Here is a 67,993-nt window from a genome sequence, read left to right on the forward strand (position 1 = left end):
ACATGGTTTAGAGATAGCCACCAAGGAAGAAAGCTGGAATGCACATATGGAGCATCTTTCAAAGGCCTACACATATGTATATAACATGCTGCTTTAATCAACTTACCCACCTATATAAGATGCAATATTTAGATTTAGTGCCCACAAGTCATATTTATAGAAAATAGTACTTTCAAAGTTAAATGACTCTGCAACTTATATCATTTTATGCACATATGGAGCAATCCGGACCACTTCTTTACTTCCTGATAGTTGGATGGCATATCCGGACCATTGTCCTAATCTATGGAAATTGATATTATCATCACAGTTAATTACTCTTTCTTTGATTGATAACCTGAATCTAACATGTCATTGGTTTGTCTGTTGAATGTGAGGAAGAGCAGAACGAGTGTGGCAATTCGTTGAATACTTGCTGTACAATATCACAATACCTAGCAATAACACAATGAATGGTTAATGCAAGGATAACATACAACCAATCTCACAAGAATAAAATAAGAGACACTAACTTAATGTGGTTTGGCTAAGAATAAGTCTACATCCACGGGAGAACAATGCTTCACTATATCAATAAGGAATAACAAGAGTACAAGAAATAAGCATAAAGTCACAAGAGGGTTACCAAGCTCTAAAAATTAGCCTTACCTCAAAAACAAGGGTCTTACCTTGCTTTAATGAGATCAAGCAAAAACAAAAACTCTCCTCTACACCTTCACTCTTTCCACTCTCCAAATACAAGAGAACTCACCCTCTCTATCTATCCCTCTTTTCTCTCATACATTACACAACACCCAACAAACATAACCCTATATAAACAATAGAGCAATCTAGATCATTGGATTAAAAAAGATCAAGATTTGGCGTCATCCCAAAAATATCAAGCCAATATTTAACAATCATCCACTTGAAGACAAATCTTCAATCAAACATCAATTAAGCATTAAGCATTGTCCTTTAAACATCCGGGTTACGTCTCCATTAACCCAGAAAGCCTCCTACAATGAGATGTCTTTTCTATATGCATAACCTTTGTCAACAAATCCGCATGGTTGTCATTTGTATAGATATTCTCAACATGTAAATATCAACACTCCAAAGCAAGCCGAATAAAGTGGTACCACACATCAATGTGTTTTGTTCTAGAATGAAAAGCCACATTCTGAGCAGAATGTATCACACTTTGACTATCACAATGCAACACATATTTTTTTCTACCACTTCAAATTGATTAAGCACATGCTTCAACCAAATCATTTCCTTTACTCCTTCGGTTAAGGCATCTATGAATTATGAAGCTACTCTCATAAATCGGATACTAGTTATGCCCTAATGAGAAAAAGAGCTATCTCATGGGATGAGTGAAAGCTACTACCCTGGTAGAAAGAGCTATCACTTCGAAAGTGTGAAAGCCACCTTACCGGCCGCTTAGAAAAGGGCTACCTTAGAGGATGTGTGAAGCTACTACCTTTTCAATAAGTCCCTCTTAATAAGAACTTTGAGGAGTACATGTTGGGTTAACTTGAGTGAGTTTACACACACTTACACGATATCAGATTTATTGTCCTTTTTTTTCAAGAGGTAGCGGAATGTCCCATTTCCCTTCTGATTTGATTTATCCTACCTCCACATTCCAAGAGTTCTTTGCAGTCATGATACAGTGAAGTGCTATGAGACAAACTCCACTGGGGCTTAGTTGCGCAAGCAACAGAGTAAAGTGTTTAATTAATCCTTAGTGATGGGGCTTAATTGTGACTAGGGTATTTTGCTTGGACCAAAGGGTTAGATCTATAATAGGGAATAGGATTTATCACTTGGAGTCCCTAGATCTTCATGCAACCTCGCGCAATATGAGGCGTCGAGAGCATTCCTTTTAGTCGGGGCATAGTGTAATGGTTAGTCATGGTTGACCTTAGGTTTGGGACCGTATGCATTTGGATTTCCACGACTCATTAAACTTCAATTAGGAGACATAATTAGTAGTCTTGCACTTGAAACAATAATTATAGGGTAAGCAATGTCCGAGTACTCTATTTTCTTATCGATTGCCTCTCCTTATTCCTATTGAGCTTCCCTTTCTCTTCTTTACTTTTATTTGCATTGATATTGTTCACTCACTCACAAATTTGTTCACTTTTTAGCTAAATGGTATCACTATTAGCCTCCTAACAACTATTCTCTGTGCATACGAGTACACACTCACTGGAGTACTTTATTACTTTGACAATCCGTGCACTTGCGGTACATACACGCAAAGGGTGTGTCATATTTAAATTCAAATATGAAATTATTTTTAAGTAATAAAGTTTAAAAATATTATTTTTTTTGTAATTTTATACTTTTATATTTATATGATTAAATATTTTTATGACAAAAATATTTTATAATTAAAAATATTATATTGTTTTTAAAAAATAATTATAAAAATATTTAAGTAATAAAATTAGATAAATATTAAATATTTTTATAATTTAATATTTATATGATTAAATATTTTTATGATAAAATTATTTTTGTAATTGAAAATATTATGTTTCCATGGGTCATATTGTAACTGGCTGAAGAGCATATCTACCAAAATTAAATTGATTACTATTAATTGAGAAAGTGTTTTTAAAATTTAATTATAAAATTTTTTGAGTAATAAAATTAAATAAATATTAAATAAATATTAAATAATTAATAATTACAATAGATAATGGGGTAATTACGTCAACTCACTTACATGGTAACTATATTTTTAGACTTATTATAAATCAAATAAACAAAAAATAAATACAACATTTCAAGTTATAGGAAACCAAATAGATGTAATGAAAGGTGGAATACAATATTTTCACTTGCACTATAATTTCACTTATATGTAATTTCACTTACAGACGACCAAACAACACCTTAGTATCTCAATTGATGTATTCAACAAAATGTCTTAATAGAACCTTATTGTAAGAATCAATGTGTTTGTATGCGATGAACTTCATTGAATATCTCTTAGACTACAACATTAGACAATTTAAATATTTGTAAAATAGCTTTCAAGGATATATCTCAATAACTGATCGAAGAGCCATTAAAGGAGTAATTTTGTAATCTGTGAAACCTGCTGTGAAAAATATATCTCGGCATTCACTTTTAGTTCTTTCTTGTCCTTTTGAGACAATAAGCATTAATAAATCAAAAAGTATTTGTGTTTCCATTGCATTGACTTGGTTGTCTGTGGCAACGCCGACAACCTCATCAATGATTATTACCTTCCCCCCATCATCTTTATTAGGTATTGCTTCCTTGCAACGCTTTAAAATTTTGATACAATCCTCGTCACTCCAATCATGTAAAATCCACTGATTAAAAGAAAAAAAAATCTATAATAACATCATAAACAATCAATATTATAATTATGAAATATTGGTGAATAAGGATACCTAAGGTTGAATCCTTAGGTCAGTAATCCCATGAACAGTACTTGACCACTGGTAACATTGGGTGAACAATACTACTATAGAACTTTTTAGTAGAGTTTCAACCTTGCACCTGCCCACCCACAATCATGTGGCAATCCACTACACTATGCAGTAATTATTGTGCATAAAACTATTCATTTTTTATGCAATTAATTGTGTGCTTTCTTTTCCTCATGAGTACTTTTTCTAAGTCCTACAAAAATGGAAATTTTTCTTAGTAACGCAAATTGAGATCTCCAAAACCACATATTGTTATGTGGAGGAAAAATGTCCAGCCAACCTAATGTTAGATGTACTACATCCATTATATATCATGTCCAGCAAAGAATTTCAAGCATATTATCTTTAATATTTCTTACATTTGCGAGGATTTTTACAATGGCTCTACTAATCTTGAGAGAATCACTTGGTTAGTATTGGACTTTGATAAGTGCTTGTGTATAGTAATACGAAGGTTTCTTTTCTTACGATGAGCATTACTTTTCTCAGATTTTATCACTAATACATGTGTATTTGTGTTCTTTTGTGCATGTAGGGTTGTGGAGACAAGTATGAAAGAAAGAAGCCAAAGTAGATTGCGTTTGCACTTTTGTTGATGGAATTTTGGAGTGAACAAACGTGAAGACACAAGTTGTGCTTAAAGACATTTGAGTGTGTGCCAACCTCCATTGTGCTCAAGTGAATATCCCAATTGGAGGGACACAAAGGCAGTCACACTCATGTGTTCCGACTTGTGTAATGCTAGCAAGATTGTCGTCAAATGTGTTTTTATTTGAAGATGCAACGCGATCTACAACATGGGTGTATGGCCGTTTATGTTGCCTCGATGAAAAGTGTATATTCGGGAGTATTTTGGCATAGTAATGTAGCAATTACTATTTTTAGGCCGTTGAAAAAAATGAATTTCTGCAGAGTCACACGCGTGTGGATGCCCAATTCCAACCCTATTTAAGTCGCGATTTCAGCCCAATTTAGGGATCCTTCTTTCCATCCTTTGGCCTATCTTTTCTCACCTTTGGAGGCACCCGCGGCTAGGGTTTGGAGAGGCTTTGGCTAGGCTTTTGGAGAGTTTTACAGCCTTTGACACCGTGTTTCCTTCGGAAGAGAGTTATTGGGGAAGTTTTCGTTGGCACCGATCCGGCGAGGTGTGCCCTAAGCTTGATGAGGGGACCTTTGGAGAAGACACAGCCACTCCACAAGGCCATTGACACGAACACCAAGGGGGTTTTATTCATGGATTGCATATTTTTACTTTTGATTTCATTATTGATTGTATTTTGCTCCATGGAGAGCTAAACCCCTAGTGGGTACATGGGCTTGTAAACCCTAGGATGATATTGTTTCTTTGACCTCTTATTATGCTTTCATTAATTGATGTTTTAATTGAGTTTCAATCTTGAATGCTTGTTGAGTTGATTTTCCTTTAGAGTGATACTAGGGTTGAGAATTAATTTTGGTAATCTTTGTGGATGAGTGACACACCATGAGGGTTAGACAATGCTAGATTGGAGAGGGTTGAAAGGGTGAGTCGAGAGGTAGTGGAACGTCCCCTTTTCCCTCCGGTATGATTTATCCTACCTCCATGTTCCAAGAGTTCTTTGCTGTCACAATAGAGTGAAGTGCTTAGAGACGAACTCCTCTGGGGCTTAGTTGTGCAAGCAACAGAGTGAAGCGTTGAAGTAAATCCTTAGTATCTTGGGCTTAATTGTGACCAAAGGATTAGATTAATTTTAGGGAATAGGGTTTATCACTTGGAATCCCTAGAGCCTAAAGCAACCTAGTACAGTGTGAGATGTCGAGACTGAGAGATTTCTCCATCGGGGCATAGTATAGGGTTAGTTACGGTTGACCTTATGTTTTGGGACCGTGTGTTTAAGGATCTCCACGACTCATTATACATTAGTTAGGAAACATAATGATTGGTCTTGCACTTGAAACAATAGTCCTAGGGTGAGCAATGTCCAAGTGCCCCATTTATCGTCGATTGCCTCTCCTATCTTTTATTTGCGCCTCCTTCTTCTTTTCTTATTTCTATTTGCATTGATTCTTATTCACATCACTATTAATGAATTTTTCGTTCTAGTTAAATAGCAATCTTTGTGTTTTAATCACTATTCCCTGTGTATTCAACTACCCACTCACCAGAGTATTATTACTTCGACAAACCCGTGCACTTGCGGTACACACACAAAAGGGTGTGTCACACTTATTACAAAAAAGGTTAGTCCTAAATCAGAGTATTGCTCGATTAGCCTAATCAACTTATTCCTCAAGATTCTTTAAAAAAAACTAGCTTCAAGGCTTAGTAAGGTCCTCGACTTGCTAGTTGACATATCACACTTTGCTTTTACTAAAGGTCAATGCATCTTGGATAACATAGCGGCTACTAAGAAACTAATCTTTGGCTTTCACAAATGCAAAATGCTTGAAGACATAATTAAGGTTGATTTTACCAAAGCATTCAATTTGGTCGACTAAGTTCCTTGCTCGACTTGTTAGCTGATTATGGCTTTGGACCCCAATGGATTGGATCAGTAAAAACTATCTTGTTCGTGTCCAACACAAATATTCTAGTTAATGATCCCCAATGTGGACATGCCAGATAGTGCGGAGGTCTGAGGTGGGAAGATTTTCTTTAACCAGTCTTGTACGTCCTAGTTACCTACATGATCAGCGTAATGTTCAAACATGCCCTAAACTCAAAAGTTTTAAATGGAATTCTATTGAGCAATTTTGGGAAAATATGCCACCTAGACTATAATAATGATCTGGTACTTCTAACTGTTGGTGGAATGGAGGATCTGAGAGTTACAAAACTCATCCTGTACCTCTTCAAAGCATGTCAAGCATGGTTATTAACTTCTAAAAGGTCAGTATTTTCTTAGTTCAGTCTAGAAAATTTCGTTTGCCTCGTCATAGACCTTAAACTATTCCACATGACTTCTTCCTTTAGAATACCTAGACATCACCATCTCAGGCAAGCCCCCCGAACAACAAAGAAAGCTTGATCTCTATGATTAGATCTAGGCTGTCCACATGGAAATCTAAATTTATTTCCTTAGGTGGCAGATTAACTCTACTCACCTTGGCCCTTTTCTCTATTCCAATATAGTGAATGTCCATCTTAATTTAAGCCTCCCTAAAGGGTGATTAAGTCTATTGATAGAATTAGGAGGGTCTTCATTTAGACAGATCAAGATATTAATCACCCAGGTTGCCAACTAGTAAATTGGAAATGACTTTGCAAATCTCAAGAATAGATGGTGGGGAACACTAAATCTGGAGAAGTTTAATAACACCATCCTTGCAAAGTTTTGGTGGAAAATTACAAGTATAATTCCCTAGTTTGGTTCCAAAGTCATCTAGTTTAACTATTATCAGAACGCTTCTACTTGGAACTTTTACTGCAACACCCAAAAAGGAATTTTTTTTTTTGGAACAGTGTACTATGCTATCTGTTCATGTTTAAGGCATGTATATATCTACCCAAAAAATTCGTGATAGTGTTGTTACCCTATTCAAGTTTGATAATTGGATTAAAACCTGTGCACCAATGTGGCTCTAGTCGGAGATGTTCAAGATAACACCATAACCTTTTCTCATAATCAAGCAATTCATGCAAGTATTGCAATCATCTATATTAGTGATTGACCATCTAATTGCAAGTAGGCTTAATAGTGTTTTAATCTAGACAAAGGGTTCCAACGATCTAAAACATTTATGTCTAATAACCAAATAGGTTCACCATCAAATCCTTTTATAGATTCTTAAATAACGGTGATATTTGTTGTCAAGTGACTCAAATAATTTGGAAACATGTTTGCCTCATAAAGTCAACTTGTTCAACAGGCTTGCTTGGATAATTGTATACTCACATTAAAGAATCTGGCAAATAGCAAATGCAACAAGCTGCTAGCTACCACTTGTGTTTTTTGCGACAAGGCAAATGAATTGGTATACTACCTCTTTATCTATTATTGCACCTTTGCTGAGTGACTTTGGAACTATTTGGCTCAAGCCATCAAGGTCTCTAGTATCACGAATTCCATAAAAGAGTTATGAAGCTCTTGGAGGCTCCAACTCCACTAGCAAATTATGGACACATGGGATTTCCTTGTTAGGGCCATAACATGGAATATTTGATTAAAATGGATTGCATTCATCTTCTATGCAAAGACTATTTCAAGCTCATCTATTCTTATTAAAATTATTTAGCTGTTCATGTCATGGATTGATGTAGCTTCTAATGCTAAGAAGCCTAAGTTAGAAGACTCGGTTGCAACTGCTAAGCATAGCTGGAATTTTTAAACCATCCCACTGGCATTGTCGACCTTAAGGAGATGATGGCCAGTTAGGAAGGTAGTCCGCCTCTTGTGGCTCTTCACTCCTAAATGGGATTTCCTCAGGATATTATCTCTTGTCCTTTCTTTGTCTACTATATTTTGTTGAAGTAATCTATTTGTCAATTATCCACTCCTAGTGGACCCTCTCTTTTATGTCCTCTCCTCTCCTAGTGTCTGTTTATACTTCAGGTCTCTCTTTGTACTTTCATTTTGTTTTTAATAATATTGTTTATCTATTCTTTTCTTAAAAAAAAAAAAAGAAAAAACTTGGTTTTTGGTGTGTTCATACCAAGTGTTCTACTAATCAAAGGCCAACGGATATTTGTTATACTATGAGTCCATTATTCCATATTTTTTTATTACCTCTATGGATGAGAATAATTCTTTTATCAAAAATACAAGAGTTCATTGCTATTGTACAGAATGCATCATATATATGTTGCAAAAGAACTACTAGGGAACTAAACTCTATGTGCAATTTGATGAGATAATTAAAAGCCCGATGAGAAAACACAATAAGAACAAAACAAGAGCGCACACCTTCAACATTGTGACACTTGCCGGAGGGACCCATTCAAACATATCACCACCGACAAAACCAACACCACCAATCTTTGTCATCCCTTGGATCACATGGGGTAGATCTAACACAGTACAGTTTATCTCCAGGAAAGCTTTCTTTAGAGCCATTGCCATCACCATTGGCCCAGTCCTCCTCCAGCATCCACCAACGACTCCACTCTTCTAAACACCTCCCCATAACTCCTCACTACCACATCGATCACCAACCCAGCGTCACTCGCCGTCCCCTCATTAAACAACCTGTTAAACTCTGGCATCTCACTAGCCAATTCAAAGATCCTTTTCCCATGAAGAAGCTCAAACCGTGCTTCCTATAGAGACTTAAACCATGATCCTAAAACATATGAAGGGTGGCTAAGGGTTGGGTCAACAATAAGGCGAAGAAATGGAGTTATGGAAGTAGAGTTCCCAGTGATCAAGAGGTGGCAAATGGGAGTGGGCGAGTATAAGGATAAGGTTTCTTGATTTGTTGAGAAGATGCCTTGGTGGACGAGAAGGTGCATGACACGCCGGACATGGTTGGACTTGGAGGTGGGGATGGAGAGGGATGTGGTGAGTTAGGCGAGGCTCCCGTTCTTGCCGTGTTCATGGAGGATGTTAGCGATGCCAAGATCGATGGCAGCTTTGAGAGACATGGATTTGAGGTAGCTGAGGACAAGGTTCTAGGCATGGGATTGAGCTTGGAATAGCTCGGTGGTGGTGAACTGATCCATGTGTTTGTGTTGATGTCCGTCAATGCAACTTTTTGGTTGGATATGCTAGGTCTTCTTACTAATCTGTAACTTTTGAAGCAATTTATTTTTTAATATTTAAGATACGTATGATGGATAAATTTTATAAGTAGTCACTAAACTTTAATATTTGTTCAAATTGATCACTTATCTTTAATTTGAATCAAATTAGTCACTTACCTTCAATTTGACAACACCGGCAGGTCACCCGTTCATTTCCCATCCCCTTTGCTGAAGTGGCCACTAGAGAAGCCCAATCAGTATACAGTTGGCATGTCATAAGTCTTAGATGGCAAGCCTACATCAGCCAATTCATCCACTTGATGCCATGTCACCATAGGACATCCCACGTCAACACAGACATCTCCATTCTTGAGGGCAGACAGGCAATGCCCTAGATGAAGAGCTGATCATCTCTTTCATTATTACCAAAACAAGGGAGATCTAGAACTTAGTGGAGATGATGAAGAGAAACTCAGTTCTGCGGTCGCTGAGGTTTGCCACCAGTAAGAGAAAACCAAATTACAGTTGATGGCAGTGAATTAGGAGCGATACCCAGTTGGGGATGAAGTACTGGACTATTGTAAGGCTATCGTTGGAAACCCTAACACCAAGATGTAGATCTATCTTGGTTTTCTACTTTGTACTACATAAGGATGTATATGTGGAGTTAATTTTTACTTTTGAAGTAAATTAATTGTGAGAACTATTGATAATGTTGTCTATGTTTTGGGTTTTTATGCAGAACATACAATTTTGTATATGCATTTAGTGAGTAAATTTTTTGAAAGGTCACCTACCTTTCATCTTTTTGCAAATTGATTACCCAGCTTCAATTTGAAGTAATTTGGTCACTCACTTTCGATTTTATAACACCGGTAGGTCACCCAGTCTTTTCCAGGCCCCCTTTTGCTTCTGTGGTTGCCGAAGGGAGTGAGTCAGCTGCTCCTGACATGCTGGATGGCTTAGCTGGACACACCATGTCAAGTGAAGCTCGGCAGCTCAAGCAGCGCACGCCACGTCACGCGAAAGGGGCACTATGTCAGCTTTTTCTTTCCTGAGAGATGGACTGTGGACAAGACTTGATCAAATAGGCACCTTCTTCTTTGTAATTTAGGGCATTCTAAACTCCATCTGAAGATTGTCCCAACATTGAGCAGTGGCGCAACATTACAACCACATCACGGTGTGATCGAGTGAAGTTTGCTTCACAGCAATGGCAATGAACTGGGAAAGAAGGCCAGCAAGTGTTGACGCACTAGAGTACTGTAAGTCCTTACTTGAAACCCTAACCAATTGACTTTGGGTTTTTTGTTAAATTTGAATTTAGACTTCCTAGATTTGCATGACATTAGTTTATGGGCATATAATTATGGTTGGATTTGATATTATTGGGTAGATTTTGTCAATGAGGACATTCATAGTGAATGTTGTTTTGATGAGGATTATTAGGTTAAAGAGATAATTGTCGGGTGTCCTGTGGGTACATGGCATAATTTATTTGTATGGTTTTAATTGTAGGGTGTCATGTGGGTATATGGCATAATTTATTTGAACATATGCCGAGAAAGATTTATGTTTGTCAGCCTTTATAATTGTAGGATTTAAAGGTGTTTCGTAGGTACCATAGCATAATTTATTTATATAGAGATAATATTTTCCTATCTCCATATTCCAAGAAGGATACTGTGGCCTTTTATTATGGTCCCAGACATAGAAGTACTAGTAAGGTTATTCCTCTTGTGTTGTTGTGTTTGTTGCTTTGAATTTATTACTCTAGTTTGTATGACTTAACACAACATGCCTATGTCTACATCGCCACGCCCATAAAACCAAATCTACTAGAAGAGGCAATCAAGTTCAATGGTTTTAGAAGATATTTGGTTACACACTTTATTTACTAATGATCAAAACATGATCTTATTGATGGCGAGCGTGCGTGATACTAAAAAGTGTGCACGCGACTCCCCGCCCACAAGTGCATAGGTCATTAAGTAATAAACCTCGCGCGCAAGCACAAGAGGGTCATATTTGTTGGGGCCCAAGATCTACCATTACTTTCTCCTAGGTGACACTATCTAATGGCCCAAAATAGAGATTGTTGTTTCAAAGTACAAATATGAAAATAAATACAAAATGGACTGAGATGCACCACAAAAGCAAATAAAAGAATCTAATAAGCCAATAATGATGGAAGGCATTTTGTGAGGATCCCCTTTGGAGAAGAACAATTACGAATGAATTAGAGAACTTAAGTCTACTATTAGCTAGGTTTGGTCTACTAAACTCTAAAGCCGACTACCAAGAAATCTCCATGGTGTAATCCTAAGCCCATACAGGGTCCTCCATCCAAAAGATACCCTTACAATGTCATTGAGTATAGGGATTCTTGGCTAGGGAAGTTCTAATGCTCTCTAGGCTAGAACTAACCCTAATGCACGAGGGGCTATCTGCACCCGGAACCTCTGGTGTACTAGTATAATGAATCCTCCTTCAAACATTGTGTGACCTAATACATCCAAGCATCTCACTATACAAGAATCATTCAAGAATCAAAACCTACAGAATCCATCCATTGTAGGTTGAAGATTAAAACAATAGAATGAAACCAAACAACATGCTAACATTCAATTAAAACTAACAATGATCATCCATAAAAGTTCTTCTTCCAAGGTTCATCAGATACCCAGTGGCCTTGGAAGGCTAGTTTGAAATCAACAAGGGAGAAAGTGTAGAATACAATAAATCACCAACAAAGCTCATAACAAACTCTCTTATCTGTCAACTAGAAGATGAATATAAGAGCTTGTTGGATATGTACCGTCAAACTCCTTGATATGTTTCCTTGAGTGTGACATTCTTCTTCCCTTGAATTCTGACAAGTTCCCTTTGCTTATATCCCGCAAGTGCACGGGCTTGTCGAAGTAATAATCCCGGGTGAGCGGGGTTGAATCCACAGGGAGTAGGGAGTGAAAATAATTAATTTGATTCTTAGCTATGTGGAAGATCAATTGTGATAGGTGTGAAATTGATTCAATTCTCAACAATAAAATCGACAAGTGAAAGAGCAAAAGTAAGAAGAGGGTAAGGCAATCGATAAAGATGGGGTACTCGGATAATGCTTCACCTAGGATAATCGCTTAAAGTGCAAGAACTCTCTATTATGCTTCCTAATCAATGCAATGGTGAGTCGTGGAAATCCTTACATACATAGTCCCAAATCTAAGGTCAACTATGCCTAACTCTATACATGTCCCGGAGGAGAAATCGAACAATCTCAACACCTCGCACTCGCATAGAGTTGCAATGAACTCTAGGGATTCCAAGTGATAAATCTCTTCCTAAATATAGACCTAACCCTTTGGTCCAGGCGGAAGGTCCCTAGCCACAATTAAACCCTAGATACTAAGATCCTCTCGACGCTTCACTCCATTGCACGCGCAACTAGGCCCCATCGGAGGTTTATCCCTTAGACCACTCACTCTATTATGGCCGCAAAGAACTCAAGGAACGGAGGTAGAATCTATCACGCTGGAGGGGAAAGGGGACGCTCCTGTACCTCTCGACTCACCCTCTCAACCCTCTCCAACCTAGCTTTGTCTAACGCTCGTGGTGTGTCACTCACTCACAAGGTTACGAACAAGAACTCTCAACCCTAGTGTCACTCTAGGGGAAATATTCATACAATCAAGCATTCAAGGTTGGAACTCACAATAAACATCAATTTATTGAAAGCATAATAAAGAAGCTCAATGAAACGAATACATCCTAGGGTTCACAATCATCCAAGTACCCACTAGGGGTTTAGCTCTCCATGGAGCTTAATACAATCAAAAGAAATCGAATGTAAAAGCAATGAATCCATAAAAGAAACCCCTCGATGGTCGGGTGTCGATGGTCTTGTGGAGAGTCCTCTACTCGTCGTCCAAAGATTCCTTCGTCCGGTATAGGATACGCCTCGATCGAAGCTCCCCTACCAATCTTCTTCCTAATGGAATCACGATGTCAGAGCCGTAGAACTTCTCCAAAAACCTTGGCCAATACCCCTCAAAACCCTAGCTGAAGTCCTCTCATAAGTTGGGGAAAAAGATGGAGAAAAAGAATACCAAAAATCGGGGCTGAAATCGGCTTTAAATAAAGGTCGGAATCGGGAGGCTGCAGGGCGTGTATGATGTCACTACGCCCATGGAATTTCCACACGGGCGTGGATAATTTCCACACGTCCGTGTGGATTCTCTGTTCTCGATTTCTCGGCCGGGCTGCTACGATACTTGCTACAATATTTTTGCTACGATTGCACGCTACGATACTATGCCTGGGAAATACTCCCGAATTCCATACTTTCATTGGGGTAACGCAAACGGGCACACGTTTACGTCGTGACTCACTTGCCTCTTCAATGATGTGCACGTTGGTGGATCTCTTGTTCTTATATGCATAAATCAGAATGTTCGAGTGTGACTGCCTTTGTGCCCCTCCAAATGAATGTGCTCACTCGAATACGAGGAGGTTGGCACACACTCTAGCATCTCACACCTGACCTATGTCTTCGCGTTTGAACCTTAGCAAGATCTCCTCCAAAATAGGTGCATTATGATCCACATTGGCCTATTTCCTTCATACTCAGCCTCACAACCCTACCTGCATAAAAGTAACATAAAAACACACATATTAATGTAAAAACCTGAGAAAAGTAATGCTCAACATAAGGAATGAACGCTTCACATTCATATCGCACAAGCACTTATCAAATTCATTCTTCAAATCCATCTTCTCTAGCAGCAATGGAGCCCTAGATGATGATGGTGGAGAAATGAAGGCCAAAAGTCCCCCTTAAAAGCCCTAGAAAAGGGCATATAATAGCCTCATCTCGATTTGTTGGGGCTCCGTGCGGGTGCACGCCGCCGGCACAATCCCTTTTAGACAAACAGTGCGGGTGCTGTGCGGGAAAAATTAATCCTCTAAAACATGTCAAAATGGCTCATCAATGCTCCAATGTCTTGAAATAATAATAACAGGGAAAAGGCGTAAACGGGCATCGGAGTCATAAAATGCGCAAGAAAGTGGATAAAATTTGTATAATCAAAGTGATGTATTTAGACACTTATCACTTACACTTAAAGACCCACATGAACCAACCTCCTATTAGAGTAACACTCATTTGCTAAGATCATGATATCAATGAACAATAAGAACTCTATCTAGATTAATTAGTGCTTATATTTTTCTTCATTAGACCTCTCTCGGCCAACCCATCTTGAATCCTTGAATTAAGTCTTATATAAACCTATATGAATCACATTTTAAAACCTTCCTTTTATATTTTGATTCTTTGTATTTACCACATTTAATGTAGCATATTTGGTTGTAACCTAAGTTACAATTCGGCCCAGTATACCTGCTAAACTAGGTGAGTTATAACTAAAGGTTGCAATATGACTTTAAGACACCATCAATCATCCTTGTTGAATCTGATTCAATTATAACTAGATATCCACTAATGTTAGCCATACTGGTAACCAATTGTACTCGTCACACTTTGTCATTAGGAATCAACTTTGTCTTTAAACACATGCCCAAATATATATATTTTTGAAACTGATTAAGACAATTTATTTAAGAAAATCGTGACAGACTGTATTAAAACTGGTAGCCTTTGCCAAGGAATGAGCCACCGGGTTTGCAAACCCTCTCATAAATAAAAAAAAAACATATATCTTAAAAGACTCTGCTAGGACTAAGTTGCCACCAATAAGTATTCCCAGCAATGAGCCCTCAGAAGGTGTTTGGCAACATATACTGATAGGGATGAATCGTGAGTCACTTACAAAAACAAGTGTACATGCCAATGGAATAATAAAGTGTGGTAAGAAGCAGGGTACTAGTTATAATCTGAGAATTAACCTAATCCAAGTAGTGAGATGTGTAAACAAACTAAAAAAAGAATCGAAAGTGTTAAAGAAAGTATGGCTAATCAAGCATAAAAAAGGAGGTGTCCAAGGCATAAATTCCCTCTAGGGTTTGTGAAGTCCAAAGACCATGGTTGTAAAAGTCTAGCAATACAAATTAACTGAGAGAGCTCCTAAATCATACTACTCCCTTTCTTAAGGTGAGTAGTAACTGGTCTCATACCATCCTGATATAGACAACCCTATTCGTAGTGCACTCTATGAATTCTTAACAAGAATAAACAAGCATTCAAAATATAGACAATTATCCTCTCAAAATAATTGTCCCTAATCACATACTAAGTAGAATCAAGATCTCTCTCTGAAGCTACTTCCTATGATTGCAATACGAATGGAATTGCTTGTTAATTCATTCGGAAGGATTATGGGAGAACTCTCAACTCCAAAGTACCCTATTTCTAGGTGTACTCATAACCCCCTTCAATCACGGCTTGCCTACGCTAGGTGGGTCTCTCAACTTGTTAGACAAGCACATCAAACATGAATGTAGGGCTCTTTCCTCAATAGAATTCAAGACAATAGATGCATGCAATTGAATTCAATAATGAAGGATTGCAATCAATAATCAATGTAAAAGTATTAAAGATCCACAACTATAGTCAATCAAATCATAAATCTTAGAGTTCATCTATGCCCAATTACCTACAAATTAGTTCTCTATCAAAGGAGAACAATCAATTAATTCACAAGAGGCAATAGACATGAGTGAAAGCATAAAACTCCATTTTCTACTGGATGCCTAGAGACAATAGACATAGTTAGTTGTTAATTTTTTATTCTTGTTTTGCTTGGCTTTGTCTTTTTTCTTTTAACTATTCTACTAAACTACATTTTTTCTCTTACTTCTTAATAAAATTATGGTTTATCTATTTTCATTAAAAAAAAATTGGACTAAAATTTTTCTTACATAACAAACAACAATTAGCTAGAAAATAAACCAAAATAAACAAAAAATCTAGCTATATGTTCTCATTTCTTTTTAAATAATAGCTTGTGTTGCCGGATATTTTTAATTCACATAATATTTTAGCTCCCGGGGGCGTTTGTAGGAGTATTCTTGGAGACTTGCATTATTAGTGCCACTTTCAAAAGAATAATATCTTCAAGGAGCTCTTGAAGATATCAGAAGAAGAATTTGGGTTGCTGAGCGATGGCCTCATCACATTGCCATGAGATTAGGCATCTATGGAGTATGTGCTCTCAATGCTAAGAAGAGAAGTATCTGAAGAAGTAAAGAGGGTATTGCTTAGCTCCATTTTCATCTCTTGCCAATCCACATACTCTACTGTTGTTGTAGAAAATACTTGACAACTCACAATTTGTAGCTACTAATTCATTAATTTTTCACATTCTTAATGTAATCTCACAAATACGCCCTTGTATATCCTATACAATTTTTTGATGCCTCAAATTTATTACAAATACACATGATTTCTTACTTAAATAACCAACTGTGAACTTTGTCATTGAAGAGTCAGTCCCTTTTTAGTTCTTCATATGAGCCAACCATTAATGACTAACACCCACCCCTCAAACTCAAGGCGAATCATGCATCTTGAGTTTGGATAACATGAATAGATGTTGATCACGGGTCTATACTTTGGTGAAGAAATCAACTACCTGGACCTCGGTAGGAAGATAGTGAAGTGACACAATCTGAGCACGGACAGGACAGTGAGTAAAGTGTGCATCCACACCAATGTGTTTGGTTAGCTTATGCTTGACTGAATCTGCAACAATATAAAGAGCCCTAGTACTATCATAGTGAATATTAATACGAGAAGTGATCGGTAAACCAAAATCATGTAGAATCGAATGAAGCCAAAGATCCTCTTGGACGGTAGAAGCCAAAGCATGAACCTCAACCTCAGCACTAGACTTGGCAACAGTATGCTGCTTCTTGATCTTCCAAACAACAAGAGAAGACCCAAGAAAGATACAGTAATTAGTAACAGAAACTCGATCATCAGGAAAACTAGCCCAAGTAGCATCAGAATAGGCTTGCAGCTAAATAGTGGATTGGCATGCATAGAACAGACCACGCGAGGTGGTGCCACGAAGACACCGCAACACCCAGAGAAGATGAGCATAGTGAATAGAAGTGGGGGACACAACAAACTAATTGAGAATGTTAATAGTATGAGAAATGTTAGGACGTGTAATGGCTATGTATACTAAACTGCCAACCAGATGTCAATACTGGGAAGGATCCTAGAAGGGAACCCCATCAGAAGCACTAAGCTGCAAATGAAGCTCCATCGGGATAGTAGTAGTACGGGTGTCTATCACACCAGAGCGAGCAAGAAGATCTAGAGTGTAACGCTGGTGAGAGAGATGATAGCCATTAGGATGAGAGGAGATCTCTATACCCAGGAAGAACGAAGCGAACCTAAATTAGTCATCAAGAGGGTCTCACACAGTTTCTGCTTCGCAAAAGTAATGTGAGCAGAATCATCTCCAATAAGGATCATGTCATCCACATACAGAAGAAGAATGATCCAGCCTCAAGGAGAAGAATGTACGAAGATTGCCGAATCATGTATGCTCTAAGTAAAATTGGCAGCCTCAATAACTATGCTGCATCACTCAAACCAGGTATATAGAGCTAGTTTGAGACCATAGAGAGCATAGAAAAGATAACAAGCAGACCCCTAAGGTACCTGAAGGCCAGGGGAGGAATCATGTAAACCTCCTCTTTCAAGTCCCCTTGAAGAAACATATTCCTCACATCAAGCTGCCATAGGACACACCCACGAATAGCTGCAACAACAACTAATGTGCGCACAGCGTACATATGGGCCACTACAGTAAAATTCTCCTCATATCAAGGCCATACTCCTATTAAAAACCACGAGCAATCATACTCGCTTTATAACACTCGAGAGATCCATCAAAACAGGTCTTCATCTTGTAGATCCAATGACATTTAATAGGAGTAGTATGGGCAAGAAAAGGAACTAGATCCCACATGTGAGTCCGAGATAAGGCATCAAGCTCCTCGGCCATGGTAGTCCGCACTCAGGGGATCGAAACCGCTTCCCATGGTAGTCGGCATAGGAGACCTGCCGAGTGAAAAGTGATGTGGGATATTGACGATGGTAAACTAAACGAACAGGTGGGTTAGCAGGAGGAAGCAAAGAAGAAGGAGAAGACACTGCAAAACACTTAATAGAGAAAGAAGGGGAAGGATCAAGAGAGGAGTGAGTAAGAGGCTCTGTAGGAGGGTTGAGGACCGGAGGAGATGAAGACACAGGGGAAGCACCATTAGGAAAAAGTGGGGTAGGGACAAGGAAGGATAGAAGAACCGTGGGCAAGAGAGACACAGTAGAAGAAGGAGAAGCATAGAAGGAATGGACCCATCAAAAGTGACATCACAGAAGATGCGTATATGACGAGTAATAGGATCATAACAATGATAACCTTATTCTCAAAGCTATACCCCAAAAACCATAAGAGATGGACTGAGCTGTAAGATTTGTCCGTTCTCTAGGTGAGAGCAAAACAAAACAGAGATAACTAAAAACATGAAGATGATCATAGCTGGGCTGGGAGGTATCCCATGGAGACACTCTCTTGGGCTACAATCATGAAGCTGAGATGAGGATTGCATCTTAATAAGATAAACAACAATGCTAACAACGTCAGCCTAAAAGCGAGAGGAAGAAAAGCACCAAGAAGAAGGGCACAAGTTGTCTCTAAGATGTGACGATTCTTGCATTCAGCAACCCCATTCTGAGGATGAGCTCCAGGACAGGATAATTGAGGTAAGGTGCCCTCAGAGGATAAAAAGGCATGAAAGGCCTGAGAAGTGTACTCGCCACCAGAGTCAGACCGAAAGATCTTGACAGAAGCAGTGAATTGAGTGTGAACCATAGCTCTAAAAGATCGATAGATGGATAATAATGAACTACAATGATGCATAAAATAAATCCAGTTGAAGCGAGTGTAGTCATCAATAAAAAGAACATAATAACGATTACTGCCTTTAGAGACAAAAGTAGTGGGATCCCAAACATCAAAATAAATAAGCTCAAAAGGAGTAGTAGTATGAGACACACTCAAAGGATAACGATATTGTAGCTGCTTACTAAGCTTACAGCCAAGACAAAGTATATAAGAGGAATGAGAGATAGCTCCTAAGATGCAAAGATGAACAAGAGATGATATACGAGTAGGGCACAAATGACCAAGCCGATAATGCCATATATGATGATACAAAACTAGGGAATGACATTGATCAACAGGTCCAGCGGAAGATGGAAGATGAAAGGAATTTAGCACATAAACTCCACTATGACGGTTGCCATCTTCAATCACCTTCCAACTGTGATCCTGCACATGACATGAGGTACGGTAAAAAATAAACTAACAGTCATAATCAGAAACTTGACTAATAGATATAAGGTTCATGGAAAAACAAGGAGATCAAAGGAACCGAGAAAGCACTGGATGAAAGATGTCCAGTAGAGGAGACAGGAAGAAGTATGCCATCAGTAGTGCAAACAAGGGTGATAAGTAAAGGTGGGCGGGACTGTTGAAGATGAGTGGCATCAGGGGTTATGTGAAGAGAAGCACTAGAATCAAGAAGCCAAAGAGGATATGAACTACCTAAAGCGAAAGGAGGAACCTGAGCCGAATGTGCATGTCCAGTGTAGGAGATGTAGTCCAATAGATGGGACTGCCGTAACTGTCAAAACATCACCAACAGCTACTGATCCACAGCAGACAGCGAAGCAGGGAAGCCCTAAAACAGAATGAGCCTGAGGATAGTGAGGCAGGAGAAGAAGAGGGGGACCTGGTGAAGAAGCACCATGTGGGGCGATACAGGGAAGTCCACGTTGCTTCTTCCGGCAGTCACACTCGAGATATCCCATTATGCCACAGTAGTGATAAGTCACAGGCTATTTCGGCCGTGGAGAAGGCTGAGAGGAGACAGGGGAGAGAAAGTGGAGGATGAGTAGAGGAAGACGCTAGTGATATAGAAGGAATGCGAGGGACAGCAAGAGCATTGCCCCCTGTAAAGGAAGCTAGGAGGCGGATTTAAAGAGTATGCAAATAGAGTATGAAACAACTAAGCCCGAGTTGGCTCAAACTCAAGGAGGAGATGCATTTTGAACTATGCATACGATGTGTCTCATCATGGCGACGGTGACAGGAGCATGCTTCATGACATGTAAGAATCTAAGCAGCATGTATAGTGAAGTATGAAAGAGTGAGACCATCAATTTGACGCCATAGCTCACACTATCGACTGTGAAATTGATTGAGTGTGTCTCCAGCTGCTGGAGACTATTGAGGGCCTGGTACAGGGTGTAAAGTTGTGCCTGACTAGAACCACAATAGCAGCGCTTATAATACTCCCACATCGCATGAGCAGTGGGAAGATCGGCAATTTGAGTATGGATCTTAAGAGTGACCGTCTGGCAAATGATCATCTTGGCCATGGATTCATTAGATGATGTGGATGGCCAGGGTGCGGGCTGCCGCAGGTGGCCAGTGGGACAGGCAACATTGGGCGGGCGACGTTGCTTGTGCGGCAAGTAGGCTGACACTGACAGGCTTGGGTGGTGCGATAACGGCTCAAGGAAAGAACCAGATCTTTATTTTTTTATTTTTTTTAGATAATGAATCAAAGAAAAAAAAAAGGAAAGAAGTTGCCGGTGATGGAGTATATGATGGTCGAGATGAAGTGGCCGGTGATAGAGATTAAGTTGGTCGGGATAGAGGTGAGAAAAAGAAACGAGATGTAAGTGAGAGAGAAGAAGATGGCCCAAGAAGAGAAGATGATCGGCGAGATGGCCGGAGAAACCAACATGGCTAGTCTGATATCATGATAGAAGATAGATTAAAGAGTAGATCAATTCTCATTGTGTTGAACAACAACCCATTGGGTCTACATATAGGCAATCAACAATACAAGTATACCACATGAAAGTATATACATATATATATATATATAGATACATCTAACATACATACAGGTATGTATACACATCTAACAACCAACTTATACAAATAATTGTTGAGATAATCTGGTCAATGTGTAAAAAACAAGGAGTAGTTTTCAATGATAGCATCCAATACATGTTATTGCTTTTTGACAGAAATAATTATGAAGTGCACAACATAATTGTATTAGATGTCTTTATGATCTTTGTTTTCAATTTAATTCTATCATTCCTTTCATGTTGAAAATCCCTCTTGGAGAGATAAATAGATTATCACACGATAACAAGGTTTAGAGACAACCACCAAGGAAGAAAGATGGAATGCGCATATAAGTATATAACATGCTGCTTTAATCAACTTACCCACCTATATAAGTGTCAATATTTAGATTTAGTGCCCACAAGTTGTATTCGTAGAAAATAGTACTTTCAAAGTTAAATGACTCTGCAACTTATAACATTTTATGCAAGTCTTATAGAAGTAGCACAAATCATGGTAGTAACACTACAAGAAAGTTACTGTTTAAAAATGGAATATTACAAACGGAATTTATTTCGTTTCTACTTGCAACAGATTAGCAACGGACAAATAATTGTTTTAAATATAATCTTAATAACAATGGCTTACAAAAGGCCAATTTAAAATATCATTTATTTAAATGTTACAAATATCCATTCCGAATCCATTTCTAATAAAAAAGGACTAGAAACGGATCTAAATATTAATATTTTATTTAAATATTATTAAATATTAGAAAATATCAATTCTTAATCCGTTTCTAATAGAAAGAGACTAGAAACGAATCTAAACATTAATATTTTATTTAAATATTATTAAATATTAAAAATATCCATTACCAATCCGTTTCTATTAGAAAGGGACTAGAAATGGATATAAAAATTAATATTTATTTAAATAATATTAAAATGTTAGAAAAGATCTGTTCCTAATCCGATTCTAATAGAAAGGGACTAGAAACGGATCTAAATATTAATATTTTATTTAAATATTATTAATATTAGAAAAGATTCATTCCTAATCCGTTTTGAATAGAAAGAGACTAGAAACGGATCTAAAAATTAATATTTTATTTAAATATTATTAAATATTAGAAAAGATCCATTTCTAATCCGTTTCTATTAGAAAGGGACTAGAAACGGACATAAAAAATTAATATTTTATTTAAATAATATTAAAATGTTAGAAAAAACTCGTTCCTAATCCGTTTCTAATAGAAAGAGACTAAAAACGGATCTAAAAAATACTATTTTATTTAAATATTATTAAATATTAGAAAGGATTCATTCCTAATCCTTTTCTAATAGAAAGGGACTATAAATGGATCTAAAAATTAATTTTTTATTTAAATATTATTAAATATTAGAAAAGCTCCATTTTTAATCTGTTTCTAATAGAAAGCGATTAAAAATGGATCTAAAAATTAATATTTTATTTAAGAATTATTAAATATTAGAAAAGATTCATTTGTAATCCGTTTCTAAATGAAAGGGACTAAAAACGGATCTAAACATTAATATTTTATTTAAATCTATTAAATATTAGAAAATTCTATTCCTAATCAGTTTCTAATAGAAAGGAACTAGAAACACATCAAAAAATTAATATTTTATGTAAATATTATTAAATATTAGAAAAGCTCTGTTTCTAATCCGTTTTTAATAGAAAAGGACTAGAAACCGATGTAAAAATTAATATTTTATTTAGGTATTATTAAATATTAGAAAAGATCTGTTTCTAATCTGTTTCTAATAAAAAAAGGACTAAAAATGAATCGAAAAATTCATATTTTATTTAAATATTATTAAATATTAGAAAATACCAGTTTCCAATATGTTTCTAATAGAAAGGGATTGGAAATGCATCTAAAAATTAATATTTTATTTATTTAATTAGCAATAAATCAAGCAGGAGACTCAATTAATAAATCAGAATATATTTTTGTAAAAACGTAAAAAATAATCAATTTAACTAAATCAATCAAATTATTTTGATTAATTTATCAACTAATTTGTTATGTGCAGCTAAAATCAAATTCAAACCGTTTGTAACAATTTAAACATTTCATTAAAGCGTTTAGAAAGAATTCAAATAGGGGGAAGAAATAGTAGTAGTTATGGTAAGTTTTTCAGAAAGAGAGGGACTAAAAGGTAATTTCATTATAATAATAAAAAATAATTTAAATAAAATAATAAAAAGAAACACATACCTGTTAGGGCTTTCCTGATTATATAACTAAAGCAAAAAATAATACAATGGGCAAACCAAAAACCCCGGGGAATGTGATAATAATAGTAGTACATCTGTCACTTGAGCCCTAACCCTAAGATCAAACCCTACCACCTCATGCTCCAACCCTAGTGATCCTCTCCCTCAGTGCCTCCTTCAATGTCACTGTTGCCAGTGAAGCCATGGCCGGCGCTGACGATGACATCCCTCGCGAGCTTCTTCTTGATCGAGGCTTCCCATCGTCGGTCCCTTGAGCTTCTCATCGCCGACAAGCTCGAAGCCCTTCGCGAAGACAACACCAAGCTTGGCATTGCTAAGAACGACTTCACCAAATTCCTCTCCAAAATCTCCATAACTGGAGGTACACCTCGATTCATGCCTCCGATTTCAACTTTGCCCTTATCTTGCATCTCATTCTTTGTTCGATTTTGTGTATGAACAAACAAACCACTGTCATTGAAAGCATTGTATTTCATGAGCATATAGTGCAATAATTTAGATTTGACATGTTTTAGTTTGAAATTTGGATTAATTCATGAGGAATTTTACTGAATTGCAGTTTGAGGAACAAACAATCCATGGTTTCTTGATAAGTCAAGAGACTCTAACTGATTCATTAAACCAATTTTATCTGTGATCTCTTCTCTTAAATGATTTCCAGATAGATTTAAGTCGTGTAGTAGTTTTAGATTTCCTATTTCATGAGGGATACAAACATATAGATCATTTTCTGCAAGATCAATGATTGACATAAAAGAACATAAAGCATCATAATCTAGAGTCAATCCTTTTGCAGTGATGGACACAACTCTATCATAATCACCCATAGATAACTTATGTTTGGTATTTGATATCATGGAAGTGAACTTTCCAAAACTCTTGGGTATAACTCCAGACAAGTGGTTGTCGGAGAGTTCTAAAAAATAAAGAAAAGTAAGTAATGATAATTCTGGTGGTATATTTCCATCAAATTTATTTGATGGAAGTAAAAAAATCTGAAAATTTATCAAGCTTTCACTTAGGGAAGCTGATATACTTCCCGTGCGCATATTACCCAAAGGTTCTCATGGTTGGTGAAGTTTTTAGCCTGTCAAGAGTGAGATGCAAATAAGAACACTTATTTCTAGGAGGTATATGCAAAAGACTTTTTATTTAAATATATAAGATTTGATTGGTTGTTCAATTCTTTATCCCATTTGTTCAAGGATTGAGTTTGATTGGACTTTGTCGGATTTGGAAAATGAGCATGCTATTAAATTAGTGAACCTTTGATTCAATGTTTTTCATGTCTTCCCAACTACCTCATTATGTTACCTATTCGAGAAGAAAAAACTTCAAGAAATGTGATTGTCATTAGGATATGTTTGCCTTTGATTATTTTTATTTATTGTTATAAATAAAGCTTCTTAGAATTATCTTGGAATTTTCTTTAGTGGCTTTGAACATAATATCAAGTTGTGATTATTTTCTTTTATAAAACCCACTTCTCTTGTCTTCTTAATCTAATTGGAATAGGACACCTATTATGATTGACCGACAAGAATGAGTTTCTTGCCATTGAACCTTTGGCTTTGATTAACACATGCTAACTCTAATAGTTTTTGAGGTGTTATTTTCTTAGATTACCTTGTCAAGTATAATGAATTGCAGTTGTTGTTGCATGGATGACTAGACTTAGATTTCGGCAACAAGAAAATTTTAGTAAACATAGTTTGAGATGTTTCTTTTAACTAACCTGAGAGAAATAGGTTTTATTCAATAGTTGTAAGGTAGGGGGCCTATTCATAATAAACAAAAATGTGGGAGTGTCTTATAAGAAAAGAAATCCCATTAGTTGACTTTATTTATTTTGTGCATGTGGTTGAATGAAAGATAAGATCAAACAAACATATACAGTATGATGCTTTTGCTAATATTTCTATTTTTTTCAACTTTCTTGTAGGGTTTGCAACACCTCTATAGCAGTGCTAATGGTATAGATGAAGGCATGAACCCACTATTTTCACAGCAGTTGTAATGTCTTTTCTCAACTTAGACAATACTCTTAAATTTTAATTTGGATATCAGTTGTTACATTGGAGATGGTTTCTGATTCTAAAATCATGTACCTTCTCAAAATAAATTCCATGAACATCATCATTGTTCTATTATTTAACTTGTAACCCAATCTGAATTGATCTTATTCAAAGAATCACATGGCCTTCTTGACTTTCTTTATTTTACATTTTCCTGTAAGATTTGATAAACTTGCTGATTCTATCATGTTGTTGCCTTTTCTCTGTGCCCAATCCTTGCATGGCCTTCCATTTCTTTACACAAAGAAAATCAAATCTTTATATTGCTATCCTTATGTAGAATCCTTTTCTTTTTTCGTTTCTTGTCATTGTTTTGCTTTCACATAGTGGTGACTTGTCACTTTCATGGCTTCTCTCTGCCATCTGCTTTATATATGTATACTTTTTCTTCTATACTACTTATGGCGTAGAATTCTTATATTCTTGTAGAAACTTTGAAGCTTTGTATTTCCATTGGTTTTAAACAAAATGATGACATCATCATATATATGTCACCAAGTAAATGTTTGCTCACTTCTTACATAAACTATATATATGATGTGCCATTGTTTTAGTATCTTTATTTTGTTATGATCCGTTCAATGTAGGCATCTTCACAATGTTGGAGTATGCTTCATCATTGGGTAGAAGTTCAGGGCAGTGGAGACAGACTTAATCCTGTGAGCTCTGAAGTTGTTATTGGAAAAGTAGTCACATCTGTGGTTGTTCCTTTAAGCTGTGAGTACCAGACATAAGAAGCTCTCAATCTTTTTGAAGTCTAACATTTCCTAGTTTCTATATATGGCCTATGCCAAATCTTATTGATTAAATATGCTCAAGTTGATTACTATTATTGATTACCATCATATTCCTTTGCATATGTTTTAATTTTTTAAATTTTGTTTTAGAAATACCATATTAGAGTATTAGACACGATTGTTGCCATTTTAATCATGGTTGTATCTTAAGTCACTAACAGGAAAAAGTGTAGAGAGAAGTTATTGAACAGGGTGGAAACCATTCCAACATGCTCTTTATCTTAGTTGAGAATTGAGAGAATTCCAGCTGGTTGATGTCTATGCATTGGGGATGAGAAGTTGAGGTTTAAGTGTATTTGGATGTCTACATAATTATTATTTATCATTTTGAGGCACTACAGGCTGAGGTTAGAGATTTGTGTCAAACTCTTACTCAAGTCCAAGATCGTGAGGAGAGGCTTCAACAAAGTTTGCTTGAAATGAAAGAGGAGAGGGACCAATATCGTGAGGAGATGATGCATCAAATGAAGGACATGATGATGAGTTTTGAAAATAGGTTACTCCAGCCATCGTAGTTAACCACACAGGACTTATAGCCATTGACTAATGATTATGATGTTGACTTATAGTTGTATTTGTCGTATAGTTATTATTTGGTGTTGAACATATATACTTAAACTTTTCTTTTTGTATGAATTGACGAATTTGTCTTATTATTGGTGTTCTAGGGTTAAAAAAAAAATTCATGTACTAGGTTTAAAAAAAATTCATGTACTATAATTTTTATTTTATTTTATTTTTTTACTTGAATGTTAGAAATGGATTTATTTGTTTCAGTATTTTTTTAATTTAAAAAAATATTGGAAATAGATTTTGAACAAAAAATTTTTTGTTTCTAATGGGGCGGAATAAAAATAAAAATAGAAAATATTCCGTTTGTAATCCGTTTCTATTTTCTATAATGGTAACATTTTCGTTTCAAATTTGTTTCTAAATTCAGAAACAGAATACAACAGAATTTAGAAACGGATTAACGACATATATTATTCCATTTTAATTTTTCAAAAGTTAGAAACATATTGGTTCCCGTTTTCAATCTGTTTCTAAAGTAAGAAACGGAATATTTTTCCATTTCTATTTAAATTAAAAACAAGGGTTTTCGAAACAAGTAAATTCTGTTAGTTCACGGCTACGATATCTTGATGTAGGATCCAAATCTCCTCCAAAAGTCTCCTATGAATCCTTGGAAATTTGCCTCCTTTTCCCCCTAACCTCACCTCCAAGAAAAGAATAAAAAAATTCCCAAAAAAATCATCATTAGGTCTATTTATACTCAGCTGCTTACAGTGGTAAGGATGTGGTCATAAGAAGGTGGAGAAGATGGGTCATGCACCTTATGAAAGCACTTACGGATGTAAGTTCCATCCATAAGGTCTTCTGTTGATGTTACGGTCCAGTTTACGGCCGTAAGGGTTGGACCGTAAGCTTTACTATATTGCCCTTGCGGCAGTCCTTACAGGTGTAGGCTTTGGTCCTAAGCTTTTTTAGATGGTCCTGCCCGTAAGGTCCTCTAGTTTAGCTCTAAACTCTCCCTTATAGGTATAAGCATACCCGCAAGGTTGTTTGGAAGATGCTTACGGCCATAAGCCAAGCCGTAAGCTACCCGTAAGCCATCTTGTTTACCTTGTCCTTATTTAGTTTATGCCGAGAGAACTCCATCTTCTTCGTTGTAGGCCTGGAGTGCTTCTTTTGGTCCTCTCTCATCTTTAAGTGATGCCCGAAGCCTGAGAATTCAAAACACACTATATTTAACATTGAATTCCACGATATGTTTAACACCAATGCTTACGGTTGTAAGGTGGACCATAACACCAAAATAGATGACCTTATATAGATGGGACTTATGGCTGTAAGATGTCCCGTAAGGCACGTGGCCCATCATCTTCAGCTCCTTATGGCCTGGTTCTTATGCCCGTAATTAAGTGGCTAGGTATAAAAGATTCTAATGAGGGTTTTGAATATATCTCTTGATGACCAAGCTTTGGGAAAGAAAGGGGAGTTTCTCCATATCTTATAAAGTCAATCATCAGGGAGAAGAGACTTACACACTTTAAATTAAAGGAGATTGTAGCCATCAAGGAGCACCTCGGCGGCGTTTGTGGAAGATATGGGGGAAGTCCTTCGGCAATCTCAAGAGGTGTAATTAGAAAGGGGGTTTTAATGCTTTCAATGATTTTTGTTATCACTTGTGAATTTTATGATTATTCTCCCTTGATGGACAACTATTTTGTAGGTGTTTAGGCAAATATGAAATCTAGGGATAGATTTGATTGATATTGGTTGTGGATCTTCTATGCTTTATTTTGATTATTAATTAAAATCTTTTACTTCGGATTCAATCACGTGTTCTTATTGTCTTGAATGCTATTGAGGCAAAAACCCTAGTTTCACGTATGATGTGCTTGTGTGACGAGTCTAGAGACCCACCTAGCATTGGCAAGCCGCGAATGAAGGGGATTTGTGAGTAAGGTATGTTGGAGTCACAAGTTCTTCTCCCACAATCAACCCGAGCGAATTGGCAAGCAATTCCATACTTTTTGCAATTAAAAGGAGTAGATCTAGAGAGAAATCTCATTTCTACTTTTTATGGGATTAGGGGCGATTACTTCGTGGGAAGGGTTGTCTACACTTAGAATACTTGTTTATTTTTGTTAAGATTTTATAGTGTGCAAAGCGGTCGTGGGTTGTCTGTACCGGATTACTTACTATTCATCTTAAAATATGGGATAGTATACTTGAGAATTTCTCTCAGTTTAAATAGGATTGCTAACTTACAACCTTTGTCCTAAACTTACAATATCCTAGAGGAAGTTTATGCTCGAGCACCCTGTTTCTCTTGCTTGCTTAGCTATATTCATTTCAATGCTTTTGATTTCTGCTTTTTTTTATTTTTATTATTTTGTTTTCACACCATACAACTCATAGTAAGCTAGTTTTCGGATTAAGGATTAGTACTAGTAGACTCTATATTTCCTTAGGGTCGATACCTTGCTCTTTAGCATACTTTATTATAAGATCAAATGTACACTTGCGTCCCTATCAGGCCTATGTATGACCAATCATATATATTCATATATATATATATATATATTTAATTAGGTGGATGAACAACAAATGTATTAATTTAAAAAGGTGAGTACAATCATATATTAAAAAAAACAAGGAGTAGCATTAATACATGATCCACAGTGGTGAGGACAACAACGAGAAAAATAATATAGAATGCCCAATCATTTTCAATATGATCCAAACATAATGTTATTTAAGCATATAGAGCAAATGTTTTAATACAACACTTATTATATGAAATGATGTGTTGGTAGATGATAAACTTCAACAAACATCTCTTACACCATAATATTAAATTATTATTTGTAAAATACTTTTCAAGGATATACCTCGATAACTGACCGAAGACCTATGAGAGTTGTAATTTTGTAGTTGGTGAAGCCCGCTGCAAAAATTATATCTCGCCATTCACTTTCATTTCTTTCCTTTCCTTTTGCAGCAATAAGCATTAATAAATCACTAAATAGCTGTGTCTCTACTGCACTAACTTCATTATCCGTGACAGCGCCAATAACCATATCAATTATTATTATCTTTCCCCCATTATCTTTATTTGGAATCGCTGCTTTGCAATGCTTTAAAATTTTGACACAGTCTTCATCACTCCAACCGTGTAAAATTGACTGATTAAAACAAAAAAAATCATCATCTATAATAAGTATAATAAAAAAATATCATAAATAATTAACATAATAATTAGGAAATCATATATAAAATCAAAGTTGATTTTTGGCTCTTGTTCTTAACGTCTGTCAATTACTCGACTACTAGAAACGTTACAGACTCGAACCAATTTATTTTCAGCCATCATGCATGATCTTTAACTAATATAATATTACTTTCTTTGTTTTATCACGTGCAAAATGACATTACTCTTGAAAGGTGATTTGAACCCCTTCTTTTATCTCGGTTCTCAAAGCTATATATTCATTACTTGAAGGAAAGCAACGCAAGTAGATGTGCTACATCACCATAAAACCTTTAACAAAGATTTCAAGCATATTATCTCTGACATTAATTTTTTTAAGACCCTTGATTTTTTTTCTGAGAGAAAATTCCTAACCTTGATTAATTTTATATGTATGATGAAATCCTAGTTTCTTGCAGATGGAGTGCTGACACAGTGAAGCACAAAATGACCATGGTGATAAAGCCAACATGTCATGTCACTTCAAACTATATTCCTAATAAAATAAAAAAGAAAAATATATTTACCATGTTATATGACTGTGGTGCCATGGTAATTCAAGAGAGGTGGTTTTTATTTTTATTTTTATTTTTCATTTTAGCGAGGATTACATACCATCTTTTAAGGATCACACCCCAAACAATTAATATTGAGGGGGAAGGATTTGACGTACCCTTGATCTTTTCACTCGCACTCACATATCTCTTCACTACTTCAAGGAGTGTTTGGTCATTAAGCTTGTTTTTTATTATAAAATAATACAAGTAATTTATTTTATTTTATCATTTTAAATAACCTAATAATAAATTTTGTTTTAATTGTCTGCATGCGTGTTTTTTTTACCACCTATATATTAGAATGATAGCAACTCCTTTTTGCAAGGAAAAATTGAGAGATCAACTCTACTAACAATATTGGCTAACATATGTGTGTGGCGTGTCCACGTTAGTTAGGTGTTCATCATAAGTGTATCTATGATTTTATGTTGCTACTAATTTAAGGATGGATATTTAAAGCATTGTTAGCTCATTGATATTTATTGTTGTCCTTCTTACCGTTCCACATGATCCTTCAATGGCAAATAATATCAGAATTCATAGCTAGTTTTTGAAATCTGGGTTGACTTAATCAATTGGACCCAATTCGACTGGACCCGGTCAGCTGGTTATCAGGCCAGGTTAACCCGGGTTTATAAATAATAAATATTGCTTTAAAATTTTTAGATTTTTCATGTTAGTAATCTTCCATGGTTTAAATGGTTAGGTATTTTTCAAGCAAAGGTGAGATCTTAGGTTCTGATGTTAAAAAAAAGCAATTTTTAATATAAATTTAATTTATAATAAAATTTTATACTTTTCTATTTTTATAAATAAAAATTCATGATTTTTTTAAAAATAAAAATTCAGCTCCTCTTAATCATCAAAGACATGAAACATAAATATTCATGGGCTTGCCGTGTTTGTGGACAATGGCGCGCATGAGGCGCCGGAAATGGTCGGACTTAGAGTCGGGGATGGAGAGGGAGGTGGTGAGTTGAGCAAGGATCATGGGCTTGCTGTGTTTGTGGAGGATCTCGGCGATGCCGAGATCGATGGCGGCTTTGAGAGACATTGATTTGAAGTAGCTGTAAACGAGGCTTCAGGCATGAGATTGAGCTTGGAGTAGCTCGGTAGTGGTGAACTGATCCATGTGTCTATGCCGGTGTGTGTCAATGCACTTATGCACCGCTTTGGTTGGATATATATAATGGTTTCTTTGGCTTAGATTTTCTTGGTCTTAATGTGGAATTTACTTTATTATTATAACTTATCCCAGCCAGCCTTCATCACCTAATTTCTACGTGGAACGTGTCGGAGTTTACCTTATTCTATTTCATTCCTGTGTCAGTCATCTCTAAAAATTTCTCATGTGGAAATTGCCTTATTCATTTGGTCAACTCTCATAATTTCTTATGAGGAATTTACTTATTTAGTTTTGAAAGAGTACAACCCTAATTAGAGAGGGACACAAGCCAATTAATCAGGTTCACCGGACTGAACTCGGCAGGTCAAAATTATTCATTTGGTCAACTCTCATAATTTCTTATGAGGAATTTACTTATTTAGTTTTGAAAGAGTACAACCTAATTATGAGGAATTTTTGGCCAACCAGTAATAAGGCCATGCAACGGTACCAATCCACCAAAGAGGGTTGACTGACAATGCCCTTTGCGTATGTCCCGCAAGTGCACGGATTTGTCGAAGTAATAAAATCCCAGATGAGTGGGTATCGTATCCACAGGGAGTAGGGAATAAAAACACTTAAATTGTTTCCTAACTAAGTGAAAGATCAATAGTGATATGTGTGACAAGATGTCAAATAACAAAAGTAAAAGAACAAGAAAGAGAGCACAAGTAAAGGAGAAGGTAAGGCAATCGATATAAATGGGGTACCCTGATATTGTTCCGCCTAGGACAATCATTTCATGTTCAAGAACCCTTTATTATACTTTCTAACTGATGCAATAATGAGTCGTGGAGATCCTTAAATACATGGTCCCAAATCTAAGGTCAACCATGCCTAACTCTATACATGTCCCGGAGGAGAAATTGAATAACCTCTCAACCTCGCACTCGTATAGAATTGCATCGAGTTCTAGGGATTCCAAGTTATAAATCCTCTTCCTAAATGTAGACCTAACCCTTTGGTCCAGGTGGACGGTCCCTAGCCACAATTGAGCCCTAGGTGCTAAACTCACTTCAACGCTTCACTCCGTTGCACTTACAACTAAGCCCCAGCGGAAGGTCATCCTTTTGCCCATTCACTCTACTATGACCGCAAAGAACTTCTGGAAATGGAGGTAGAATAAATCAAACTAGAGGGGAAAGGGGACGCTCCGCTACCTCTCGACTCACCCTCTCAACCCTCTCCAATCTAGCTTTGTCTAACTCTCGTGGTGTGTCACTCACTCACAAGGGTTACCAACAAGAACTCTCAACCCTAGTGTCACTCTGAGGGAGTATTCATACAATCAAGCATTCAAGATTGGAACTCAAATAAAACATTAATTAATTAAAAGCATAATAAAGAGGTTCAATGAAATGAGTACATCCTAGGGTTCACAAATATCCAAGTACCCACTAGGGGGTTTAGCTCTCCATGGAGCTAATTACAATCCATGAAATAAAATGTAAAAGCAAAGAATCCATAGAAAACCCCCTCGATAGTCGTGGCGATGGTCTTGTGGAGAGTCCTCTACTCGTCTAAGGGTCCCTTTGTCCGGCCTAGGATGCACCTCGCCGGATCTGTGCCGACGAAAGCTCTTCCACTAACCTTCTTCCAAACAGGACGCGATATCGGAGCCGTAGAACTCTCCAAATCCCTAGCCAATACCTCTCAAAACCCTAGCCGAAGCCCTCTCTCAAGTTGGGGAAAAGATGGAGAAAGAAATGCTGAAATCGAGGCTGAAATCGGCTTTTAAAATGCTGGAATCGGGAATCCACACGCCCTTGTGGGCGCCCCTATGGATTTTTTCACACGGGCATGTGGAATTAAGACACATCCGTGTGGATTCTCTGTTTTCATCCTTCTTCAGCCGGCTATAAATAGTACCTGGTACAGTGTTTTGCTACATTGCCCTGCTATAGTGCCGGCCCGAAACACTCCCGAATCCATGCTTTCATCAAGGCAACGTAAACAGGCACACTTTTAAGTCGTAGATCGCTTTGCTTCTTCAATAACGGTCATGTTGGTGGAGATCTTGCTATACATGCACAAGCCGGAATGCTTGAATGTAAATGCCCTTGTGCCCCTCCAAATCGTTGTGCTAACTTGAATACGAGGAGGTTGACAGACATTCCGGCATTTTGAACCTGACTTATGTCTTTGCGTTTGAACTTTCTCAAGATTTCCTCCAAATGGTGCATTTACGATCCACATTGGCTTTTTTCTCTAATATTCGGCCTCACAACCATATCTGCATAAAGGTAACATAAATACACACATATTAGCGTTAAAACCCAATAAAAGTAATGCTCATGATAAGAAAAAAACACTTCGCATTCTTATCGCACAAGCACTTATCAAACTCCCCCACACTTAAGATTTTGCTTGTCCTCAAGCAAAAATTAAAACATTATGTGCATAGATGACGGAAATATTGGAAGTGCTTGGCCTTAGGTTCACCAAAGCATACAAAGAGAGCATTCTACAAGTAAGTGAAATTTCACCGCTAAATACGAAAAGTCAATGCTCTTGCTAAAAACTTGAATCAAAAAGGACAACAAACCTGAAATCGTGTAAGTGTGTGAACTCACTCAAAACAACCCAAAGTATACTCCTCAAAGTTCTAAGTACAAGGGACTTATTTATCTACAAAAAGTAACAAAATTTCAAAGATGGTAGTAGCTTCACACATCTTCTAAAGTAGCCCTTTCCAAAGCGGCAGTTAAGGTGACTTTCACACCTTCAAGGTGGTAGCTCTTTCTATTGGAGTGGTAGCTTTCATTCATCCTATGAGACAGCTCTTTCTCTCATTAGGGCATAACTACTATCCAACTTATGAGAGTAACTTCATACTTCATAGGTGGTAGCTCTTTCCACCCAACAAGCACAAATAAACAATAAAACTATTTTGTTCTTTCTTTTCATTTCACCATTTTTTTCACAAATAACAAAAGAAACAACAATAACTAGTTCCTTTAACATCGAACATGAGTTTCCGAAAGAGTTTAAAGAATGAGTAGTGCAACAAGTGTCAATCAGGCAAAAATTCCTACAAATTCAAGCAAAAACTAGAGCATGAAGACATTCAATGTTAAAAATTCTCCTAAACCCAAGAATACAATCATTGCAACTAAGGTGAATCGCCATTGGGTATGTGAGCATGTATATCAATCAAAATTAATATAAAAGAGATGTGTGTACTATGAAACTCCCCCCAACACTTAAGTTGTACATTGTCCCCAATGTACACATGCAAGCTCACTCATAATGTATATCAATCAAGAACAAATGTGGGAGAAGCAATCAAAACAACACTCCCCTAACTCCTAGTGTTGCATTTGATGGAGCTAAATCCTTGGGAGTGATGTTCCAACGGGTTGTGAAGCACACACGGCTAAGTGCCGAAGCACCATTGGTCGTGCCCATGACAAAGTCTCAATTCCCATGATAACAAGACCATCTGCACACATACACGAGGAGGTTCAGTGATGCTCAATAAAACAAAAATAACTTGAGTATATAAAAGATAAGGCAATAAATATAACTCGAGAACACAAAATGAAAATAAACTCAGAAGGAAAGTCCTTTCTGAGTATACAAGTCCGGAATAAAAATAGAGAAGTAATAAGACGAAGGAAAATAAATCAAGTATCGCTGTCGTGCTCTGGCTCCTCTACTACTGGGGTGCTAGATTGAAGGGTGATGATGGTGATGCCGGAGGGGCCTGAGGAGTCCTCAGCCGCAAGACAAATGACAAGGCGACGTCTCGCTCTAAAATCTGTTGTAACGTGTCGAAACGTGCCATGGACTCTGTATACTGTGCGGCCTGCGCAGCACAAATCTTATCAATCTCTGCTTGGACCTCAACGACCTCTGTCCGTATTACCCTCACAGCACTCTCGAGCCTCTCAAAGCGATTATGGGCTCGAGATGGTGAAAACATGCGTACTAGGGGTGGATCCTCTACCACCGGAGGTACCTCGGTATCCATCGGTGCTAGCTGAGGCTAGGAAGCAGGTTGAGAAGCCTCGGCATCATCACCCTCATCCTCAGCTGTCTCTAGAGCTCGTAGAACCAAAGCATAAACTCTCGTCCGAACCCTGAGGACCATACCCATCAATCTCATCGTCTCTAGGCTCAGGGGCGCAGGTGTACTTGTCTTCTCGGCCCTGCGAATCGCGTCCAAGAGACCTATGCCCAAAACTGGTCTCGTAATGTAGGGTCCGGAGAAGATCACTCCCAATCTGGCATACTGCCCCTGATGTCGAATGTACTCTACGATGATGTGCCCTAGATGAATCGATATGCGCTGCACCATCGAATACAAGTATAGAAGCTCCTGCCAGCTCAGAACACCAATACTATCACCACGGCCATTCACCGACCTGCTCAGAGTGGAGTGTAAATATCGGTATGCAGGTCGGGAAAGGCACGTGGCCTTGGACACCCCCGGCTCATACTGGCCCTGACCACACAATGCTCAGTAAGCTCTCTGCGGGGTCAACACTCCAGGGTAATCTGTCGGTAACTGGAAATACTCCTCAGTGTCTGTAAATGCCTCCTCATACAAGCCAAGCCGAACTGAAAACTGAGTGATGCTCATGCTATGGTAATGTCTAAATGCTCTGAACCGAATGGTGTTGAGGCTGTCGAATCTCGCATAAGATCTATAGAACTCGAATGACGATATGACCTCAAGTGTAAGCTCACGAATGGCTGGCTCCCTAGTCGACAATAACTGCCCCCATCCACCCACTGAAATGAGATCCTTGACCTCATCTGCGAACTTATCTTCCTGCAGTAAATCTCTCAATATGCTCGTGTCTAGGAATCAAGTCTGTCTGAACCGAAGTCTCGACAGACGCTCAAAACGAGCGTGATGCTCGGGGATAGTGAATCTCATGCTCTCGGACTAGGGGGATAACTCACGCGGCCATTTCTTAGCTTGCTTCTTTAACCGAGGTACCATAATCTATAAAATTTGAAAGAAAATCGATCAAACTAGTTAATTAAGTAATGCTACAGAAATCTACATGGTCGTGTAGAATTTCCGCACACTCGTGTGGATCCACGAGGCGTGAAAAACGCATGGCCGCACCTCAAAAATCCAAAAATTTACCTTTAAATCGGTTCTAACTTCGTTCTAAACATGCATAATCATTCTACTTGTAGAAACAAAGCATTATTAACTAGTTTCATCTATTAAAATCAAGAATTGGCGAAGAAAACAAAAGATAGGGCTTGCCGACAAGTTGAGATTGAAAACCTTGAATCGGTTGGAAAACCAAGTAAAAATCCTTCCAAATCGGCAAACCGAGGTAGGGAAACTATATCAGAGTGCTCTTAGACGAATAGAGAATATTAGGATGAAGAGGAACGGCGATCTTTTAAAAGGAACTCGCGCCTCTTGGCGTTCGTCATCCGAGTGGGTCTAGGCTTGCCCAAGCCTAGCTTATGAAAGAAGGTGTATGGCATGACGTTGATACTAGCCCCTGAGTCTGCCAATGACATTTCTTCACCAAAATTGCCAATATTACACGGAATGATGAAGCTTCTCGGGTTTTTCTTTTTGTTCGGTATGTTCTTTTGCACCACCGCTGAGCAAGATGCATCTAAGATCACTGAAGCACTCTCCTCCAACTTTCTCTTTTGAGTCAATAAGTCCTTCAAGAATTTTACATACTTAGGCATTTGGGCTAATGCCTCAACAAAAGGAATATTGATGTGGAGTTGCTTGAACAAACTCAGGACCTTCTTGTACTGTTCATCCCCTTGGTCATTCTTCAATCTAGAGGGATAAGGGATTCTTGGCTTGAAAAGTGGGGGCGCCACCTCCTTCACTTTTCTTGCACCTTCCTCAACCTCTATAACCTCGGGTGCGTGTTCATTGGGCCTCTCACTCGGAAGCCTACCTTTAAACTCATGACCACTTCTCAAAGTGAGCGCCTTCACATGCTCTCTAGGATTGGTCTCGGTATTACTCAGCAAGCTCCCTTGTGGCCTTTCCGATAGAGACTTTCCAATCTGCCCCATTTGATTTTCAAGATTGTGCAAAGAGCCAGTGTGGTTGTGAAGTGTAGCCTCGACTGATTGAAACCTTGTATCTGGCAATTGCACAAACCTAGTCAAGGCCTTCTCCAAATCGGTCATTCGGGTCTCCAAACCTGAAACTCAGTTTTCCATGTTTGGGGCTTGTTGTTGTTGGAAACCTGGTGGCCCCATGGCCTTTCGTGGACCTTGGTTGCTCCACGAAAAATTGGGGTGATTCTTCCAACCCGGATTGTAGGTGTTGCTATATGGATTCCCTTGGTTCCTCATTGCATTACCCACAAAATCGATATTTTCAACCGAAGATGCATCACCAATAGAGATTAGGCAATCAGAGGAAGCATGTCCTTCACCACACCCGGTGCAAGTAGTCACAGCCGCCACTCTATTCGAAGTTAGAAGATCTAACTTCTTACTCAATGATTCCACTTAAGCCGCCAATGAAATTACTGCATCTATCTCATGGAGCCCGCCCAACTTTTTTTTCTCCCTAGCATTCCATTGGTAGCAATTTAACTCCATTTCTTCAATTAGTTGACGGGCCTCACCGGGGGTCTTGCTACCTAATGTACCTCCTGTTGACTCATCCAAGAGTTACCTTGTACTTGAATTCAACCCGTTGTAAAAGGTCTGAACAATCATCCACTCCGGGAATCCATGTTGCGGGCACTTTCTCAGGAGCTAATTGAACCTTTCCCACGTCTCAAATAGAGACTCCAATTTCGACTGTACAAAGGACGAGATCTCATTCCTAAGCTTTGTAGATTTTCCGGGAGGGAAATAATGGGCTAGAAAAGCTTCTACCATCTCCTCCCATGTTGTAATCGATGCTCTAGATAATGAATGTAGCCACTGCTTCGCTCTCCCATTTAAGAAAAATGGGAAGGCTCTCAACTTGATGACATCATCCGTCACCCCGTTTATCTTAAACATATCACACACCTCGAGAAAGTTCTCTATATGACTGTTTGAATCCTCATTGGCCAAACCATTGAACTGTGCGGATTGCTGTAACATGTGGATGAATGCTGGCTTTAGCTCGATGTTCCGAGTTGTAATCAGGGACGCACAATACTCAGTTGTGTCCCCAATATTGGAGGTCTGGCATAATCAGATGATTTCCGCTGTTGCTTATTCTGTTCTGCCATGTTTTCAGATTCTTCTACTTCAAAATTAGCTAGATTAGACAGTTCTTGCACAGGTTCTTACCCTTTTTTGTAAGTGTACATTCAAGCTCGGGATCTAATTCAATCAATATTAAGGTTCCCTCGGGTCATAACCTGGAGCTGCACTAAAAAGAAAGAAAAAGAAATCAGAACGATGATAGAATAAGAAGAAATGAACTAGAATGAATGAATGAATATCTAAGAAAACAAAGTGCAAAGTATCTCTAAACGCCTACTCCCCGGCAACGGCGCCAAAAACTTGACAATGGCCCTTGCGTATGTCCCGCAAGTGCACAGGTTTGTCAAAGTAATAAAATCCCAGATGAGTGGGGTATCGTATCCACAGGGAGTAGGGAATAAAAACAATTAAATTGTTTCTTAACTAAGTAAAAGATGAATAGTGATATGTGTGACAAGATGTCAAATAATAAGAGTAAAAGAACAAGAAAGAGAGCACAAGTAAAGGAGAAGGTAAGGCAATCGATATAAATGGGGTACCCAGATATTGTTCCACCTAGGACAATCATTTCAAGTGCAAGAACACTTTATTATACTTTCTAACTGATGCAATAATGAGTCGTGGAGATCCTTAAATACATGGTCCCAAATCTAAGGTCAACCATGCCTAACTCTATACATGTCCCAGAGGAGAAATTGAATAACCTCTCAACCTCGCACTCGTATAGAATTGCATCGAGTTCTAGGGATTCCAAGTTATAAATCCTCTTCCTAAAATGTAGACCTAACCCTTTGGTCCAGGTGGACGGTCCCTAGCCACAATTGAGCCCTAGGTGCTAAACTCACTTCAACGCTTCACTCCGTTGCACTTACAACTAAGCCCCAGCGGAAGGTCATCCTTTTGCCCATTCACTCTACTATGACCGCAAAGAACTTCTGGAAATGGAGGTAGAATAAATCAAACTAGAGGGGAAAGGGGACGCTCCGCTACCTCTCGACTCACTCTCTCAACCCTCTCCAATCTAGCTTTGTCTAACTCTCGTGGTGTGTCACTCACTCACAAGGGTTACCAACAAGAACTCTCAACCCTAGTGTCACTCTGAGGGAGTATTCATACAATCAAGCATTCAAGATTGGAACTCAAATAAAACATTAATTAATTGAAAGCATAATAAAGAGGTTCAATGAAACGAGTACATCCTAGGGTTCACAAATACCCAAGTACCCACTAGAGGGTTTAGCTCTCCATGGAGCTAATTACAATCAATGAAATCAAATGTAAAAGCAAAGAATCCATAGAAAACCCCATCGATAGTCGTGGCAATGGTCTTGTAGAGAGCCCTCTACACGTCCAAGTGTCCCTTTGTCCGGCCTAGGATACACATCGCCGGATCGGTGTCGACGAAAGCTCTCCCACTAACCTTCTTCCAAACGGGGCATGATGTTAGAGCTGTAGAACCTCTCCAAATCCCTAGCCAATACCTCTCAAAACCCTAGCCGAAGCCCTCTCTCAAGTTGGGGAAAAGATGGAGAAAATAATGTTGAAATCAGGGCTGAAATCGGCTTTTAAAGGGCTGGAATCGGGAATCCACACGCCCTTGTGGGAGGCCCTTTGGATTTTTCACACGGGCATGTGGAATTAACACACGCCCGTGTAGATTCTCTGTTTTCATCCTTCTTCGCCCGGTTGTGAACAGTACCTACTACAGTGTTTTGCTACATTGTCCTCCTATAGTGACGGCCCAAAACACTCCCGAATCCATGCTTTCGTCAAGGTAACGTAAACGGGCATACGTTTACGTCGTAGATCGCTTTGCTTCTTCAATAACGGTCATGTTGGTGGAGATCTTGCTATACATGACAAGCCAGAATGCTTGAATGTGACTGCCTTTGTGCCCCTCCAAATCGTTGTGCTAACTTGAATACGAGGAGGTTGACACACATTCCCGCTAACTTGAATACGATCCACATTGGCTTCTTTCTCTAATATTTCGCCTCACAACCATATCTGCATGAAAATAACATAAATACACAAATATTAGCGTTAAAAACCGATAAAAGTAATGCTTATCATAAGGAAAGAACACTTCGCATTCTTATCACACAAGCACTTATCATTGACCCGACTGACATAATGAGTCAAGGGTCAACTCTAAGTGACCCTAACCTATACCCAGGCCTGAGAGCACCCCTGAACCTATGGGCCAGGCCGAAAGCCACTTGTTCGTGGGTCGGCCAAGCGAGTTTTATTTATTTTTTAAAATAAATTATAAGAATTAATTAAAAAGTAATGGAAAATATAAAAAAACACATCAAAATATTGAGTTTGTTATGAGTGCTTTTTATAGCGATTGTCATGTGTTTTTTTCCTATCCTAGGAGATGTGGAACTAAGAATGAATAGTTTAAAACTTCTTTATTGGTTATATATCTTGTAACAAAGGAAAACAAATTAACCTCTTGTTTGATTGGCTAGCGTGATGCTATTATAGTGTTGGTGTTATAAGTCAAATATTGTTGATCACATTTATTATTATTATGCCAAGATAATTTTTAAGAAAATCACAATAATTAAAAAATATTTATAATTATTAATTTATTTTGTGAAATATTTTTTATGAAATTTATTTAAAAATATTTTCAAAACTTAATATTTATTGATATGGGAATAAATTTAAAGCTTTATAAGTGATAAGTGCTTGAGTAAGCATATTTTTATATATGTTTTACATGCATTGAGCATCATTTTTACCATGGTTTATGTCTCATATTGTATATTTGGTGTTCTTTTATGCATATAGGTTGTAAATGTCTTGAAGAGTAAAAAGGAAGCAAAGATAGTCTATAAAAACACAATGTTGGGAGTTCTTGTTCAATTCAAGGACCAAGACACGAGAGGAGTTCATTAACATGGAGATATGTGCCAACTTCCAAGAGGATTCAAATCAATTCACTAGTTGGAAGGACACAAAGGCAGCCACATCTTTATGTTCCTTCTCTTTGTGAAGATTGTAAGACCTTTCAAAGATGCGTCGATGAAGAAAAGTCGTATAGCTTACCACATGGAAGTGTGCCCGGTCATGTGGCCTCAGGAGAAGAGTGTTTGGACCACGTTTTGTGAAAGTGCTGTAGCAAAACACTGTAACAATTTTACTGTAGCAAACTATTATTCACGCCCCATGTGGAAATTCCTGCAGCCCATGCGAGCACGTGGAAAATCTACATGGGCGAGTGGGTTCACGTGACAGGCGCGGTTTTGGGCTATAAATAGGCTGTTTGCCCTATTCTTTAACATCTTTTGTGTGGCTCTTGAGGGGTGAGACGGCTAGGGTTTGGAGAGGAGGTCTTTGCCAATTTGGAGGGTGTTCCTCACCAACTTTGATAGTTTCCTTCGTCGTCATAGCACTTGGGAAGCCACTGGCGACCTAGATTCAAAGAGGAATCCTTCAAGACGTTGAACTACCCACCAAGGCCAATCATCACAAATTCATGGGGGTTTTCTCTATGGTTTTTGTTGCTTTTCATTGTATTAATCATTGTCTTGTAACTTGCCCCATGGAGGGCTAAACCCTAGTAGGTACTTGGGCATATAAACCCTAGGATCTATTCTTTTGTATTGATTTGCTTTATGTTTCTAGTTAATCTGAATTGATTTGAGTTTTAATGTTGTGTTCCCATTGCTTGCATGTTTTATTGATCCTTGTGGTTGATTGTATATGCATGATTTGTTACTTTGATGAGAAAGAGGTCTCCATTAGAGTTAGAACTTCAAGGTTAAAGAGGGTTGAGAGGATGAGTCATGAGATAGTGGAGCGTCCCTTTTCCCTTCCGATTGAGTGTTTCTTATCTCCGTATTCCCTAGACTCTATGCAACCATATTTGGTGTGAGGCGTGAGGCGTGAGATTGAGAGATTTCTCCGCCGGGACCTTGTAGGGGGGTTAGGGATCCTTCCCCAGGAATTAGGGTTGGATCTATCTTTAAGAATCGGTTTCACTCTTAGGTGTCCCTAGAGTGTATTGCCGTCATATGGGGTCTGAGGTGTTGACATTGAGCTATTTCTTCACCGGGACCTTGTAGGGGACTAGTGCCAGTGGCTTGGAGGCAAGGGCCGGTTGTTCTTGGATTATCTCGACTTATTAGACTCTGCTTAGAAGCATTTAGCGAATCTTGAACTTCATGTTAGATCCTAGGAGGAGCATTGCCGGGTACCTCATCTTTATTGATTGAGATTCTCCCTCCATTTCACCCTTGCATATTTGTCTCCGGTATTCATTTCTTCGTACATTAAATCACCACACCTTTCCATTAATCATTAGGGTAGAAAGCAAAGAAGAAGTTAGTACTAGTAGCCCTGTTCCCTGTGGATTCGACAACCGGACTCACCGGGTATTTTATTACTTCGACAACCGTGCACTTGCGGTTTACACGCATATTCGGACGTGTCAATAAGAATCATTGATTTCATTAAAATAGATAATATTGGAACTGAAAGGATCTTACTAAATGAAAAAATTATTTTCCTATAAAAACTATTTAATATATATAACTTCTATATATATATATATATATATATATATATATATATATATATATAACTTCCCTCCACTAATCATAAAAAAATGAATGATGAACTACAAACGCCTTTAAATGAGGAGCGTTGGTCATTACACTACAAGAAAATTACTGTTTAGAAACAGCATTTTCCGTTTCTAATCCGTTGCTAATTCAGTTTAGAAATAGATTAGAAACAGAATTTATTTGTTTCAAATACCCTTGTTTCTAATTTAAATAGAAACTGGAAAATGTTTTGTTTCTAAATTAGAAACGGATTAATAACGGGAAGCAATATGTTTTTATCTTTTGAAAAATTAAAATGGAATAAGGTATGTTGCTAATCCGTTTCTAAATTCCGTTGTAATTCCGTTTCTAAATTTAGAAACCACGGTTACAAAAATTAGAATCGGATTCCAAACGGAATATTTTCAGTTTTTTTTTTGTTCTCTCACTAGAAACTATAGCTTTTTTGTTTTTAATCCGTTTCTAAAGGTTTTTTAAATTTAAAAATAATATTCAAACAAATAAATTCGTTTCTAATCCATTTCTAACATTTAAGTCAATAAAATAAAATAAAAATTATATCCCTCATTTTTTTTTAAAACCTAGTACATAATTTTTTAACCTAGAATACCAATAAATAAGATAAAGTCATCAATTCACACAAAAAGAAATGTTTAAGTATCTATGTTCAACACAAATAATAAGTATACGACAAATACAATTATAAGTCAACATTATGATTGCTAGTAAATGGTTGTGAGTCCTGTGTGGTATTGGTCCCTCTCTTTCATTTCAAGCAAATTTTGTCGAAGCTCCTTGTTATTATCTTCTACTTGGCCAAGTGTTTGTTGAAACCTCTCCTCACGATCTTGGACTTGACTAAGAGTTTGATGCAAATCTCTAACCTCAGCATGTAGTGCCTCAGGTGATGAACCTGTGGACAAACTCGAAGATGAATGTGGATAAAAAATACACGCTTGGGGCTCTATTCCATAAACCCGACTTTTCATACCATTTATAGATTATGCAAACATTCATATCGTTTAAGTGCTAAAACAAATTTTTCGTCTAGAATCTAAAATGAACATTGACCCAAAGTTTAGAGGTGTTAGAGGCTTTTATTCTTTTTGATAGATGAAAAAGTTGATTATATATACATATATATATATAAAGATATATCATATTGGAATTATATATACATTGTCTAGAATAAAGGAGTTTAAATGAAAATGGTGAAATAAAAAGAAAAAGGATGGGATTGATCACCTTTGAGTGAAGAAAGTGCTTTGGAGTATCTCAAAACTATTGTGATGTGCTTCCTCCAGCCGATGATCATAAAGCAATGCCGATAAATCAACCAGTTGTTCTTCGAGTTTCTGGCAAGTAGGTCAAGATAATATTGGAATGACTAATAATAATCAAGCCTTCATTGTGTGTATATATATATAATATTATATATATTATATATATAATATTACAATAATTATTTATTTTGTAAAAAAAATTCAGCTCTAATGTAAAAGACTCTTAGATTTTTTTAAAATAATAATCACTCAATATAATATATTTGTTTAAGTAAATGATTTTGAGTTCGAAGTCTTATATATATATATATATATATATATATATATATATATGTTGAAAGAAGCCCAGTTTTGAGTGCTCAGTAATTTTTTTATAAATTAATGAGTCAAAAGACCGGGGAAAAAAATCTCATAAGTTTAATATTATTTTTATTATATTAATTAAATCAAACATTATCATTAAGTTTAAACAAAGTGTTTTCTTGTTCTATGGCCATCAAATAAGAATCCAAGTATCAGACAAATAGATCCCTCTTAATCATTACATTAAAGAAGATAAAAACATAAAACATAAAAGAAGGAGAAGACAAGTAGGTTTAGTTAATCTAATCATAAAATCATTAGCTTGTACTTTCAATCTCACCTAACAAAACTGGCATGTTTTACTTTAAATTAACATCAAAGACAAGTCGAAAACGTCATGATGCCGCTATTCATTGATTATAATTACATAATCAGTAAATGTTGATGATGTAATCTAATGATGTTATCAAATGTATAAAAAAATAACTTAATAAAAGAGTGCTAATTGAACAACTTAGCATATTATTAGGCTTTTAGATGCCTTTTAAAAGAGACATCCAATTGATTAATTAAGGCAAAATGATGGTTCAATAATGGAATTGTGATATTCATAGCTAAGAACAAGTCCTGCCATAATAACCTTATCATTTCCATTTTTGATTTGGAAAAAGCAAGCAAGCATCTAAGCTGAAAAAAAAAAAATTAGCAACCAATGAATAGCAGGTGGACTGTATCCAAATATCATCGAATCCTGCTTGCTTGCATTTTGATTGCTACAACACAAACAACCACAATAATAATGTAAGTAATTCATTAGCATCTCCTTTAGTTTTTTCTTTTTTTCTTATTCTCTGTTGCCTACACTTTAATTTTTGTGTAATTATATAAACATAAATCTAAATATATAATACAAAAAATAAAAAGAACAAAATCTAGAGCTTAAGAGAAACACACAAGAGGTATCATTATAAGAGATATATAATATAAAACAGAACCAATAAAATATGGGGATGTTTCAGCAAAAGAAATGAGATTGGAGTTTCTTAATAAGACACCCATCCAGATCAATTGCATATGCACATTCAAATAAATAAATTCATGCCATCATATCTTAACTTTTTTTTTAAAAAATTTTGCCACAACCAACAATTCTCGCTATATTCCAAACAACAGACAAGTCCTAACCATAAAAGAACATCAAGAACAAATATTCAAGAAATAATTAGGTTCGAAATGAATGGTGATGCTAATTAATTTGTATTACCAGTAGGGGAAGCTAAATATTCAAGAACTCACCAGCCCAAGCCCTGGAAAAGTCCTTCTCCCTTAATAGATAAAATCTTAAAAATGGCCCATTGACGGTTTTTAAGCTTATGAAGTTCTAGGGCCTCAGTTACTCCAGCATCATACAAACCACAAGGGAGATCCTGCGAAAAAATGCAGGACATGCAGCCATGATGTGAGAAAACTGATGTTCGTTACTCATGAAATTAATATGGGTAAAAACTAACAAAATTCTTTCCAAGCTATGCGTAGAGAGAAGCCTGTGCTAACAAATATATTTGTTCTCAACCAATTCATGTTCAAAGCTGGATGAGCAAATTTTAAACCATTTAAAAACATTTGGTTCAAGAAAATTTTATATAAAATTTGTACAACCACCGGCCTAATGGCCTAGTGGTACCAGGTCCCCAAGAGTTTCATGGAGGTCGCGTGTTCGAGCCTTGCTCCACGCGATGTTTTGTTCTTGGGTGAAGGTACTGTGGAGCGATACTCTGGCGCCTATCCTTGACTTCCCCCAGTGGGGGAGACCGTGACGTTTATCGTCCTGTGTCAAAAAAAAAAATTTGTACAACTTCAACAATTTTATATAAAATTTGGAGTGCATGCACGTAAAAAACTAGCTGCAATTAAAAAAAAACAAAGGTAATGAGGTGACTCAAACAAACATTGCTATTTGTATTGAATCTAAATATATAAATCTCTCTTAAAATAATTCTATAATTGGATGATGCTATGTACTTTGAGTGTTGTAAAAGCTTGTTGATAGTTATTATTTTAAGTACCAAAGGAAGAAAAAAAATTTAATTTTCTCATTTTTAACATATAATAATTGAATGTCTGACTTCTCTATGTTTCTGATTTATTTTTCTAATGATCTTCAAGGATGACAACTGATCAAGTTGAACCGAAGGAAAGAAATTTAAATTTCTCATATTTAACATATAATAATTTTTTTCTGTTTGTCATACGTGCAACTAATCATATTTCTAGGGCATGAGAGTCCAATTATGTTGATGGATGATCACATGCACAGCAAATTTGAGAATTAGGGAAACTAGTTAACAAAGAAATTACACAAACATCTTTAATTTTTTTCCCTTTTTTTTACATTTTTTTAGAAAAGCTAAATTTTTACTTGCCATTCTACAGAATATTGCTCTGATGTGTATAATACTAATGGTAAAAAAACAAACAAAATTGTAAAAAATAAAATAAATAAAGCATGATCTAATGTTTGCACAATAGTGGCTATGATCGACCGAATTTTCAGATGCATACCTGTTTTGCGTGCTTTGCTTCACACGAAGAGCATCGCATTGTATCCCATCTGCTCTGTAACATTGTTTTCCCTGCTACGAATCAAAAACATCTCCACAAAATGAATCAGAAACATTCTCATAAGAAGGTAAAATGAGAAGCAGCAAAACATACATGAAAACATCTCCTCAAAAGAAAAGGTATAATATCATATCAAATCAAATCACACATATATTTATATATATAAGATATATATCACATCACAAAAAGAGAAAAATGGATCAATTAGAAAGAGAAGCAATTAATTGAAAAAGTTAAAATTGATGTCATTTTCAAGGTTCAAAGTTAGTGGGCCCTGAGCTGCAAACTGTCTAGAAAGATAAAGAGAAGATAGAAAAAGGTTTGAAGGACAGTGAGAGCTATATATAAGATAAGAGAGCATGAGAAATCTCATCAGATATTTATTTGTTTCTAGTGTTGGTATTGTAGAGAAAGGGCAACAACAACCCTTTCAGTTCTGTCCAGGCTGAACATGGACCTCATTAGATCCCATCACACATGTGACAATCTCCAGCCTGGTTTTACATGTACCTACTCTCCAAACTTAATTAATGTTTATCATTTAAAAAACAAAGATCACAAGTTTACATGTTTAATGATTTATATATATTAAACAGTATTAAGTTTAATGATGTGAGTTTACTTCTTAAAATTAAAAATATCAGTGCTCAAAGAAAACAACAAGGTTCTCGACAGAGTAACTAAGTCCAAGAACAGTCAATCGTCATATTTTCGTGCTTTGGGAACATCAATCTATTGATCATTAGATACAAATAATTCTAATCACAACCCAAATAAAGCAGCAAATTCATTCAAATCCAAAACCTAAAATATCATAAAACCAACAATAAAGAACTCCATCAAATATCAGAAAAAATAAAAATAAAAATAGCTCAATGGTTGTGAAACAAACTCTACAAAGATAGCTAGACTGAATCAAACTAAATAATGCATGCTGGGGATTTACTTTCATGGCAACTTTGGATGGTTTCCTAACAGCAGTGGAATAGCAATAGCCTCAAAAACTTTATTTAAATTGATTTTCTACAAACCTCATTTGTTTGTTCCAAAACCTAGAAACGAAATCACCCCCAAAATTCCAAATCAGCTCCTACAGCTTCCATCAACCCCCACACCTGAAAACAAGTGCATCAAAAATCAAACCCTAGAATCCCAACACACACACACCAAAGAAAAAAAGGGGGAAAATCCTAGGAACAACAAGAGAAAATATCAATAGAATCGAAATACCATACTGAAATGGAGCGAATTCAGATAGGATTGGATGGAGGTTAGCGCTGGAGCGGTCCCAAACCCTAGAGAAAAACCTAGCTCGTAATTAAACCTAGCATCGGATTTCTTCATGCTCGACCTCATACGCAAGCATATTCTCGGTGATTCCATCGTGGTACCAGACTTCCTCACCGACTTAGCTGCGGGTCCTTACTATTATCGAATCCCAAACTTACTTGCTCCCCTTATCAATTTCGGATCTGACCCGGAACACCGACCCACCACGCTATCCATCTTGCACCAGTCACCACCCGTGGTTGAGTGGCATGATTCACCGAAACCAGCACCAGCACCGGAGCCAGAGCCGAAGCCAGTGCGGGATACGAGGAGGTACCGTGGAGTGAGCCAACAGCCGTGGGGAAGTATGCGGCGGAGATCAAAGATCCAAATCGGAAGGGATCTCATGTCTGGTTTGGTACCTTTGACACCGGCGTTGAGGCAACGAAGGCATACGATTGCGCCACCTTTCAGATGCGCGGTTGCAAGGCAATACTTAATTTCCCAAACGAGGTTGCCAGCTCAGGAGATCGGGTGGCGATGTAAATGACACCGGTGGTCACCGGGACGAAGAGAAGAAGGGTAACAGAGGAGACAAAGAAGGGGATAAAGGTGGTGAAGAAAGAGAGCACACCAGAGGAGGAGATAGGGCTGCTGACGCCATCGATCCGAAAGAGCGTTTGGGAGGACTCAGAAGGGAAGAGGATCTTCAGCTTTCCGCCACCCTCGCCCCTCTCTTGGTTTTCCCCAACTCTTGGGGGCCGTTTGGTATGGGGAAAGTAACAACTTTCCCTGGAAAGTTGAGGTTGTGAAAAGCTTTCATATGTTTGGTTGAAAAAAGACCATGTAACGTAATGGTCAAATTGTAATTACTTTCCCTTTGACCAATGAAAAGGATTCATAGGGGGAGGGGGTGTGAAACGAATTACATCATCGGTGGGAAAGTAGGAGACATGTAAAATTTCAATTTAACCATTTTCTAACATTAAAATTCTTATCTTTTGTCTTGTCTTCTTTTTAAAAACCCTAACTTTAGCAAAGAACTTATCCACTGTCTTCCTTTTCAAAACCATAGCGCAAAGCTCAATCTCGAGTAAGTCATATAATTTTTTTGTAATTTTTTTAAGAATCTTTTCTTATCGCTTTGATATTGTTTTATCGATAATGGATTCTTATCGAAAACTCATCTGAAAGAAACACGCACAATACCTTTTCTTTAAAGGTGAGATCTATCCACAAAAAGATCGCTAAAATTCATATAGGAGCGTGCCTCTTGGATAAAGTTCGAGTAATCATATTTCTCATAATAGAAAAGCGAAATTAAATATCTACTTTTTGTCGAGTATATAAGCAATTTTCTTAATTTATTTATATATAAACCATTGATTAATGTGAAAAATTAAAAACATAGTTAAAAATTAAAAATAATTGATATTCATTGAAGGGTAAAATTGAGAATAAACATAACTTTGCATGAAAAGGTTATTCATAACAAACAAAAGGAATTCATTTTGCATGTATTTCGATCTGCAATTTTCGAGGCTCATACCAAACACGTATTATACTTTTACGGGGAAAAAGTAAATGCAGGGGAAAAATGAATGCAAGAAAAATTCTTCGAGCGAAAGTGTTTTCCACTGCAGTACCAAAACAGGCCCTTGGTACAATGAGAAAGAGAACGAAAGAAAGTGCTTCTTCTATAATGTCCTTTTTTATAATTTAAAAAAAAAAGAAAAATGGTTTTAGTGGTGATGTTTGAGTATGTCTGAAGGATATTTCCTTGTTGTTATGTAAATTTTATGGTAATGAATAATAACTATATTTTTTTTAGCATTTATCTAGAATTTATATCAGCTAATATATACAGTTTTAACAATGGACATGTACTTGATTTTGTAATGTTAAAAAGTCAAACATGGAAACCATTCCCAAACTTAATATTTAGAGCTGTCCCTTTCTATTAGAAATGGATATTTTTCTAAAATTTAATAATATTTAAATAAAATATTAATGTTTAGAACCATTTCTAGTTCCTTTCTAATTGAAACAGATTAGAAACGGATATTTTCTAATATTTAATAATATTTAGATAAAATATTAATTTTTAAATCCGTTTATAGTCCCCTTCTATTAGAAATGGATTAGAAACGAATATTTTTTTAATATTTAAATAAAATATTAATTTTTATATCCGTTTCTAGTCCCTTTCTATTAGAAACGGATTAGAAACGGATATTTTCTAATATTTAATAATATTTAAATAAAATATAATTTTTAAGTCCGTTTCTAGTCCCTTTTTATTAGAAACAGATTAGAAACGGATATTTTCTAATATTTAATAATATTTAAATAAAATATTAATATCTAAAACCATTTCTAGTCCCTTTTGATTAAAAACGGATTGAAAACGGATATTTTTTTAATATTTAATAATATTTTAATAAAATATTAATTTTTAAGTCTGTTTGTAGTCCCTTTCTATTAGAAACGGATTAGAAATGGATATTTTCAAATATTTAAATAAAATATTAATTTTTAGATCCGTTTGTAGTCCCTTTCTATTAGAAACGGATATTTTTAAATATTTAATAATATTTAAATAAATATTGATATTTAGAACCGTTTTTATTCCCTTTCTATTAGAAACGGATTAAAAACGGATATTTTCTAATATTTAAATAAAATATTAATATTTAGAACATTTTCTAGTCCCTTCTTATTAAAAACGGATTAGAAACGGATATTTTTTAATATTTAAATAAAATATTAATTTTTAGATCCGTTTTTAGTCCCTTTCTATTAGAAACGGATTAGAAACGGATATTTTCTAATATTTAATTAAATGATATTTTAAATTGGCCGATTGTAAGTGGTTGTTATTTAGATTATATTTAAAATGATTGTTTGTCCATTGCTAATCGGTTGCAAGTAGAAACGAAATAAATTTCGTTTGTAATATTCCTTTTTTAAACAATAACTTTCTTGTAGTGTTAGTTTGCAACTCACATTGAAGCAAATAAAGTTTTTGATTAGATTTTCTACTAAAATAAAATAAACTATCATAACTGGGTCCAATACAATATAATATGGTTATGGATTGGAGCCGGACCACTGGGTCAACTGATCCGACGGATTTCACCCGGTTAGGCCGAAAATAGATCTGTGACCCCCTCTAGCACCAATTTGATGGGAGAGTAATGCTATATAGAGCTAGGAAACCACACGAAACCAGCCACACGACTGATGTGGCTGGTGACATGGATTGTTTTTAATTAATTAAAAAAAATTATAAAGTAAACACTATGGCACATCTCTCGTGTGGGACTCTCTCTCTCTCTCTCTCTCTCTCGTTTGTGTCGGCCGTCGCTTCCCTCTCACGTGACCGGCGCCGCTCGCGGCCTTCGCTTCCCTCCCCTGCTCCCGGTCGCCGCCCCTCTCTCGTTTGGCTTTGAAGAGAAACTAGGGCACAGTCGGCCCTAGTTTGTGTGTGTGTGTGTGTGTGTGTGTCTCTCTCTCTCTCTAGGAAGCTGCGGCCGAGACAGGGGCCGGGAGCAAGGGAGGAAGCGACCGCCGGACGGGGCCGAGAGCGGGGAGAGAAGCGGCGGCCGGGACAGGGCCGGGAGCGGGGGGAGAAGCGACCGCCATGACAGGGGATGGGAGCGGGGAGGGGGCGGGGAAGGGAACCGGCGGAGAAAAACGGTGGACGGAAGCAAAGGCCGGTCGCAGGGGCCGGGAGTAGGGGAAAGAAGCCACACGATAGAGAGAGAAAGAGAGAGACAAAGTCATGTGACTTTATCAAAAAAAAATTTTAATTAAATTTAAAAAATTCACGTCACCAGCCACATCAGTTGTGTGACTGGTTTCGTGTGATTTTTTCACTCTATATAGTATTACTCTTTGATGGGGTTTCAGTGCCATGAAGCTTCTAAACACTCATATCAGTGCTCGTAATCATTTAAACCAAAGTGGTTTTGTTCATATGATTTAGACTACAGCTGGCCTTAAGCATGAGTTACATGTGGCAGACCTTTTACATAGTTTGTAATCATTTAACCTTCACTACAACATTATGCATCTATAGCTATGGAAGAAATTGTAGCAAAAAGTACAAAATCCTGTAGCTAAACACGTTAGCTTCAAAGATGAATCTCATAGCAAGAAATACCATAGCTAAAAGTTAGCCACATATTTTATGACTTCTGTAGCTAAGTGTAATATATTTTGCTACAACTTTTATTTTTCAATGTCTAAAAGAATAAAATATTTTGCCATGAAAATTCAACTTGGTAGCAAATAATTAGTTGTTTTAGCTACATTATATTTATATATATAGCAAAATAGATTTTAGTTGCAGTAGAGAAAGTTTGTGTCTAAAAGTTTAATTTACTTGCCACAGTAAAATTATTGTCACAAATATTTTATGATTTAGTTATAAATGTAATATATCCGTAACTAAATTAAACATTTATTTGCTATAGTTACTAAAACGCAGCTAAAAATGTAGCACCTTTGCTTCGAAACAAATCAGTTATAGCTACACACTAAAATATTTTGCTATGAAATAGGAGGCTTGTAACAAATTCTATAAGAAAACAATTGTATCAGGGACAAAAATTTCCGTCACTGAAAGATCAAATTCCGTGGGTTATGACTTTAACGGATGGGAATTTCTGTTGGTAATAATAAAGTGGCTAATACTATTCCGTTGGTAAAAATATTTGCAATGGTGATGTTGAAGTATTAGTGACGGAGTACTCCGTCACTAAAAGTGTTTTTCATCCACAGAATTCCGTCATTGAAGGCACTCATCATCAACGGAATTCTGTCACTAAAAGTGTTTATCACCCACGGAAGTCCGTCACTGATTCTTATCAACACCAACGGAATTCTGTCACTGAAAGTGTTTATCAGTCATGGAATTCCACACTGATGGTTTTCATTAATAACGGAATTCCGTCACTGAAAATATTTATCACCACAGAATTTCGTCACTAAAGGTACTAATTACCAATGGAATTTGGTCACTAATTATTTTTATTATCCATAATATTCCGTCTATAATACTATTTTTTTATTAATTCATTTTTCGAGTTTTATTTCCCTGTAGCACATATATATTACAAATGCTATTTCACAAACTATTTATAATGTCTAAAATTATTTATTCATTAAAGAAACAAAAACATTCAATGTTTCATCAAATTTAAAAACATTATAGGAGAAGTCATATGTAAAATTAACCATAAAACACCCAAGTTTTATGAATCACTCAAACATTCAATCTTCACCATCGGTGGTTTCATCTTCATGGTCTTTGTCATTCATGCCAATTTGAGAAAATCCAGCATTCCTACAAAATGTTGCAGGATTTAACATCTTAGTAATGCGATACAAAAATGTCTTGATTTCATTATGAGAATCCTCCAAGCTTTGTAGATTATTCTTCATAGTCACTACTTCTTCCCGTATATTATCAACTCCATATTCTTGAAACGCATATATATTGTATACTACATAAGTTTAAAGGTATATAGGAAATTAAAACAAACACACACCTGAAATTTTGCCCACATATCCTCTTTGATACCATTAGGTGTTTGTTTCCATGTTGGCCATGCATCATTGAAGTTAAGTTGTATACATTTTGTAATTGTCCTAGCAACTTTAGGTTCAATAAATTTCCTATCATAAGAAGACAAAGAAACATTAGTTTATATTAATTAAAAATTTGATTTAGTATAAAATAAGATGAATTGCAAATGTACATACTCATCATGTAAAGTGGTAATAAGGACTCGATCATTAGGATTTGTTGGTGTAGGCATTACTTTATTTGGACCTCTTGAATGTTTCCTTGTTTCTACATCTTGGGTGATTGTATTCTCAATTGCTTCATTCCTAATATGTGGATTTTGGGTTTCTGGTACCTCTGTTAATGGAGCTTGTGAGTCATCCCAAGAGTTCATCAAAGGTGGACTTTGCGGATGTGACATAGTAGGTCTAAACCATGGTTTTCCACGCTGCTGCACTTGGAGGTTCTTCAACTACTCCATCTCCGCCTCACAATTCAAAAGTTGGCCAACAATAGGACTTGTCATTGTGATGATTGTCACCATATTAATTTAACCGTCCCATCACAAGTAAGTCATAAGGAGACGGTTTACAAAATTGAAGTGAATGAGTTTTTTTTTTTTAAAAAAAAAAGATAAACCATTCGTAATTAAGGAAAGAGGATACAACTCCACCTTCTCTCTTTCATTATTTAAAAAATAGTCAGCCCCACCTTCAAGCTTTCATTTCAATTTTCTAACATTTAGTTCATCACATGTCTCACAATTTCTCATATGGAACTTATTATATTCTAGTTCATCCCTCTCAGTCTCCACCTCTCACAATTTCTCCTATCTCATCGTCACCCACATGGCTATTCAATCTACCTATGAGATGAGAATTAAATCAAACCATGAGGTAGCAATGTAGCATTCCAAGTTGGATAATTCATCTGTCAGTGATATCATGATTTATCACCCTAATCTATATGGCTATCTAACCTTCTCTGATATGAAAAGACAAAAAATGTGGATAACGTGAAATTAAAGGTCAAAGACAAAATAAAAAAATAAACTTATAAGTCCATGACTATTAAGCTAAATGAACACTTATTGCGCCTTTCTTAATCCTCGCCACCTCAATAGGAGTTTGCTATTTTTGGTCCCTCTCAAGTCATAATTCGAATCCTTGCTTTGCCATGCGTCGCAATATAGATGAACGACCTTCTCCGTATAAGCTGTTGATTTTATCATGGAACTCTCCAAATTTAAATTTTAAAAATATCTAAATCCAACTAATCTGACGTCAACAGCCACTCCGTCATCGATCTATCTACCCATTTAGAACAGCAACTCCACTTGAAAAACCCGTCTTACAAAGGAATTTATTTTATATTAAGAAATATACTTAAAGTCTTGTTAAATTGGTGGAGTAGGTTTATTGGTGATATACAATACAATCAAACTTGAGAAAAGATGATTTACAATTATAATACTGTGTTGGCAAAGAAAATGAGGTTCGCGATCTAAGGTATACTGGTGATATATAATAGGTGCAATTAACCTTGGGAAAAAAGATGATTTACAAGTTAATATTATATGCTAAACACTGCTTAGCACAGTGAAAAATATATCGATTGGGGGGATGGAGGGTCGAACACCATCAGTACTGTAGCTAATATTTTAAAAACCAAGCAGGATCGGCTGGTTCAACCTATACAACTACGAACCGGCCCGATTAGTGGTCGGTTTAATCTATTCAACTACAAATCAGCCACTAATCGGTTTTACCCACTCACATAAAACTAATTTTTTTAATAAACCACGATTTAATCTTTTTGAACCAGTTAGACCGAACCTGTTTAGAATTGATTTAATTTTTTTTTAATGATAACCTATTGATCTTTTTACCTTTGATGGTGATATTATTGTTTGTTGAATATGAATTACCATCCTTTTTATTGTTTGTTAAATATCTTGAAATTTTGATCATTGAACGTTTGTTAATTAATTTTTATATAAGAGTTTTTAATTACCACTTTTGGTAATAAAACTTTGATATTATTGACTTGTATTGTTCAAACTCAATATATATAATACAATATAATATTTATTAACAAAATTTTTATGTTGTTTATAATTTGTTAGTTTTCCTAATTTTTTTTCTTAAATTTTTACAAATTTTGGTAATTAATTGTTTTAAAAATATTAAATTCAATTGAACCGGCCTGTCCAACCTGTTGAACCGGTTTAACTATGAACCGGCCACTAATAGGGATGCAAGCATATGTGCAATCGAGTAATAGAGTGTGATGAAAAGTAAGGTATTTATCCACATGGAAAATAAAGTCTATTAGTACTAATCCTAGGTCCGGAAACTAGCTTAATCAAAATGTGTGATGTGAAAATAAACTAAAGAAAAAAATAAGAATCAAAAGGACTACAAAAATACGGCTAAATAAGCAAAGAAAATGGCATTCGGGCATAGATTATCTTTAGGGTTTCTTAAGTCCAGGGCAATGGTTGTATAAGTTTAGCAATCAAAAATTGAATCGAGAGTTCCTAAATTATACTACCCCCTTTCTCAAGATGAATAGTAATTGATTCGGTACGGTGTTGATACAGACAACCCTATGAGCGCAATGCATGCTATGAACTCTTAACAAGAATAGACAAGTATATATTCAAAATGTAAACAATTCTTCTCTCAAAGTAATTGCCCCTAATATCATATAAATTAGAAATGAGATCTCTCTCTGAAACTACTCCCGATGATTGCAAATAGGATGGAATTACTTGTCAATTTGTTGGAAAGGATTGTGGGAGGAGAAATCTCGACTCCAAACTACTCTATCTCTAGGCGTACTCACTATCCTTTTTAATCGCGGTTACCTATGCTAGGTGGGCCTTCGACTCCTCACACAAACACATCAAAGGTGTATCTAGGACTCTTGCCAAAATAGCATTCAACAATACACACAATTGAATTCAATAGTAAAGAGTGCATTTGAAAATGAATGTAAAAGCATGAAAGATCCACAACGAAAGTCAATCAATTCATAACTCTAGAGTTCATCTATGCCCAAACACCTACATATTAGTTCTCCATCAAAGGGGAACAATAAAGAAATTCATAAGAGACAATGAACATGTTTGAAAATATAAAACCCATTTTTCTAAACTTGTCCCTTGAGATTGCCGATGAACTTTTTCCTTTTCTTCCACAAACGCCACCAAAGTGCTCCTCGAAGGCTTCAATTATCTTCTTTGAAGGTGGATAAGCCTCCTCTCCTTGATGAATCACTCTAAGAAATTTGGAGAAACTCTTCCCCTCTTTTACTAAGCTTGCCATCAATAGACTGCTTCAAAACCCCTGTCAGATTCTTTTATACCTAGCAACTTACAGGCACCTTATGGGTGTAAGAACTAGGTCATAAGGAGTTGAAGATGATGGGGCACGTGCATTACGAGCAGACTTACAGCTGTAAGTCCAGCCTGTAAGGTCTTCTGCCTCAATGTTACAACCCAGCTCACTGCTGTAAGAGCTAGACCATAACCTTATCTAAATAGCTCTTGCGACCACCCTTACGGGCGTAAGTTACTCCACGTAAGTATTACCCTTAAGGTCTAGTTTACAGGCACCCGTAAGTTCTTCTATTTTATCCTTATGGTTCTCCTTACAGGCAAAAGCATGCCCCCAAGGTTTTATTTCTGAGGCTTACAGCTGTAAGTACGACAGTAAGGTGCTCATAAGATGTTCTGTTTGTCTTGTTCTTCACTTGTTGATGTCGAGAGAGCTTCATCTTCTTCGTTTTAGCTCTTAATTGCTTCTTTTGACTCTCTCTTCTCCTTAAGCACTGCCTGGTATCTTACAATATGATTTTCACCATATTTAGCATCGTCTTCCGCAAAAATACTCTAATACATGCCACAAAAGTGTACAAGACAATATTAAATAATGCACGAATATACACTTATCAACCACTCAACCGGTTTTAAAACAATGACTGTAGTAGTAGCACTATGTAACACTATAGATATACTATATAATACTATTTATTTACTGTTCACTAGGTCATCTGTGGGAGGAGTTGTATTATCCATCCCTCTAGGATTGCAGGGTAGGGAAAGTTTACTATTGTGAGGTTATCATCTTGGGCTCATGTGGCATGCCATTATTAGTTCGCATATTAGCCGAATCCCACATAGTAAATCTCTAGAGGGTCGTTAAGTCACCATAACTGGTGCACCATCATATCAATCTATCCTTTTGATAATCTTGTTGTGGATGATACTTGTGGCCTTTGTCAAAAATAAAATAAAATAAAATAAAATAAAACTTACATTATATGGAACTTCAATTTTCTTGTTCATTACTAGTGGAATTATTTAAATTTATATTATTTCTGTCATTTGTCCCTTTAGCATAACATCATGCTATGTGTTGCTTCTATTAGGGGTTACAAATTGTTAATTGTTTTTATTAAATACTGGCACTAAATAATAATAATAATAATAATAATAATAATAATAATAATAATAATAATAACACAATTTAACACAATATTCCTATGTCTATGAGGCTAAGCCCTTAAAACCAAATCTACTGGAAGAGAAAACAAAATTTAAGTACAATTGTTTTAGAAGATACTAGGGTACACACTTCATTCACTGATGATCAACACATAATCTTATCTTTAAAGGCTCACATGAACCAACCTCCGATTGGTCTCAATTTCCCGTTAAAGCAACACCCCTTTTCTAAGATCATTCTAAGATCACAATCTCAATGAATGATAAGAATTCTCTATCTAGATTGATCGATGCCTATATTTTTCCTCCTTAGGCTTATCTCTCCTACTTATCCTGAATCCTAGAATTAAGTCTTCAATAAACTCCTATAAATTGCCTCTTGAAGTCTTCCTTTACTATCTTGATTTTTTATAGGTTCCAAATTTGATGTTGCAATTACGGTTGCAACCCAACTTATAATTTGCCCCACCATTCTTGCTAGTGAGTTACAACTCGAGATCACGTACAATACAACCTTAAAACACCATCAATCATTGATCTCTATTGAATCTGAGTCAAATATGACCAGATCTCTTCCAATTTTAGCCATACTAGTAATCAATTATACTCACCACACATTATCATCAGGAACTCAACTTTGTCTTTAAACACATGCCCAAATTTAGTACTTCTAAATCATGCTAAAGAGAGTTTCAAATCAATTTCAAACTCATCATCAATTAGCCAAACATAATCTTGACTAATACTTCAAATAAAACTCATGGCTATCTCGAAATATAACTCCCTATTGTCTATAGCACTTCAATAAATTAGTGGATATAAATAGCACACAGCTTGATTTGATTCTCCATGCAATTAATCTCCATAACAAGTCATTTGCTCCAAATGGTTCTTCAATAAATCAGTCAAGAATCAATCAGTAGATCTTGTAGCTTTTTAATAGTTGTAATCAAATTTCCCTAAAGCTATGCAATATGATTCATTAAACCAGCACACTGGAAGACACTAATTCATCTCAATTGTTCTAAATATCAAAACAGGAAGCTTTCCCATTTTTCACATTAAATATATTTAATTAGAAGATGAAAAAATTAATTGGACAGAAGGCTTGTTGGTTAGTGATAGTTTGGCGCAATTGGGTGGGTTAGGTATGTATAGGTTAGTCAAATTTTAGTTGATAAGAAAGTTTTCACCATGTGTTTTTGGGCATGTTAATTTAATTTAGTTTTTACATAAAATTTTAAATCAGAACTATCATAATTGTAATGGAATTATTTTTAGTCTGAGCTAATTGGAGAAATGGAAACAAAATGTGGAGAGAATAAAAGTTATATTTTTTAATTCAGTTTAAAGTAACTAGACTCCACCTCAACTGTCAAATGTAGTTTGGGCTTTCTTGATTCCTTTACTACGATTAGAATACAAATGAGGAGGGATGCTATGAAAAATTGCACAAGCACTCATTGCCCTAAAATTTTAAAAACATTAGAGATTCTAGAGAAATGATGCCCAACACTAGATCTAGTCAAGGAGCTTAACCCTTAAAAGCTCATCCCTGTGCCACTTAGGATAAATGATCCCCTCGAGGCATGGTGGATGATGAGGCTTGATTTTGTATGGTCAGATTGTTACTTTTGGTATTCTCAATTTGCTTGGCTTTGTTATTTATTTTAAAACTATTCTACTTAACTACAATTTTTCTCATGCATTTTAATAAATTAAGTTATTATTTATCTACTTTTATTTATATCATTACTGTTAGTTCCGGAGGGGTAGAGGTATGATAATTTTTCTCTCAAACTCTCATGTAATACAATCACACACAATAAAACATGCAAGAAAAAGGAGACACACAAATTGGTTATCATATATCTACTTTTATTTACCCAGTTGGGCACACCCTGTCTACGTCTGGGGGACCAAGCCCGGAGAAAATAATCCACTAAAAGAGGAAAAGAATGAAGAGTACAACACCCACTCTCACTCTCACAATATATCTACTTTTATCATATATCTACTTTTATTTACCCAGTTGGGCACACCCTGTCTACATCTAGATTACCCGATGCCCACTCTCTTCAACCCACCCACTAGGGTCTTTCACTCGTGGCTCATCTTAAATCTCAAAGCAGGGTATCCTATATGGGCATCCCTATGTTCCAACAAAGCTTCCTCTTTTAGACTCTCCATGGCTTTCTAACTTGGATACCTTCCAAAATTAGACATTACAACTTCAGTTACAACTGAGCGTGCAACGCAGTCCACCTATTGATCCTGACTGAGTTCCAGCTTTCATTGCAACATGACTTGCGACACCTCCAACCCTCTTGATTGCTCTAGTCTGCGTCAACGCAGTCCACTCCTTCCGAGTTCTTGCCACCGGCAACTAGGCTCCTTCCTCAAGTCATATCAGTAAGCCCTTCTCCCGAGGGTCACACCACCTAGGCGCGAATCCATCCCACCAAAGATCTCCTCGATCTTCTTTTCAAACTTGGTCCAAGTTTGGTCTTCACAAAATATTCAAACTTGATCTTCATTCATTCACGTTTGGTTCTTCAATATATTGTTACTAAACTTAATCTCCTCTCATCGAAGTTTAGGTCTTCAATATTTTCCAAGCATGATCTTCCTTCATCTAAGTTTGGGTCTTCAATCTTCTATCGAATATCACCATAGATGTCTTGTTTCCTTGAATAGATTATGTCTTCAAGTAGCTCTGCCCATAATTAGCTTTGGATCTTTTCTTCAAATTACTTTGCTAATTATGGTCTTGAGAATGATGTTGGCTTCCCTTTGCCTTTCTTAGTTTATGTCTTCAAATAGCTTTACATCAAACTAAGCTCTATGCAATCCTTGATGGTCTTTTATACTTGCCAAAAATAGATTATTCCTTTTAGAAATAAATCTCTCATAAGAAAAGAGTTCACCAAAGATAGATTTTATCATCTTAGATCTTACTGAAGATAGATTAAATCATATCTAGGATAAACTTGTTCTTCAAGATAGATTCTTTTACCTTGATACTCATTGCCAAAGATAGATTTTCTCCACATGGTTTATTGAGAAAGATTCTCTAGACATAAGCTCCTCCATTTGATATTCCAACCTTCACATCTTCATTTTCCACATCATCAAGAATCTTTTCCATGTCATCATCCTTGCCACCTTGTTTTCCACATCATTTTATTTACCTTGTCATCTTTGCTTGTGCCACGTTATTTCCTTGCTTGTCATATAATGCCAACTTAGACTTCCAGCCCTAACTATTACTTTTGGTATTTTTGTTTTCTAAATTTTGTCATTTAAAAAAAACTATTCTACCTAACTATAATTTTTATCTTATTTCTAAATAAAGTTATTGTTTATCTACTTTTATTTAAAAAAGTTAGATTACAATTTTTTAAATCTAACGAAAAATCAATTAGCAATCAAACAAAAATAAATGAAAATATGGCTTGGTTCTATTTTTCTTTGTTTAAAAAATAATAGTATGTGTTGCTGGGTATTTCTAGTTCACACAATATTCTAGCTCTCTAAGGGATTTGTAGCATGTAAGGTGTGGTAGAGTCAAGCATGGTGAGGAGAGTTTTCCCTTTGTTGGCAATCACCTAAACGCTGGGACATCTATGCCCTCAGGTTCGGTTAAAGCAGAGATGGTGCAGACTGCCACAGTGATGTAGGTTGATGAGGTAGGTAAGGATCTAGATGAGCTCATCGACAATCTGGCCCTCTCTCTCAAAACCCTACTAAAAATGACAAGGAGTTTGGGCCCTGGTTAAAACCACAATGTCGTTATGTAGCTTTACGTGGAAAGGGCAACTGGAAAGGTGGCAGCCAAGGTGGTGGCTGTGATGGTGCTAGAAACCCTAATTCTGGTGGTTCTCTAGGAGACAAAGCACAAGACCCTGACACATGGCCTCCTGCATGGGTTGCCAACGAATACTTGTTGCGACCTTTGGGCAGGAAGGGCAAAGTCGTTCATTCGATACTTCCAAAGCTCTTTTGCTCGTTGATCTCGAGTCTTATGACGATTATTTTCTTTGTCCTGGGGATTCTCTGTCTACTTTAACTCACTTCAAAGCATGATTTGTTGACTCCTATAAAAACCCTGCTCCTTGGTAATGTGAATGGTCGCCCATTGGAACTCCAACCAAACAAACTATTCAATTCTCCCAATGACCCTATTTCCGCTATGGAATTCTTGCTCATCTTTTCGGTCACTATTCCTTCATGCTCTTAGAAAGAATCCTCAGTAGATGGGCACACTATGGCTGTGGATCAAGTCACCGGTGCCCTTGTTTATTCTTCTCCTAGGGAACAAAATATGAGTGAATCCTCTTCTGAAGACTTGCGATCAGCCAAAAAAGCTGATGATGATATGATCCTTAGCCATTTCCAAAAGGATGCCAAGATTAAGGCTCTAGCGTGATGAGATCTTCCCAAGTGGAACTAAGCCGAAGAAAGGGATAAAATTTCTAGTTACATTGCCCTTTCCTTTTGGTTTACTTTCTTTTCTTTTTTATGATCCTTATGGATCTAAAAATTTTCTCTTGGAACTATAGGGGTTTGTCTAACCCTCACACTATAGATCACATTTGTGATGTTATGAATAACAAGAAACCGGATTTCCTATGTTTGGTTAAAACAAAAGTAAATGTTTCTAGAGTTCAACATTTCTATGATAAAATCAACCGTTGCTGGGATTGGGTGGCTATTCCTTCTAACGGGTTATCTAGAGGGATTATAGTGTTATGAAAAGAGATGTTGGAAGAGTCACTTGGGTTAAGTGTCTAGATTAGCTCTGCATTTAGTGATCTCTTCCAACATAGAGACGTGGATTCACTCAACTGTCCTTTTTTTCTCAAATCCTCTCTAAACACAAACACCTTTGGAAATCCCTTTCTAAACTCTCACTTCTCTCTTCACCTTGGCTGCTTAACGGAGACTTTAATGCCATCATTGACACTAAAGAACACAAATGGGGAAGTTTCAGAAATTATGCTTCTAAGTCAACCTATTTTTCAAATTTTAATATTATTAATGACAATCTCCATGATCTTGGTTTTACAGGCCAGTGTTTCACCTAATGTAACGATCAACAAGGTCTTGCTCAAAGATGGGTAAGACTTGACCAATTCCTCGCAAACACCAACTGGCTCCTTCTTTATAAAGATTACTCTAATCTTCATCTTCCCAGAACTAATTCCGACCATTCTACAATGCTGCTAAGTGTTCATAACACTATTTCTTTTTCAAAAAATATTTTATATTTTGATAACTTCTGGTTGGATTATGAGGGATACCACAACAGTGTCGTTAATGCTTGGTCTAACATGTCTTCTACCTCTTCTCCTATGCAATCTTTCTTGCATTCCATTTCTCGTACTAAATATATATAATCTTTACATGTCGAAGAAATCTGATCTTAGTCTTTTGGTCAAAGAGCTCAACAACATTCACGATCAGATTAGAATGGTTGAATAGGAGGATGCTAGTTAAGAAGATGACTGGCAAGCGATTTGCTTGCAAGCTCTGTACAACCATCAAACGCACTCCTGAGACAGCAGACCATTTATTGGGGGCAAAGAGCCAAAATTCAATGGATGACCAAGGGAGACATAAACACCAAACACTTCCACAGCATTGTTAAAATTTGATATCACAAAAATAAAGTTAAATCTATTAAAGATACTTTGGTAACATCTTCTTTGAACAAAATGGCATTGAGAATTATTTTACTAGTTTCTATCAAAATCTTTGGGCCTCTACTTCTTCTTATACTTTAGAGTTTCTTTATCTTGCTTTCCCAAATGATCTTCCTATGCTTAATCATATGGATCTTAAGAGCTTAATTAGACCTATCTCCAAAGAAGAAGTCTATAAAACTCTCAAATCTATGCCTAGAGGTAAGTCTCTTGGGCCCGATGGTTTTAATGCTTAATTCTATGTTTTCTATTGGAACCAAATTGGCGATCATTTTTATGAAGTTGTTGTATATTTTTTCAGCACTGTTAACCTCCTAATTAGTGTACAATATTATATAATTTCATGTCATTTTGTACATTCATTAGGCTTGTTTTTGGATCATATTTCGAATTTGGTGCTAAACATAGTGTGTCTTTCATCGTCAGGTTTCGGTTAGCACTTAAAGATAAGAGAGAACCAAAAGAAGCACTCCAGACCCAAAACGAAGAATATAGAGCTCCCTTAGCATCAACTGAATAAGGAAAAGGCAAACAGGATGGCTTACAGGTAGTTTACAGCCTCACTTATGACCGTAAGCCTTTCCCATATAACCTTGCGGGTATGCTTATGGCCGTAACAGGGAGTTCATAGCCAAATAAGAGGATCGTACAGGTGTAACCTTACACCCGTAAGGATGCCCATAAGAACCATCCAGAGGAGCTTATGACCAGAGCTTACGCCTGTAAGGAAGGTCGCAAAGGCCAGCAAAGTGAAGCTTACAATCCAACGCTTACGGCCATAAGCTGGACTGTAACATAGATAAAAGACCTTACAAATGGGACTTATGACTGTAAGTGTTTCCACAAAGCTCATGACCCATCTTCTCCAGCTTCTCACGGTCACTTCCTTACTCCCGTAAGCAATCTATAAGCAGCTGAGTATAAATAGATCTGATGAGGATTTTTAGGGCATTCTTTGATTCTTTTCTTGAAGGCGAAGCTAAGATAGAATTGAGGTGACTCTCCAGTGCTAAATAAGCGATTCTAGGAGGAGATTTGGATCCACATTCAAGGGAAAAGATATTGTAACCGTCAAGCTCATCTTTGGTGGTGTTTGCAGAAGGTTCTTTAGCGGTTTCCAGTAATCTATTTTTGGAGCAACTGAGAAGGTGGTTTTTATGTTTTCAAAATTTCTCATCATGTCTTGTTGTTTGAATGGTTTCTCTCCATTACTAGAGGGCTACTTTGTTAGATGTTTGGGTTTAGTTGTACTTTAGGGGTTTATCTTTTGATATTAGTTGTTGGATTTTTTTTTTTATTTACTTGTTTTCTTTATTGCAATCCATTCTATTTGAATCTAATTGCATGTTTGAATGGTTGATTTCTATTATGGCAAAAGCTCTAGTTATCATATTTGATATACTTTGTGATGAGAAGAAATTCCCACCTAGCATAGACATACCACGATTAGAGGCAATTTTGAGTAAGCCTAGAAAAATGGTACTTTGGAGACCCCGTCCCCCTTATTTCTCCCCAGTGAGTTGATGAGTATCTTCATGATTTTTACAATCATGTGGAATAGATTTTAGGAGAAATTGCATTTCTATTCAGTTATTATATTAGGGATAATGTCTCCTCATAAGAGAGATTACCTATGATAGGGACGCAAGTGTACATGCCGATCACGTAATAAAGTGTACGTAAAGCAGAATGTCAGTCCACAGGGAAGAAAGTGAATGCTAGTAATAACCCTAATTTCAAAAATTAGCCTAACGAATGAAGTGGTGTGTGTGAATAAAAGAAAGCAAAACAAGAAATACGAAAATAAAACCAGAGAGAAATCAAGGGAAGAGACGATGTCCGGGCATAGTATCCATCTAGGGTTATGAAGTACAGGACAAAGGTTGTCTAGGTATGTAATTATCACCCCCCGAACCTACAGGGCAGGATCCTAGACAGACAGCCGTAGACCCACAGGGCAAGAACCCAGTAGACCTGCAAGGCCTCAGAACCTGATTTAGAATAGCAAAACTATAACGAATCAACTAAGTTACAAGATTACAAACTCTACAGAGTATATAATTCAGGAGGATACAAGAGACCAAAATTACCCTCCTCTACTGGGATGTAGTAACATTAAGGAATCCATGTTTCTATAGGTTCACTACCATGAAAAAGAACTTCAAATTGAACATGACTAATGAGAACCAAAGATCATGATTCCAAAATAATACAGGACATAATGACACTAGTGAGAGTATATGAATATATATATATATATATATGTGTGTGTGTGTGTGTGTGTGTGTGTGTGTGTGTGTGTGTGTGTGTGTGTGTGTGTGTGTGTGTGTGTGTGTGTGTGTGTGTGTGTGTGTGTGTGGGTATAGACGGTAGGACATGCGTGCATGAAGAACTGAATTTCAAGGGATGCAAAGTCAACATATGGCTTATATAAATACACACAACCATGCTCAACAGCTAAGCTATAAATCAAGTATGAGATCAAAGGTTTACAGAATATTAACTATTATGTCAAGCTTAGTGGATAAGTCATCAACATAAATATGCATCGGTTGAACACCCTTAGATCAAGGATACATCATAAAGAAAAGATATGGGATCAAAGAGAGAATAAATGATCAGCTCAACCTCGCAACAAGATGAACTCAAAGAGAACGAGAGAAACCTGAGAGCTTACAGTGTTTCCCTTCGTCCATCCTGCTGAGACACTAACTCCACCTCTGCAGGATAGCTAACAAGTGAGAATGAAGATGGTGATGATGCAGCAGAAGAAGAAGAAGAAGAAGAAGAAGAAGAAGAAGAAGGAGACCACATGAGCAGCCAATCGTGAGTTCCAGTGAAGAAATCAAGGTTTGGGAAGGTGCAGCAGCTCGATGGATCATGGAACGATGGTGACAAGGATGGTAATCAAAATGGAGAACATAGCTTCTCAGATGAACACTCAACAATAGAAATTTAAGGCTTAATCAAGGGTTAACATGGGATTGAGAAATAAGATATACTAGCTCACAGGAATCCAGGCTTTGAAGCCTTTTACAAACATATGAAGCCAAAGAAATTGGGATCCACAATAATATAAAATTCAAATGTAATAGTCTCACAACATTGCCCTAATGCTGCATAAACAAGGCTTAGTACAAACTTTTGCATGCATAGAAAGCCAGGAATCTGGCTTAAAAAGTGGCTTACAAATAAATAGAGACAAAAAAGCCATGGCCCACAGTAATGCTATTTGAACTGAAAGATTTTCAGAATTATACAAAACTTTCATTTCTTTGATGAAGTGTAACTAAATAGATGCAAAGCTGATATATACATCCGCACAATCACAATAACACTCTATGAAACCTTATTGTGGGCTATT

The 67,993-nt window shown here is 36.6% G+C and overlaps 1 protein-coding gene, 1 long non-coding RNA gene and 1 other non-coding gene across 4 annotated transcripts; 1 reads left to right on the forward strand and 2 right to left on the reverse strand.

The window, feature by feature from the left end:
- Positions 1-23,410: 23,410 nt before the first annotated feature.
- On the reverse strand, positions 23,411-24,109 carry LOC120276108 (putative receptor like protein 25). Its single transcript, XM_039282842.1, has 2 exons — positions 23,832-24,109; positions 23,411-23,732 (listed from the first exon to the last, which is right to left on the reverse strand). The coding sequence occupies exons 1-2, from the start codon at positions 24,107-24,109 to the stop codon at positions 23,411-23,413; spliced, it is 600 nt and encodes a 199-aa protein (XP_039138776.1).
- Positions 24,110-38,315: 14,206 nt separating this feature from the next.
- LOC120276608 lies at positions 38,316-38,422 on the forward strand. The gene has a single exon (XR_005541322.1). It is a non-coding gene; the product is annotated as a small nucleolar RNA R71 (small nucleolar RNA).
- Positions 38,423-44,010: 5,588 nt separating this feature from the next.
- Positions 44,011-49,864, reverse strand: LOC120276483. Of its 2 annotated transcripts, XR_005541253.1 has the most exons (6): positions 48,804-49,864; positions 48,605-48,688; positions 47,514-47,584; positions 46,248-46,779; positions 44,611-44,720; positions 44,011-44,278 (listed from the first exon to the last, which is right to left on the reverse strand). It is a non-coding gene; the product is annotated as an uncharacterized LOC120276483 (long non-coding RNA). The 2 variants fall into 2 exon arrangements; XR_005541252.1 differs by having other exon boundaries at positions 48,605-49,864.
- Between the last annotated feature and the right edge of the window lie 18,129 nt (positions 49,865-67,993).

This window comes from Dioscorea cayenensis, chromosome 14 (genome assembly GCF_009730915.1).
Source record: "Dioscorea cayenensis subsp. rotundata cultivar TDr96_F1 chromosome 14, TDr96_F1_v2_PseudoChromosome.rev07_lg8_w22 25.fasta, whole genome shotgun sequence".
Lineage (NCBI taxonomy): Eukaryota > Viridiplantae > Streptophyta > Magnoliopsida > Dioscoreales > Dioscoreaceae > Dioscorea > Dioscorea cayenensis.

Coding starts and splice junctions, on each gene's coding strand:
- LOC120276108 (XM_039282842.1), bottom strand. CDS start 24,109: ATGGGTGATTATGATAGAGTTGTGTCCATCACTGCAAAAGGATTGACT. Junction 23,733..23,831: donor GTTCCTCAAACTGCAATTCA/GTAAAATTCCTC, acceptor TTTCAATGACAG/TGGTTTGTTTGTTCATACAC.